Source organism: Camellia sinensis, chromosome 3 (assembly GCF_055761805.1).
Source record: "Camellia sinensis isolate YWXY chromosome 3, ASM5576180v1, whole genome shotgun sequence".
NCBI classification, from domain to species: Eukaryota; Viridiplantae; Streptophyta; class Magnoliopsida; order Ericales; family Theaceae; genus Camellia; species Camellia sinensis.
In genome coordinates this window covers 141,165,970-141,238,058 of record NC_138963.1, presented here as the reverse complement: position 1 = coordinate 141,238,058, position 72,089 = coordinate 141,165,970, and the positions used below count along the sequence as shown (strand labels likewise).

Genomic DNA, 72,089 nt, shown 5'->3' with positions numbered 1-72,089 from the left:
CTAGGGGCAGCTTTCTGAGTTCGGCCTAAAGAACTAAAGAAAGCTGGTCTAGCCCCAAGGCCTAAATCAGTTGTGGAATGAATAAAGTTACTTCGGTTAAGCTTCTAGGGGCGGCTTTCTGAGTTCGGTTTAGGAACCAAGAAGACCGGCTTGGCCCCAAAAGCTTAGTTCGGTTGATAGCCGAAGTTCCTAGTTTCCTATATTCAAAATTTGGTGGTCTTATTTCGGCTAAAGTGAGTCAGGCTCTGGTAACCCACTGAAGCATCCAAGTTCTAGTTCGGTTCTTGCCTACAGAGATCTACCTGTGGGGGCAAACAGGATCCTAGTTCGGTTACTATGTGATTCTGGATCTAAGACTGATTTTCTACATAACAGTTCATACACATACAAGTTCTATTCATTTTTTCATGAAAGTACAGAAGCAAAAACAAGGAATACACGAGCATGCTTCACCCAGATAGAAAAAACAGAAATGAAGAAAGCAAAAAAACAACAAGAAGTTTTCTCAGAACTTACCAGTTTGGAGACGAAGAAGTTGAAGATGGAGCAGTGGCAGCAACGGAAGCACGAACACAGTAAGCTCAAAGCTCAAGAACTCGAGCAGCCAAAAAAGCAGAGAGAGAATATGAAGGGTGGTAAAAGTGAAGATACCCTAGCCTCAGGGTTCACTTTTGTTAGAGAGCCCAAAATTTGGGCGGGAACCGTCTCAAGATCTCAAAGCACGAAGACGGCGTGACAGCCGTCCTTAGCCAATCAGAGCCTGCCACGTGTCACTGGAATGGGAAGCGTTACAGACACTATGATTGAAGAGACGTTTTGACCGGACATAGTGATACCCGAGGTAAACTTAGTTCGGCTGGAAAGGCTAAAAGGGTTTTTTAGCTCAGCTGAAAAAGCGTAACAAACTCTAGCTCGGCCAAAAGGCTGGTAATCCCAATCATGTTGCACCGATGGAATTAAGGGGCAATTGAGAGGGTAATTTTTGGGAAAAATTGGGCCGAGCTGAGAGTTGGGCATTGAGGCCCAAAGCGCGAAGGACTACGTAAAAAGGCCGTACTAAATACTCCGGCCTAGAGGGCAAGGTTACTCCGGCCTTGGGGAGACAAAGTTACTTCGGCCCAAGGAGGTAAGTTTATTCCGGCTCAAGAAGAGATAGTTGCTTCAGCCCAAGGAAGAGTAAGGCTACTCCGGTCCAGAGACAACTCGGAGTAAGACCGGTTTCAGAGTTAGTCCGGTCGTGACACAATCTGGTTAGGTCTGTCAAAACTTGTTACTTGGAAGTCTGATCTAAGCACACCAAGGTTGAACAGGGGCAGCCGAAGTAATGAGTTAAAGGAGAAGACCGAGCTAAGGATAGTCCGGCCTTCTCTATGGCTCAGCATAGCCAGTGTTATTTCGACCGTGTGGTAGTTCGGCTATGGAGAAAACCATCCCACTTGGTTTAAGCAGTGGGGGAGGGTGTAAAAGGATAAGCATTATCCTTGGGAGAATGAATCCTAGGAGGACTCTGCATGGAGAAATACAAGTCCTACTAGGATTGTGCCATATGAAACTTATAAAAGCTCACAAGCATCACCTTGGAGGAGGTAATTGAACACAATCTTTCTGAGAACTTAGAGTTTTGTCTATTTGTCAAGTTTTCTGACTTAGGCATCGGAGAGGTTTCCGGCACACACCCGCCGGCTAGCTCACGTTTGTGTTTTCAGGTGACAAAGCGACGTCGTACGGAGGAGCGTGGACTTGGTCAACAGGATTATACGAGGAGAATTATTTCCTCCCCGTACAGTACCACATTTTTATATTCTTTGTTTGATTAATCGATATGAAATTCAATGACATATTATATTGTTCAACAACACTGGATATGTATTACCACCTTAATTCAATGATATTATTGGAGATGCTATTATTCTACCGCTTATATTACAATCAAACAGGGACAGGATAGAAAAATCACACAGGGATAGTTTTTGGGCTCAAGTAGTTTGAAATTTCAAGGTCACTTTAAATTTGTAAGTCTCGCTATTTATTTTATTTTATTTTTTTAAGATTTGAAAATTTGTAAGTCTCTAAAGGCAACTAACCGATGGAATCTTTATTGTTGTAAAATAATTTTAAATTTCTAAGGAGCTCTATGAGCTCAACTAACCAATGTGAATAGTTAGGCCTCATAAAATAATCTAAACAAAAGTTTTTGTTCAACAAGTCTCTGATTATTAGTTCAATTCATCCGTTGTCATGATTCAAAGGTTAGACCGGCACTCTCTCTGTGTAAAATTTTAGTGTCGTTGATGGGATGCTAATTTGCTCTCCAACTCCTCAAAATCTCACATTTTTGTGTGGTTTTAATACTTTGCATCAAATTTGTGTGTTAAATTTTAGATCAAGATTATTTCAAAATCTCACTCTAAATCTCATTTTAATAGTTTGACCCATATTCAGTTTATAGATTTATATGTTTAGATTATTAATAAATAAATAAATAAATAAAATAGATATGACAATTGTAGTCATATATTTTCATCATTTTATTATAAAAAAGAAACAGAAAAAAGACAACAAGCATGATTTAAAAGTTTGATTTTTTGTGAAACAGCATTATTTTTATTAAATTAATTTAATTTTTTCATATATTATTTAGCACAATTATTTACAAAAAGTGAACAATTTAAACGAGACAAATCCCATAAAGCTTGAGTGCATACATTTTTTTCTGTATGTGGCCAAACATATCAAATCACCAGTGTATCAGTCTCAACATTTTCTCAACATTCTAGTTGCCCTCCATTCAAGGAACCCCAACGACTTCCAAGCCATTGGTCTTGCCGCTATGTATTGAAAAAAAATAATTTGAACTCTAAAATCAACTTTACGAAGTTGGCAGTGGCTCACATTTATTGTGATATGATATTTTGGTCTTAGTTTGTTTATTTGTTTTTTTTTTTCTTACCATGTTATTAGTGCTCTAGAGTTTCAAAATTAGTACTTTGAATCATTATTGATGTATTGAGCACTACTAATGATATCATCACAGTATAGAATTAATGAATACAAAACATATGGGCTGGGCTTCCCTCCAATTCATGATTGGATTAGAAGGTATTGTTGGACCCGTAGGGACTCATCACGGATCTCGTTTCGATAATCCGAACAGTTCAATGTGTAAAACTCGTCGAGTACTATGTGTCTGTAAAACATCACATTAATCGAATATTGATAGCTATCTCATCGGATTAAACTTTTGTCAATCGTTTATTTTTTTACTGTCTATTTTTTTTTATACAAAACTTATTTGATCACGTAGTTATCAATATCTGATCAACGTAATTTTGTACAGGCATATAGTACTCGATGAGTTCTACACATTGAGTGGTTCAGATTATCGAAATAAGACCCCTGATGAGCCCCTACAGGCCCAATAATACCTTCCAATCTGATCACGGACTGGAAGAAAACTAGTCCCAAAAAATATTTACTCACGTTTTATACAATTAATTTTTTGTAATATTTCTATAAATTAATTCTATTTTTTACCATGGTTTATTCAACAAAAGGACAAGGCGTAGCAAAAACTTTAATTTTTAGATTTTTTAATTGCAAACACAAAACAAGGCTTCTTTTTTTTTATTATTGTTTTTTTTTTCAAACTTTTTTGTATGTATATTATCATTTTATTATTTTTCATAAATTATATATAATCCTATAAAAAAATAAATTTAGGAATATTGCCAATTGAAACGATGAACACTTTGGAAAGCAAATACAAGAAATTAACGGGTCAAGGAGGATTCCCTCCGGTCTATCTTCTAGACTGGAGGGTGCTGTTTGAATATGTGGGATTCAATAGGGTGCTGTTTGAGTATGTTGGATTTAATACTAATTTTATTTTAATGATTTGAATAATTTATTTTGTTAAGTATTTTTTATATTTTGTCTATTAAAAAATTAGATTGATTTGACAATTGTAATTTGTTCAATTTATCACATTTGTCACTAAAAGAATATATGATTTATTTTTAAAAATATAATTGTTTATTTTTTTAGTAAAAAATTGAATAAATTACAATTATTGAATTGACCTAATTTTTGTGTTAATGAAATACACGAAATATTAGACAAACTAAACAGTTCAAATTATAAAAACGAGATCCGTGATAAGCCTTCCGGACCCAAACAACACCCTCCAACCCAATGTCTGGACTCGAAACAATCCCCCTCTTTTAAAATGTAAGTTTCAACAATGTCATCATTATTTGATGAGTGTTCATATTATAAACTAGTAACCTACAGTAGTTGAATTTTTTTTGTTTTTTTTAATGACATATAGTTAGCAACCAACCTCAAAATTCAACTAATGTATTTTATTAAATAAATTTTGTTAATGGGTGTTCTAAAAATATAACAAGGATTCGTTTGGAATGTAAGTTGACTTTTTAATTTTTTTAGTTTTTTTAATCTGGGGTTAAAAACTCTCGTTGGGGATATATTTTTTTGTTTTTTTGACTTTTATGAGAGAAAAAATGAAATGATTATGGTTTGGATGTGACATTTTATCTTATTGGGTTAAAAAACTTATTTTGTCTTTTTGTGGCTATTTTTGCAAAAAAGTCTCATTTTAGCTTATGCCAAACGAAGGACAAGATTAAAAAGATTTGTATTTTGAGGGTAATAATGATACTTTTGTGACAAGTTCAGAATTATCTTAAATTTGATAATTTGATTGAAAACAACATTTTAAATAAAAATTATTGTTGTCTCGAGAATGAAGTACAATGAATTTTAGCCAAATTCTTTTGTTTAGGCCCTTAAATGAGTGATTTTATCGTTTTAGGACAGTTTCGTTTTAGCAATAACTTTATTTTGAGAAGTTCGTTTTTAACACCTCTATTTTGGTGCATTTCTGTTGTTTCCTAGTATTCAATTTCGGGTTAACTCAATTTTATTTATTTATTTATTTATTTTGTTGATAATTTTCTGTTTATTTTAGTGTCTAAAAAGTAATTAGCTACTTCCTTGTTTACTTGTTTAGTTAGGATTTCGGTCATTATAAATAAGAATGTATACTTTAGGATAAAATCAACTTTTTATTTAATACTAGTGGTTGGGCATGTGCGTTGCACGTGGTACGTAATTTTTCATCAATTGTTAATATTGTAATTATACGTATCTCTTAAATTGGTATTTGATATGTATACAAAGTATGGAGACTTAATTATATGGGTAAATTAATTTGTAGCCAAAATATAACTAAGTAAGAAATGGATACATACTTGCCCGAAGAATTTAAATGATAAATGAGAAATTTTATAAATATAAATATTAAATTATAACTAGATTGTTTATATCATAATCTTATATTTAACAATAAACAATAAGTTGGTCCTTTAAATATATAGTGTTATACAAATAATTTTTTATCAACTACCCACTTCAATTTTTCATAATTCGTACCTGGAATACAATTGAAGGTATAAAATTAATTGCACAATTACACAATTTTGTTTAATAGTTCATCTCATAATAAAAATTCATTGAACCCACTATTACATATTACTTGCACATTTTTGGTGTAAGAATGCATTAATATAAGGGGCATTTACACACAAATGTTAATTTATGAACTTATATTTTATTAAGTCCTAACTAAGATTTTTTTGAATCTTTAAATCTCACTTAATTTTTAATAGTCGAAATTGCCTTTCAAACAATAATTGTTCATCATTTATGATTCTCTACAAAGGAACATGATGATTTGACATTTATTTAGATTTTTAAAACTTTAAAATATCAACTTTCAAATTGAAAAAAAAAAAAAAATTTATGAGCAAAAAAAAACTACTTGTTTGGCTCTGGTTTTCAGAAAACAATTTTCAGAAAATTCTACTTTTTTTTATTTTTCGTATTTTAATATTTTCAATGAATTTTTTTAATATTTTAAGCATTTTTTTTTAAATATTTAGACACACCTAACATAAATACACTTAACAAGTATTAATTTGTGAAAAAAAAAATCTTTAAAAAATACACTAAATACAAAAAAATACAAAAAATACGAAAAAAATAAAAATTCAGTATAGTTTCTTATTTTTGTGTATTTATTAATTTTTTACAAATATTTTACTATTTAGATACATCTAAGTAAGGTGCATCTAAAAAAGTAAAAAAAAAAAAATTACTTAAAATTTAAAAGATATTCACTTAAAACAAAAACAAAAAATAATCAAAAAAAAACAAAAAACTTAGTTTTTAGAAAAATGAAACCAAATACACTGTTTTTTTTAAAAAAAAAAAATTGAAAAAACTAAATTAAATTTTGTGTGTATAAAGGAACATGATGATGGAATATAGATGTGCAAAATTGAGGGGGGGGAATCCTTTAAAAATGAAAAAAATTAATAATGTTCGCAGTTTTAAAACTAAAAAAAACTGATAATGTTCTCAGTTTTATTGGATTGTTGAATCAAACTAATAAGTAAAAGGGCAAAAATGTTTAATCCATACTTTGTTTTTTTCATCAGTTAGTGAAATAATTATCTGGAACATTACTATACAAAAAATTGACAATGTTCTTAGTTTTAAAAATTGAGAAAAATTAATAATATTCTCAGTTTTACTAAATAGGATTTATTGGTTCAAAAAATCTCAAAAAGGACATGAGCTACCATAACATTTGTAAATAAGACTTTTAGGTAATTAACTCTTAATATAACATTAGTAATTAGTATATTTTCATTTATGTTAAAAATGCGGATTAGTTTTTTAAAGAAAATATAATGATACTGCAACTTAATATTTCGATTGATATAGAAATTTTATAATTAATTATTTTCAAGATATTTATAGACCCATGTGTAACGCCCTGAAATAATTGCTATAAATCATTCACAATATTAATTACATAACACTACAAGATGAAATAATTATCTTTCATTTATCCTAATTAATTACTTGTACAAGAAGTAAGATACGAAGGTAAAACAGATAAATGAATGCCCTAAAGACTTACAACTTTTCAAGATAGTGCTTGGTTATCGTAAAAGTGGACTTAAGTCTAGTACAGTTAAAGACATTCGCTTGTACAAATATAAATATGATAAATACACAAAAGAAGCTCTCGCTTCAAGTCCTTCTAAGTTATGGCCTTGGCGGAGGCATATCATTAGCACCTGAAATGTTTTTTCTACATAGGGTGAACCAAAGCCCAGTAAAAATAATCCAACACAGTATATAAATCTTAACAAAGCTATAAGATGAATGCATATGCAATGCTCGTGCTAAAATATTTTTACATCTCTTTCCAAAACTAAGTAATGCCTTAATAATATCATAAATCATTTCCTTCAGAATAGAAAAATAAGGAAGTGAATCATGCTCTGGGAATTTCAAAACAATACAACCTTTCTAGAAAATTTCATCTCGAGGAAACCATAAGCCGAGACCTATGTAAACGTAGGCTATGCAAGCACTACTATTGCCATTTTATGGAAATTTCGTTCGCGAAATCAGCACCTATGTATACGCGCGGTTTTTAGGACTTTCACCATGGACACTCAGCCCAACTTATTTCAACGAAACAATACATGTTTCCCAGATTCACCCATTTTTCTCAAATTCGATAATCATTTCCAATGTATAAATGTGAGATAATGCTCAATGTAAATGAATGACGAAAATAGTTTTAATTTTCCTAATTCTCATACAATTTCTACAATAACCATAGTTATCCTTCACCGATAGTCCAAAATAAATATTTCTTAATAGATAACAATTATCAATAAAGATAAGCTCTCCAAATTTTCAAGAGGTGAGTCACAATACATATCTAACTCCACTATCCTCATCAACATCAATCAAATTTCACAATTTCAATATCAACCTCATAATTTATATAAAATCAACTCTTGAGGCATTTAGGACAAAATCCCTTTTCTTTCCAAAATCAATCCCAAATATCAAAATCAACTATCCATTCCCAACTCAACATTATTTTCTATATCAAAATCATTTTCAATGATCTATTTGAAAAACCCCTCTTTTGATTTTTACCCAAAACCCTAGATTTGTTCCAAATCTTCTAAAATTGCAATATTGTTTAAATAATTATGTTAAAACTCATAAAAAGTGTGGAAAGTATCCTTACCTCCAGTTTTAGAAGAAGGGAGAGAGAGAGAGAGAGAGAGTTGAAAACTCAAAGACGCTAAAAACCAACTTTGCTCCGATTAGAACGAAGCCCTCGTTGAGTTCTATATTTTTAACAAAGGGACAAGGGTGAAAAGATCAATAGATCTAGCTGTATCTGAGTGAAATAGATAAGTTTTAGAGAGGGTGTGAGAGAAAATAGGGTTTTGAAATGTTTAGAGAGAGAGAGAGAGAAATGAAACAGTGATATAAAAAGTGACTTTCATGGACTGATATAAACGCAGACCACTCAAGTGCAAGAAGTGTCGCTCGAGCGTTCAGACACAAAAGATGTGACTGCTCGTCCCAAACCTCATCAAACCCCGTCTAAGTGATATCTTCAAAAAGACATGATCTCCCACCTCAAATGATAATGGTCTCCTCCTACAGTCGGCATAGCTCTTCTGATGACTCTGAGCCGTAACAAACCTCTTACAGATAAGCGCAACTTTCTTTGTCGTTTCTCAAACTAACTCTAGACCTATCATAGGTGCATCACCCATTTCAGCCCAACACACAAGAGATCTACACGGTCGGCTGTACAAGGCCTCAAACGGTGCCATACCAATGCTCGACTAGAAACTATTGTTATAAGCAAACTCTACTAAGGGCAAGTGTCTCTCCCATGACCCCTTTAAGTTAAGGACACAACCTCGAAGCATATCATCAAGGATCTAAATAGTATGCTCTGACTGCCCGTCAATCTGAGGATGATAGATGGTACTAAAAGTAAACCTAGTGCCCAAGGCATTTTGCAGGCTCAGCCACAACCAAGCCATAAAATGTGGATGCAGATCTCTAACTAAAACAATAGTCACAGGGACCCCATGAAGTCGAACTATGTCCTTAATGTAAAGGTCGGCTAGATAGTCTACTGAGTCACTCGTGCGCATAACTACAAAGTGCACTGACTTAGTTAACCGGTCAACTATTACCCAATTGGCATCATTACTACGTTGAGTCCTCAAAAGACCCACAACAAAGTCCATTGTGACATGTTCCCACCTCCACTAGGCTATAGGAAAGGGTTGCAACAAACCCGTTAGCCTCTGATGCTCGGCCTTCACTTGTTGACAAGTAAGGCACCTCGACACAAACACAGCTACATCCTTCTTTATCCCCTTCTACCAAAATTGACGACTAAGGTCGTGATACATCTTTGTGCCTCCCGGATGCACCGCAAGGTGTGAATGGTGAAACTCTCGAAGTTCCTCCTCTCAACAAGATTCCGGCATAAAAATGCGGTCAAGGTATCTAGCGCTCGAGTCAAAATACACGTTCAAGCCTCTTTCTACCTTCCAGTAGAGATCTTCTCCCGAAGGGTTGCCCCTCTTTGACAAAACTCAAAGTCACAAAATGACGTGAGTGAATGTCAAAGCCCAAAGACGACCCATTTTTGACAAGGCCGCAAGACTTAGACAAACATTCAAGATAACAATATATAATGGCGCCTGCAGGCTAGGGCAAAATGCAAATGGTATGCATAATGCAAGAACATAACTTATGACCATGCAAAGAGGCTGCAATAAAGCATTTAAATGCAAATGTCATGTAAGGATAATGCCACATCTTAAGCAAGCCAACGAGGTACAGTAATCTCATGCATGAGAAAAAGTAAGTAAATAAACACGACACGCGTGAGAATCACAAGCCTAACCGCATTTCATGCAGAAACGATGTAAGAAAATTATGCAATCTTAACTACTTCACGCACAGGAAAGGCTAAGTGTGACCGTCGGGCGCACCCAAGGTCTCAAACAAGATTCTAACGCGCTGCACGCGTAAGGAAAGAAGGGATGATGTGAACACCGGGACTCGCCCAAATGTTTCTAAAGTGTAACGTCCTAATGCATCGCATGCTAGAGGAGAAAAAGCAACGAGAACACCGGGACGCGCCCATGTGTCTCTAACCGAAAACGTCCTCATGCGTCGCATGCAAAAGAATAAGAGGATGGTGCAAACACCGAGCGTACCTGAATGTTTATAACCGAAAACATCCTAACGCGCCACACACGAGAGGAGAAAGGGAGTGGTGTAAACACCAGAGGGTGGTATAAACATCGGAGCACGACCCAATGTTTCTAACCAAAACATGATGGTATAAGCATCGGAACACATTCCAAACGCTTTTAACCAGAGGGGTGGCATAAACATCGGAACACGTCCCAATGTTTCTAACCAAAACAAGGTGTCGATGTAAACACTGGGCATACTCGAATGTTTCTAACCAACAAGGAATGGTGTAAACACCGAGCGTACCCGAATGTTTCCAACCAACAAGGAATGGTGTAAATACCGGGCATACCCAAATGTTTCTAACCAATAAGGAATTCAAGGGACAGGAATCTTACCCGGAATTCTTCTGAATGAACCGTACATACAATATCGTGCCTGCATAAGAAAGAAACTCAACAGGCACAATGCGATGAGAATGCATGTTCCATGCAAGACAAATAACTATGACACAATGTTAGAGGCATGTTTTATGCACAACATGCAAGAAACAAAACAGAAGCATATTCTATGTGGTGTGAGCGAGAGCATGTTTTATGCAAAATAATAACAATGCATAGTCAATGCAACATGCATACTCTATGAAAACATGGGGATGCATGTTCTATGCAACCATATAAAACGCATGTTCCATGCAACGACAGAGAAATGCACGTTCTATGCAACGACAAAAGCATATTTGATAAAGACGACTCAAAGGCAACTTCCGATTTACCTCTCGGAAGAGTTGCAATATGTCAAAAAGGATACACCTTGTTTATGTTGATGAGCGACGACCATCACGCACTGGAAATGCGATTCCGAACTTCCGTGAAGACATTCGGAATCAAACACTAAACATCCCTTGCATTTCTTGGAATCTAAGGACACAAAACAAAGCCAGAGACGCAGGGGAAACTTGTGGAACCATGCCAGCCACCAGGGGAGGCCGTCGGCCACCTGTCGGCCACTGGTGTGCCCTGCCGGCCACTAGTGTACCCCTGTCGGCCATCAATGTGCCTCTGCCGGCCATCGATGGTAGATTTGGGCAATTTTGACTTTTCACCTCCGGGTCTTTAAAAACAAGGCATGCCACTTCATTTTCACACAACCCCATATCCGAAATTTCTCCTTCTTGCTCTCTAGGTGCTCATTCTCTCTAGATATGCACTTTCTACGCGTTTTCCGACACCCCAAAAACATTTTCTTCGCTAAATCCCTCTAGTTCCCTTCACTTTGAACCGATTGGAATTTGATTTCGTCGCTTCTTTTCTCATTTCCACCATTCTAGGCTCATTCCCTCCGAGTTTCTCTCAAGGTTTGTACACTTTTCCTGACTTTGACGTTCTTTGACTTTCTCTCTCTCCTAGGGTGGACTTTTTCAAAGTTTTCCCCTTTTCTTCACTTTTCCTCATTTTTTACTCATCTTGCACCTATTTCAGATGGCAGACTATGTGCCTCATGACGAGGATCTCCCCGAGCTTCCTCCAGTAGATTTCGAGGTGTACTTTGAGGCCGAGCCAGAGGCCAAGCCAGAGCCATTACCGTCGAGCATACGCCTCTTCGATCCAGCGAGGTACCATCCTTAAACACACATAGTACCCACCGCATGAGGCATCAAATCCTTTATTGACTTTGCTGCGGACGCACCAGAGGACCTCCTACTGGGAGAGCTAGCATCTCATTTGTCGGCCATCACCGTAGAGGTACAAAAATTGTTTTTCTGTAGTACTACCCTTAACTGTTTGCATTTCCTGCACTGTTCTGATCTGATTGTATCTCATGCATTGCCTTGGCCCAACTGTACTATCATCACTGCTTTATATCTGACTGCACTTTTCATTGCTTGATATGATTACATCTCATGCATTAACACAGGATAGGCCTTGCGCCTGCAGAGGCTATGGCACGACGACCGCTTGAGAATGGTACGGTGAGCTCCCGGTTGGAGTTCGCAACATCATTGATGAGATAGGCTTCGGTATCTTCTACTCTAGCCTAACTCGGGTTATAGCGAGCTGTCCTCTCTTAGGGACTCTGGTGGAGAGGTGGTGGGACACCACCAACTCCTTCCATTTTTCCACCACGGGGATGATGACAATGACCCCTTACAACTTTGCCATGATCACTGGCTTGGGCGTAGAGGGTGATCTGATCCCTCTCGACCCTGATATGGGGGAGTGGGAGGCAGCATGGGTCGTGCTGCTTGGGGCACATCCACCGACACTTTAAGTAGGCATGGTCCGATATAGCTGGTTTGAGGAGCAGTTCAGGGGGACTAAGCCCAAGACAACCGAGGAGACAGAGCAGTATGCCAGAGGCTTCCTCATGTTCATTTTCAGTACCACCTTATTTTCGAACAGGTGGAATACCGTGGGCCTGTATTTGCTGAGCGCCTTGGTAGTACTCCATCGAGTTCAGTTCTATGATTAGGGCGGAGCCAGTCTCACCACTTTGTATGGATATATGAGCTCGACCTCCCGCAGGAGCAAGAGCTTGATTAGAGGCCACTGGCGGGCTTAGGAGGTACACAACTTAGTTCCCCCCTCTCTCTCCACTTTACATTTTCTGCTCAGCATTTCTTGCTTTACAATTGTTCAACACATGTACCTTTTACCCTGCATTTTTTGTATCTGCTCATGCACTGTATGCTTTTTGCTTTGCATTTTCTATATCTGCTCATACACTGTATGCTTTCTGCTGCGCATTTTCTATCATTTTCAATATCTGATTATGCACTGTATTGATCGCATATCATCGCACTTTCCCTACAGCTATGGATGTACGCATACTTCCCGGCTTTCGCTCCAGAGCCTGTAAAGGAGGTTCCGATGACAGTCCCCTTTTCTCGGGTATACGACGGCCAACTCCGCCGTAGGACTCGAGAAAACTTTATGTTTTTTTGCTAGTATTTTGATGTGGTTGCGGCGCATGAGGTAACCCAAGACAAAGTCATCCCACTCTTCAACCATTTGAATCCACACATTAACAACTGACAGCAACTAATAATCTGTTTACTTTCTCTTTCAAATCACATGACAGCCTTAGGCCATGATACTGTCAGGGCTCCAAGCCCAGTATGATACAACTCAGGTTATCACCCATCATCATGTTCTTCTCAAAGGTCCGATTTGCCACGCCTGGTTCTTGGGCGAGCGCTTCGCGCGCCAGACTTTGGGCCTGCCTGCCCCATTTATACCGATAGCACTTCAAGCGTCCATGAGAGCGACACACGGACTATCTACCGATGAGGTGATCCAGTTCATGGTAGGGCTGGAGGCAGAGTATTTCCGCATGGGGGGCGATTATGCGACCTTCATCCAGACACATCTGATGCCGCCTTTGACCAGCGTTCGCGGGGGCGAGGGAGTGAGAGCTCCTACCGTGAGGGTGATACGTAGAATGAGTCGGGCGAGCATAGGCTGTGGCAGAGGAACTCCCCAGGGAGAGTAGAGGGCTAGTTGGCCAGAGCTTCCGACCGAGCTGACAGGTTGGCGGTACTTCGGAGAGGCTTATTAGATTCTGATCGAGCCTCTATTGGCTAGTCAAAGATACGTCAGGGCGCCTGATGCACCTTTGATATGTGCTTCAGTTTTCGTTTCATTTTTCATTCTTGCTTAGATACTCAGACATTTATTCATTCCAAACACTGATCACTCCAAATTGCATTTGCAGGCCTCCACAGAGTACGTTGAGCGGTTACTTGAGATATTGGCCTCATTCAAGGGCATAATCTTGAGAAGGGAGGCAATACTCGGCTTTCATGGCATTGAGGTAAAATTTTTCAGTTTTCTTGTATTCCGGTCATCAAATCTCTGCTGATATACTGAAACTGGCATTTCAACTGAACACTTCTTCACCCTGCATTGACACACTGCATGTATAGATCACATTTGACACACTACATTCTTGCATTGTATTCATACTCTGAATGTACCTATTCTGCACACCACACTTGCATCTAATACACATACTGTGGCTGAAATATACCAACTGCCTTTTCAGGTCCCACCTTTACCGACAGTAGCAGCGACAGCCGCAGTAGGACCTTCCGTACCTCCTCCAGCAGTAGGGAGGAGAGGGAGACAGACTCCAACACGTAGCCGAGGTAGAGCTAGGGGCATTCGTGACAAGAGTGGCCCTTCAAAGCCCATCCTAGACAATGATGATGATGAGACGAGCGAGGATGAGGAGGCAACGAGTCTACAGTCAGAGTCATCTGAGGACGGAGACGACGACGTTGGCTCAGATTCTAGTAGTAGTGAGGCTGAGGAGGCTGAGGAGGGCTCCGATTCAGACTCTGATTCAGATTTGGACAGTGGCCTCAATGGAGACAGTGCTTCAGAGTCTGCACCACTGAGGAAGAAGACGAAGAGGGTCTCTTGAGCCTAAGATAGCTGGTGCTGATCTTTCTATGTTTTGACTTAGTTTCTTTTTGCTAGTAGTATTGGCACTTTATATAGTTCAGACAACTTTTATTTCTTTAAAAACTTGTACTGTTTTGCAAAAAGTGACCATGATCGAAATGAAAACATCTTTTGATGAAAAAGTGTTATATTTTGCATTCTGAGCATCGCATAACATCGCGCAACATAAAAATGAGATTGATCTTGATTAAAAAATGTACATTGTATATGCACTTTCTTAATCTGGTAATGAACTGACCAACAACTAAAATGAATAAAACAACTTGATAAACAACACAACAACTCGACAAGCTAATCAATGCAAATACAAATCGATAAGCAAAACAAAGACTTGATAAAACAACATAAATACAACTCAATAAGCAAAACCAGACGAATACAACTTAAATAAACATGCTCAAGCCCAAAGAAACTAAAAACAAGACCTCAAAAGACGTGAATAACATAATACAACTGCTATATGCAACAGAACCTTCACAAAGGAGGACAGTAGGTATAAAAGGGAGGTTGCCGGCCATAAAGGATGGCCTGCCGGCCATCTATTCCCTCTGCCAACCATCAATGTGCCCTTGCTGGCCATTGATAAGCCTCTGCCGACCATCGATGTGAAGAACCTCCGAAATGTTGACACCTGGCCTCCACTCACTGCCTTATCTTCTACAAAAGCTCCAGTTTCATGGTTTCTTCATTTCAGCTCTAATTTTTCCACAAATGGAGCCATTCTTTGCCGAAAAATTCTCAAAAAGTGAATTTTCGGGGTTTCGGCATGAATGCACTATTCCCGCTGAGTTGCACCCCGCTGTGTTTTTCATTCCTTTATGCCACGGCTAGGTGCTGGAATCCGGTCATACATGTGTTAAGCTTCGGGGGACAAGAGATGTGTCCGACAATTGAAGAGTTCCAAGTTTTGATGGAATCTTGGCGTGACGAGGAAATCTTGCCCCAGTCGCGTTTTGGCTACATCCAAGCTTTAGGAAAGATATGTGGGCTCACTTTACATGAGGCTCGCTCTTTGGTTCACAACAGAGAGTTGGATATTCCCAGTTTCATTCACCGATTTTCTGATGCCAACGACCGCCTTTGGAAAAGTTTTCGGCAACATGCCCTCTATTTATGTATGTTGGCTCATTTCCTGCTTGCCCCTAGCTTCAGAGGGTCTAGCGTTTGCTTGATCGAAGTAGCTCAAGGCTTAAAAGAGGGCAAGAGCTGCATTGGTTTGACATTAGCCGAGACTTTAATGGGCTTGGGTGTTTTCCATCACCGGGAGACAACTAAGTTCGCAGGAAGTCCACTACTTTTACAGGTAATGTTTCCCACCCTTCTCACATGTGTTTCTCACATCACTCGGCCCTCAAGCTCTGTTTTTCTCTTTAAACCCTTTCTCACTTTTTCTCTCCACATACATCTCTCTATTCTTTAATCTCTCTTATTTTTCATCGCTCTCCAGATATGGCTCATGGACAGGTTGAAAGTAGTGGACTCTTGCCCTCCATATTCAGCATGAGGCTATTTCTTTTGCCAACAGCTAGTTGATTTCCCGAACAAAGGGTGGTGGTACCATTGGATGTGCCACAGGTTTACTGCTGACATTGCTTGGCATTGCCCCTGGTTTGACCTACCCGAGATGAGCTACAACATGTCTCGACAGCCTAGCATTTAGTTGTTTGGCTTGATACACTATGTCTTTCACTTTCCATTCCAGTTCAGGCGTCTGTTCAGACATGACCAGACTTGCCCAGAAGAGGGGGTAGAGTAGCCGACTTCATTTCCAATCCAAGGCTCACAACTAGCCCGATATCCCACTTCATGGAGGACAAGAGATCCTCTGGCTCCCACTCCCAATTTCAGTTGCGCCCTTTTTGGAGAATGCATAGCTTGGCTTGAAGATGAGGGGCAAACCGAGCCTACTTTAGCATCTGAAGCTTTCACAAGCTCTGGGAGGGGACGCAGGAACACCTGACTCATCGATGCCCCAAGTTTATTGCTTTGATCTGTACTTTCAAGTTTTCCTTTTGAATGTAATAAAAAAGTAACTTTGATTTGTATTGAGAGTTGGAGAACTCTGTATTGAAATCAATGAAATTGAAGGTTGTGGGTACTGAAAATTTTCCTTTTGGACCAAAAATGGTGTAAGTTGTAAAAAGATTAATTTGAACAACATCAACTTTTATTAAAACTTTTCAAAACCATTTTCGATAAGGATCACAACTGGACACACCCGAAATCTATCCTTGAGATGTACAACCTCGAATCCAGCAAATGGAAAGTTACCCCTTGTCTGAATAGCACTGCACTACACTGTAACCAGCTCTCATAGCAAAGATCACAACCGAACTCTTGGATGCAGAAAAGACAAAGATGACCAAAACAATCTCATAGGACATAATTGATTTGGAAGTGTTTATGATTGGACTTCAGAATGAAGTTGCCTACGTATCCCAAAAATGGGAATCAAGCCTTACGTAGTTCGGTTCGGGTTCACTCAGGTATTAACACTTTCCTTTTGCGCTCTAACTCTTGCCAAGGTCATCTTTTCCGAGTTTTCAACCTTGCGAGCTCAGTTTTTCGTTTTTCTAATTTTTTGTGCTCTAACTTTTGCCCAGGTTGCCCTTTCGGGTTTTCGGCCTAGCGAGCCACTCAAGGGTAGTATTTCTTCAACTTGTCCATGTTGATTGGTTGGGAGAATTCGAGGCCATCTAGGTCCATAAGAATGACAGCTCCACCCGACCAAATAGATTTGATGATGTAAGGACCAGTCCAATTAGGTCTGAACTTGCCCCTAAGGTTATGGATGTGAGCTCGTTTGTCTTTGAGTACCAAATCCCCTTCTTTCAGATTCCTGGACTTAACTTTCTTGTTGAAAGCCCTGGTAATTCTGCATTGATAACCTTGGACGTGGTGCAGTGCTCTCAGTCTCCTCTCGTCGAATAGTATTAGTTCCTTGAACCTGCTCTGCTGCCAATCCGCTTCTGCTATCTGGCACTCAGCCATAACTCGCAGCGACAAAACTTTAACTTCAATCGGCAGAACAACTTCCATCTCATAAACCAGAGAATACGGAGTTGCCTTAGTAGATGTTCGGATTAATGTCCTGTAGCCCCAAAGAACAAATGGCAATTTGTTTGGCCAGTCCCTGTAGGTTTCCACCATCTTCTGTAAAATGTGTTTGATGTTCTTGTTGGCGGCCTCAACAGCTCCATTGGTTTGTGGCCGATATGTGGATGACTTATGAAAAGCCACATTGTACTTCTCTAACAAGTCGATCACTTCTTTCTTGAAATAGGAACCATTGTCCAAGATGATCTCATTTGGGACCCCATAACGACAGATGATGTTATTTATAATGAACTTGGTTACGTGTGACGCTTTCAGCACTGCGTAGGATTGGGCCTCGACCCACTTTGTAAAATAGTCTATTGCCACCAGGATATACTCATGCCCATTTGACCCCTTCGGAGTAACTGCCCTAATAACATCAATTCCTCAGACTGAAAATGGCCATGGTCAAGTCATGTTGTACAGCTTTGACAGTGGGATATTCATGTGATTTGCATTAATTTGGCATTTGTGGCATTGTCGAACAAAACCGATACAATCCTTCTCCATGGTTGACCAATAATAACCCTGCCTGAAAATCTTCCGAGCTAGCATTACTCCGCTCATGTGCGATCCGCACTCTCCTCCGTGGATGGCCTCCATTAAGCGCTTTGATTCTTCAACATCAATACACAGCTTGTGCATTTCCTGATGGCCTCTTTTATACAATTTACCCCCACAGATAACAAACTGAGAAGCCATTCACCGTAATCCCCTTTTATCTTTGGCATTTGCCCCTAGTGGATAAGCCTTCTTTTCCAAGAAGTTCCAAATATCATGATACTAGGGGTTCTGGTCTTGTACTTCATCTATCGCGGTAATCAACTCGTAGGCAGGCACATACTTCTGTTCAATAATGATCGAATGCTTCCGGACTCCAAAAGAGATGTCTATCATGGAAGATAGAGTTGATAAAGCGTTAACGAACCTGTTGCTCTCTCTTAATAGATGCGTGAAAGTTAATTTCTCAAACTTGGGAATCAGAACATCTAGGGTTTGGTGATAGATTTTCATCCTTTCTTCCTTAACCTTCCAGTCTCCTTTTGCTTGAGACACAACCAGGTTCGAGTTGATAAAGCGTCAACGAACCTGTTGCTCTCTCTTAATAGATGCGTGAAAGTTAATTTCTCAAACTTGGGAATCAGAACATCTAGGGTTTGGTGATAGATTTTCATCCTTTCTTCCTTAACCTTCCAGTCTCCTTTTGCTTCAGACATAACCAGGTTCGAGTCCCCAATGACGTCCAGCCGTTTTCCCCCTAGTTCCAGGGCGGCTTCCAAGCCAGCGATACATGCCTCGTATTCTGCTTCGTTGTTTGATACCTTGAATTGGAGTTTGAAAGTTAAAGGTATATGGGAATTGTCGGGTGCTATCAGTAACACTCCTATCCCGTAACTCCGCTACTGCCCTCCCCTTCACAGACTTGCAAGTCATATACTTCAAATCAAATTCGGAGAGAAGAAGCAATCAACGAGCTAGCCTACCCGTAAGTGTTGATTTCTCGAAGAGATATTTGATGGAATCTAATCTCGAAACCAGAATTACAGAGTGAGCTAACAGGTAGTGCCTCAACTTCCTGGTAGCCCAAACCAAGGCCAAGCAAGCCTTCTCCAGCAGGGTATAACGGGTCTCATATACCAACATCTTCTTGCTCAGGTAATAGATGGCTTTCTCCATTCTATCCTAAGATTCCTGTGCAAGCATGCAGCCCATTGTCGTGTCGGTTACTGATAGATACAAAATCAACGACTTCCCCAGCTCTGGTGGTGACAACACGGGCGAGTTCTGAATGTACTGTTTGATCTACTCAAAAGCAACCTGGCATCGATTATCCCATTGGAATTTCTTTCCATTCTTTAGGAGACCAAATAGTGATTCACAAGTCAAGGTTAATTTTGCAATAAACCGTCTTATGAATTGCACTATACCCAGAAAGCCTCGCACCTCCTTTTCAGTCCTTGGTAGTGGCATTTCAAGGATGGCCTTGATTTTGGAAGGATCAACCTCAATGCCCCTCTGCGTAATCAAGAACCCCGGCATTTTCCCTACTGTGACACCAAAAGTGCATTTATGGGGATTCAGTCGCGACCGATATTCTCTGATTCGTTGGAAAATTTTTGTTAAGGCGGTGTAGTGGCCCTCTCTTTCCTTGGACTTGACAATCATGTCGTCCACGTACACCTCAACCTCTTTGTGGATCATATCATGCAAGATCGTGGTTGCAGCCCGTTGATAAGTAGCCCCAGCATTTTTCAGACCGAACGGCATCACCCTATAGCAGTAGGTTCCCTACGATGTGGTGAAGGCAGCCTTCTCCCTATCCTCAGGTGCCATCAAGATCTGGTTGTACCCAGAAAACCCATCTGTAAAGGAGAACAACGCATGGCATGTGGTGAAGTCCACCAATTCGTCGATATGCGGTAGAGGAAAGTCGTCCTTCGGACTAGCTTTGTTCAGATCTCTGAAATCCACACACACCCGAATTTTGCCTTCTTTCTTCGGCACCAGAACAATGTTGGCCAACCAAGTAGGACACTCAGATACTAGCAAAAAACCTGCGTCTATCTGCTTGGTGACCTCCTCCTTAATTTTCAAAGCCTAATCCGGGCGTATTCTCCGAAGTTTCTGCTTGACGGGTCAGGCCTCAGGGTCAAAAGGGATCTAGTGCTATACAATCTCAGGATCGATTCCAAGCATGTCTTCGTAGGACCACGCGAAAACATCTTTGAAATCTTTTAATAAAGCGACTAAGCGCTTGCGTTCCTCCGAAGACAACGTGGACCTGATCTGGACCAGACGCGGATCCTTCTCAATACCCACATTAATTGAAATGATTTCATCAACAAGGGGTTTTACAAACCTCTCCTCATCTCGATCAATCAAATGTTTCAAAACCAGAAGAATTCCTTCCTCGTCGTTTTTATCAAAATTTTGAAAGTCATGATCAATGCAATATACAAGTGGTACAGAAAAGTACTTAGAAACAATAGTGGTACCATTCTCATTAAAAGCTTCCAGCTCATCTAATTCCTCGGTTACAACCGACTCAAAAGAAAAGGAAAAAGACAACCTGGACAAAACAACGGCATCCAGGTTATCAACCCCAAGAATGCCGAACTCCGACTCGGAAGAACTAGAATTTGACTCCGACTCCACAAACTCTGTGGAATCAGATTTCGGTTCACCACCTGATTCAGAGCTGCTGGACAAAAAGCCCTCCTCGAACTGCCAAACGAGAGAGGGTGCGATAAATGCATCCAGGATACCACCAGAAGGGTCCAGAGCTGATTGATCTCCAATCATGGAAACAGTGAAGTCATCCCCCAAGCTCCCCGGTTTGATCTGAGGATCTGAAAGGAGACAAGACAGCGCTGCTCCTATCTCAAGTTCTATGCTATCGGACTCATTCTCTGTACACTGTTTAGCCTCAGCTGGTAGGTCAGTCTGTTCCTTTACAACTTCATCCCCTTGTAGCTGTAGGTCGAAGAAGATCTCAAAGCCAGGCAAACGCCGCTTCTCAAAGTTCAGTCATGGCTCAGGAAAGCCGCAAAATGGAAAATCTTCCCCCTCCCGGACAAAGCGGTCATTTAGGGTTCCTTGAATGGGTCTATGTACAAGCTCGTAGGGCTTTCCACTTTTCTTAGCCTTGGCTCTTCCTGCCATTTCGTTCCCCTTTCTTACCCAGTCCTCTTTGGTAGGTGTGTAACCTAGACCAAAGGTATGAGGGTTATGTGGCACTTCGGCCAACGCAGCAACGCCCTTCCGGCCGCTCCTTCCCAATCCCATTCCGGGTACATGCTGTAACTTATTCATGAGGTGGACTGATTGAGCACTGATGTACAAACCCTCATCAATAGCCAGGATATCATGCACCACCCGGGCCTTAGCCAAGGTGAACCCAGACATGAAAACATCTTCATCGCCATGTACAATTTCCAATATCGGTGTACTGACTTCTGGCGGAGGATGTATAGAAGAATTTCCAAAAACAATAGCTACTCCCTTCCCATGGGGGTACTTCAGCATATGATGCAGGGTGGAAGAGACAGCTCTCACTTGGTGTAGCCATGGCCATCCAAGGAGTAAGTTAAAAGTGGTCGGAACATCCAGGACGTGAAACTCAATGTCCTGTTGCGCCGGGCCAACTTGAGTTTTGATCCGAACTGTCCCCATCACTTCTCGGCTTGTATTGTCATAAGCCCGAATCACCTAGGCCGTTGGCACAAAGTCTGTTGGCTTTAAGCCAATAGCGTAGGCCGTGCGCGACGGACACACATTAATTATAGACCCGATATCAACCTAGACGACTGGTCTCCACTTCTCTTTACATTCAACAAAGATGTATAGTGGTTTGTTGTGCTCAGAGCCCTCAGGCGACAATTCCTTATCTGTAAAGGTCAAAGTCGGCAAAGCCCCTCCCAAGAAGACCAGTCCCACTAACTGCTTAGGGGTTATGTCGATAGAGAGCTTAGCCTTATCCATTGTTGATAGGACGACTTGTTTGTGTACCTGTGAAGCCATGAGCAATCCCCAAATGGATATGTCTGCTTGAATCTTCTTTAGCTGCTTCAATATAGCTTCTTCTTCTAGCAGTTTATCTTTCTGTTTCTCCGCTTCCTTATCCTTCCCAGATGCTTCTAGTTGGTCCAGGTGTGAGGGCTTAAAATACCGCCCACTCCAAGTCATGTGATCGACTTCCTCAGAATACCGTGTATCATCTGGCATATTCTGTCCCCAATCTTCATCCGTGTGGGCAAGATGCAAATCATCATCCTCCCACCATATTCCTCCGGTAATCGACAAGCAATTGTCCGATTCCATTGTAAGTATTCCCGCATCCACAACACGGTCAATCCCTGTAATACTTTTGGCTTTTCTAGCCTTCTGATCATTCTCAATTCTTTCATGCTCGAACCGCTTCAGCGTGGCCTCCTATTCTGTATCAGCTGTACTAACGCTACCCAGTTCTTGAGCAAAATTCTTAGTACCGGTTTTCTCCGGCAACTTTCCCACATCGTCAACCGTTCCGGCCGTTGCAAAAATTCCTGTTTCCAGCTGTCCCTGCTTTGGTTGAGACCCCTCATCAACATCCGGTTCGTCACTGAGCCATCCCGTATTATCCGTTGATCCGTTCATATCAAACCAGCCAATTTGTACACTCCTCATATCTTGTTCATTGAAGAACTGCAGATTACTGATGTCCTCCTCGAGCTCGGCTAACTCATCCAGTCCCTGGCTTGGTCCGTCCTCCCGGACTACATTAACCTCTACCCTTGGTCTGGCCTGACTGCTTAGCACAATGTAGCGGCACGGGTTGTATTCCTCTTCAGTTAAGCTCATGAAGCCCTCAGGCATGCCTTCTTCTACTGTAACCATCACCACAGGTTCGGGTTGGGATATGGACGCGCTCATTATGCACAGGTCTATGTTTTTTGAGATGAATAGCACCAGCTTAGGTAGGTGGGAGGGGGTGATGTATATACTGGGGTCATTTGGGATGGCCAGTGTTTGGATAAGGTTTATTTGCCGAGGTGGAAGGGTTTGGTTATGTAGTGGGAGAGGATTTGTAGTGACGTTAGGCTTTTGAGGAGGTGCTATTACTTTGTTGTCAATGAGATCCTGAATCTCATGACACAATCTAAAGCATAGGTCGGTATCATGACCATGCTGTTGGTGGAAGGCGCAATACTTGGCCGCATTGTGTGTAGGAGGAAGGGGATTAGGCAATAGGCGTGGCTCCAGGGGCTTCAGATGCCCCTTTTTTATCAGGACCCTCAAGGCCGCAGATAGAGACATATAGAGTGCGGTGAAAACCCTCTGACCTTGAGGTTGGTGCTTTGCAGGTTGTGAGTTGGTTTCGGATGTACCGGCGAGAGGGGTGGCTGTTTTCGGTGTGGTGGTGACCATACCAACATCAGAGGTCCTTGCAGCTGCATTACTACTTGTAGTCGTATTGGAACTTCGTGTAAAAGCCCTCTTGGGGTGCGTTTTCTCATTGTCTATCAGACCCTGTTTCATTGCATCCTCTATCGCATCCCTATCTCATGAAAGTCGACAAATGTAGGCAGATGTAAGACTATCATTTTTTGTAGTAGCCTCGGTTGCAAATTACGAACGACCATTCTGATCTGGTCTTTTTAGCTAGCCGGGTGGTCATCATGGAGGCCTTGGCCCTCCACCGAGTGACAAAATCAGAAAAGCCCTCCTTCGGCTCTTGACGAGTTGCTTCGAGATCATGAGTTGTGACCTCGATTTGAGTGTTATAGAAATATTGGGCGATAAAGGCCTCAGCCATCTCTTCCCAGCTCCTCTTCATAGAATCTTCCAACTTAGCATACCAAATGAAGACAATACCCGACAAGGTCCGGCCGAAGAGGGATAACTTCTGTAGTCTAGTCAGGCCCATCGACCGCAGAATATCTGAAAATAGCCACAAGTGGACCATATGATCACCCGAGCCATCAAAGTGGTCTATATGTGGCATTTTAAACCTATCTGGCAAGGTCACCGCCGTATCAGTATAGCCGTCCTCTATATCTGGGATCAAATTAACATCTTGAGCTCGTTTGAAAAGCTTCTCAAGCTTGCTCACTTTCAATGTGGTAGGTTCGATTGGTCAGAAGAGTACCTCAGCAAGACTACCTAATATACCTCTCGCTCCTAACACCGAGAAGTGAAAGGAGGATCAAATGGTACAGCGATAGTCTAGATCCAAGGGTTGTGTTCCCATCGTGGCAAAGCCCACAATCATCAACCTTATGGCACGTTTTTCCAAGCAAGCCTCCTGCAAACCATTCAGGAATAGCAGATGGCAAACACCGTAATTTAAGCGCACCGATGCAAATGCTATGCAAAGAAACACATAAGTGTAAATAAAACAACATATCATGAGTTTGAGTCAAGTTCTCTAAATCCTCAGCAGAGTCACCACAAACTGTAGCACGACTTTTTTGCCCCCCTTTTGGAGAGCTCGAATTGGTCCTACAGTTTGGACTCCTGTCACGGTTCTAAATCTAATCTCACAAAGTGCAATGTGAAATTGATAAACACCAAAGAGTCCAATCCGGCAAATCATTTTGGAAAATCAATTTTGAATCAAATAATACCAAAACTGGACTGCTTTGGTAGATTACAGAATCGCCACCTAAATATTTTATTTTTGGGAAATTTTGGAAACCCTGACTCGTGCCAAAGGCCACGTGTCCGTCATCACCAAAGTTACCTCAGCTCGGGAACTTGGGTACCGGGGGGAAAGGTCATGAAATGAGCACCCCTGCTCGCCGGATCAAAGATCAGCCTTTACTAATCATGATATGATGTTTCATAAACATTATATATTTTGTTCCGGTTATTAGGCTAACTTTACTATGTGACGCACACAAGCAAGTATAAACTAAAATCGCAAGAATTGGAACGAATTCAACTCATGTTTGCTTTCAAAAATAGTTTGAATTTGCCGCCCTCAAGTGGGCTAAAACGCGGATTTTCCATCTCAAGTGGGCTTAAAACATGATTTGCCACTTCGCAAAGTGGGCTTAAAACTCACATTCATTGAATTGTTCCAATTCAAGCAACAAAGCCTTCATCCACAGGCATTCATACAGTTTGGCATTTAAGCACATAGCCTCATGGCAAGCATGTGAAATATGGCATTATGGCAATCACACTCATGCAAGAACTCACCGAGTACTCCGAGCCAAAACATAAACTAGTTAGAAAGAATGCATTATCCTAACTATACAAGATGCCTAATGCAACGCATGCAATAATGCAATTAATAGGCTCGGCTACTAATATGGCATATGATACACTTTGATAACATGCTTTGAAACACGTATTCAAGGAAGTATATTTAAATTGCAATGCAGTTTGAATGATGCGCCAAGCCTCGGTGCATGTAATACAAATGAATGGATGCAAACATACAAACATAAGGTATGCTAATTGAAATATGATCCCTAATCTAACCATCAAAAACGATTAAATAAAAGGGAGAAAGATTGTGCCCTCGCGAAGGAGGGTCCGAATAAATAAGCTAAGCTAAGCTACTTAATTATTACAACAATCAATGCAAATTAACTAAGTAATTAACAAATTAAACTATGATGTTGCTACTCTGCTTCGGGAAGTAGAAGATGCATGCACGCGGTTTTCGCCCTGAAAAGCCCTCCGGTTTGCTCTTAAGAGGCTCTGTTTGCAGGGTTGAGTACACTTCAAAACCTTTCTGCTCCAACTTACCAAAAACTTTTTGAGAATTGCACCAGTGGCTTGCCGGCCATGGTAGATTCCTGCCGGCCCCCTGCCGGCCAAAAATATGCCTTGCTGGCCAAGAGTGAGCCACTGTCGGCCACCAATGACCCACTGCTGGCCACTGGTGCTCTAAGTCACCACACTGCAACAGAGCACAAACAGAGGAAAAGAGAGGTTTTTCCAAGGTTATGTTTGTACTGTGCCCCTCCTTATCATCTCAAAACCTCAAAGAAGTGGCACTCTTGGATCCAAAACCACCAACCAAGCATCTTCGATGCATGATGGTCAAAGAACCAAGGAGTACAATTTCATTGTATGCAAAAATAAGACTTAAGACCACCACATTATCATGTGTGATCAAAGGCAATGGAGACCAAGGGGATTGGCTCATTTCATCACTTTGACTGTGAAATGCTCCAATCTTCCTTGTGTTCAATATAACATCCGATTAAACACATGCAATGCAACACAACATGCTTATCTTGCTCAAGTTTTACTTGTCAAATTTTGTTTACACATTTTAAGTTACCAAACCATGCTTTAGTTGATTTGTCCAAGGTGAGTGTCCTCTAATGAGAGAGGGGTCAACCAAGGGATGATTTAAGGCATAAGAGAGATCATGCCGTTGGTTAGTAGAAACCCTCAAAAGAGGATTAAAACCATTAAGCACAAACCTCAATCTCAAGCTTAAACACAACCCTAAGGCTAACCAACCCTCAAAGAAAATGAAAAAGTGATGAAATGAGGGAGGTTGCAGATATTATATATGCTGAAATTGCATGCAAAATGACACTACAACATGTAAGCAACTCATGCAAATCATGTTTAAAAGCCAGAAACACCAAACTAGTGAAGATCAATACACTATAGGCATGCAATACAAAGCTCACAAGGTACAAACACTTCAAAACAGTCCTAAAACAACCTAAAAAGAGTCCTAAAACATATTTGAAGTAAGCTAAAAATGGCTAGAATAAGAGGCCAAAACATAACACAAGTTAAACTATGAAGCACAATTGCGCTACAAGCATACAAAGCAAGCCTCAAGTGACCAAACCAGCTCAAAATTGAGCTAAAACCAGTCAAAACAGTAGCAAAAACATGCTGAGATTAAGGTATGCTAGAAAATCATGCTCACATATTAATCTATCTAGGCTTACAAACAAGACACAAGGAGGGGAGGCTAACCCCTCCTATTTTGGACTTCAAAACAAAGTTTTTATCACTGAAAATCCTCTGGAATTTAGTGGTTAAAAGGGCCAAAAAAAGTTGATTTAAAAGATTTGAAAGATGGCACAACAACTTAATAATCAAACAACAAAAATGGTGGACTACCCCTAACTGCAATCAAACCTCAAACCACCATTTTTAGACCATGAAAACAGAGACTTTCAGAGGTCAAAACCAACCTCAAAATAGTATGTAAAGATGGCAAAACAAGTATTTAAATTAAGCTTAAAACACAAGTGTTCTACCTCTTGAAGACAAGATGCAATTTAGGCAACAAAATCAAGCCAAACCAAGCCAATATCCTCTTCTAAAGCTCAAAGAGGGCCTCAAGTAGCCTCAACTCAATGGTGATCAAGTTTGATCAAGGGCTTATATGCAAGAGTGTAGAGAACGTAGGCTATAAGGCACAAAATATCAAGAGAGAGAGAATTCTAGAGAGAGAATTTTTTGTCTTCAAAATTTTCTAACCCCTCCATATGCAAGAGGGGGCTTCTATCTATAGAGAATGCAAAATCCCCTCAAAAAGATCCAGCCACACACGTGTTGGAAGATGCCTCAATCTATGCAAATAGCTAGCGCAAAATATCAGAAAATATCTACTAATGCGCTGGTGGTCGGCCGGCCATCAATGGTGGCCGACAGGGCACATCAATGGCCGGCAGGGCAAGAGCCATGGCCGGCAGTGCCCAAGGATGGCCGGCGGGCCATGAAAAACAACATGCTGAAAGGACCTAAACATGGTCCAAAGATGAGACAGAATGGATACAGGGTTTGGAAACCTCAAACTTGTGGCGTTCCGCCGTGGACTTCGAGCGCTCGACGAGCAATCAAACTCATCATCAGATGTACCTGCAAGAACATCCAAGCCTTGAGGGAGGTCAAAAATGGGGTGTCTACAGGTTTCTACCTCATGATCACCCTTCTACGCTTCTACAACTCGGTTCACAAGTGTAGGATAGGAAATTACAGTAAACAAGGTAGCCGACTTGACGGACTTGCCAAAGTGCAAGTCGAACTCACCAATAGCGCCCAAAATCTCCCATTCCCAAATGGTAATAAAAGCTACACTGCCAATGGATTTCCTACTCAAAGCATCGACCACTACATTGGCCTTTCCCAGATGATAGTGTAACTCAAAACCATAGTCTTCTATAAATTTCATCCACCTCTTTTGCCTCAAATTCATATTTTTCTGCGAGAATAGATACTTCAAACTCTTATGATCAGAAAACACCTAAAACTTCTCACCATAAAGGTAATGCCTCCAAATCTTCAAGGCAAAGATCACAACTACTAGTTCTAAATGATGGGTAGGATAGTTCCTCTCGTGTGTTTTCAACTAACGTGAACCATAGGCTACTACATTTCCCTCTTCCATCAAAACACATCCTAAACATTCCTATGAGGCATCATAATACACAGAATAGCCCAAACTCCTCTGTAGAATAATCAACACTGGAGCAATGGTAAGTCTAACCTTAAACTCTTGAAAAGACTTGTCACAAGTCTCACTCCATAAAAGCTTAACTCCCTTCCTCGTAAGCCTAGTCAGTGGTGAAGCTAATCTAGAGAATTCTTTCACAAACCGACAGTAACACCCAGCTAACCCCAAGAAACTACGAATCTCAAAGGCATTCTTAGGTTGTTCCTAATCTTGTGTTGCTTCTATCTTAGAAGAGTCTATAGTCACTACTTCCCCGGACACCACATGGCCTAGGAATTTAAATTTTTTCAACCAGAATTCACACTTTCCAAACTTAACATACAATTTATGGGCTCTAAACAACTCAAGCACCACTCGCAAATGTTCCCCGTGCTCCTTCTCAGATAGTGAGTAAATCAAGATATCATCAACAAAGATGACTACAAAGTAGTCTAAGAACTCATGGAAGATCCGATTCATCAAGTCTATAAACATGTCCGGTGTGTTGGTTAACTCAAAAGGCATCACTATGAACTCATAATGGCCATACCGCGTACGAAATGCCGTCTTCTAAATATCCTCCTCCTTCACCCTCAATTGGTGATAACTTGATCTCAAGTCTATCTTAGAGAAATAACAAGACCTCTTCAACTGGTCAAACAAGTCATCTATACAAGACATTGGGTACTTGTTTTTAACAGTTACCCAGTTTAACTTTCAGTAATCGATACAAAGTCATAATGCACCGTCTTTCTTCTTGGCAAAGAAAGCTGGTGCTTCCCAAGGCGATGTACTAGGGAGGATAAAACCCTTATCTAACAATTCTTGGAGTTGAATCTTTAACTCACTCAACTCGATGAGTGCAAATCTATATGGTGCCATAGAAATTGGTGTCTTGCCAGGCACTAAATCAATAGAAAACTCAATCTTACGGTGAGGTGGCAAACTAGTGAGATCCTCAGGAAAAACATTCGGGCATTCACAAACTACTATTGGCAAAACAACTCAGACTTCATCACACTCACTACCCAAAAAGGTTGCAAGAAGACAACTAAGCTTACTCCGACCTTGCGAATCACATACTGGCAATGAGGCTCTATTGACTATATCTCCCATGAAATAAAAACAATCACCACTCAAGGTACATATTGTAACCCTCTGACAGTAACAATTTATGACAACTCGATACAATGACAACCAGTCCATACCCAATATAGCACCAAAACTCGACATGTCAATCAATAGAAATGCAAAAGAAAGTCGGCAGCCGTCAACCTCTATCTCACAACCTCGACACCCCTGTTCCAAAACAATCTTACCACCAACAGGTGACTCTACACTGAGTGGAGATGTTAACCAAGACAATTCTAATCCCAATGCCGATGCAAATGCAGACAAGATGAATGAATGTGATGCACCCGTATCAATTAACACATTGGTAATAGAATTACACAACAAGAAAGCACCTCTCACAACAACAGGCCCTGGCACTAAGTTTGGCATAGTAACAACATACACACACCCTGTAGGTCTCTGTTCCACCTACTCACTCCTTAGAGCATAATTCTGTTACACTGACTGGGCCGAAGAGGCCCTCTAGTTGGCCCTCGAAGCCTGTACTAACTAGGTAGGCTGATGACTCTATGCTTGCCTCAAACCAGACGCAACAGGCATGCCATTCAACTGAGGGCAAAACCTCTTCATATGCCCTGACTACCCACACTGATAACAAGTAGGCTGCTGCCCTCTTCCCTGCCTCTAGCTCTAAGAACGAGCTGCAGACGGTGCAGACTATTGCCCTCCTCCTCTCTACAGGCAAGTTGAAGACTTGTGACTCAGTTGGCCACACTTGTAATAAGAGAAACCTCCTGGATTACCTCTCCCTGAACCTGAACTTGGCATAGGAAAGGTGGACCAAGACTGTGTTGACTGGGACTGTTGTGGGGTGGTGCCCCTCTGCCTTTTACTATCCCGACCATCCCCATGAACCTCCTGACTCCTCCTGGAGCCCCTTATCAGCTCCTCTTCTGCCTAAACTACGGTCTCAAGATGAGCCGCCACCTCTACAAGGCGTCCGTAGTCCCTAATCATCGACCCAGCTACTTTGAAAAGAAGTCTGGTCCTTAATCTCTTCTCGAACTCAATACAACGGCATTCTTCAGTCACCACGAGTTCTGGTGAAAATCTAGAAAGGCTAGTGAAAGCTACCTCAAACTTGACTATTGGCAGGCTAAGTTGCTTAAGCTTCAGAAACTGGTCTCTCGACTTCTCCTTAGCAGTGGAAGGCAAGAACTTGTCCTGGAAGGCATTGACAAAGGCCTTCCAAGTCACCCCAATGTGCCCACGCACATACTTTCACCATTGTCCCGCATTTCCCTTCAATTGGAAGGATGCCAAGGTCACTTTCAGCCCATCGTTCTCGATGCCAAGAATCTCGAATGTTTTCACCATCTGTTCTAGCCACTCATCCACCTTCAGTTTCTCCTTAAGGTCACCCAAAAACTCATCCAAATTCAATCGGAAGAACTCTCTCTTCAAGAAAGGCGGCCTTGCTTCAGCAACTTAGGCCTAGACTTGATTCTCAACCCTAAGAATGTCCATAGATTCCCGTAAAGCTCTGGCCATCTCACGGGCCAAAGTGCCCATGGCCTGCAGACCAACAGGTTCGGCCATGTTGGCCTGACCAACCCCTTCCTCCTCCATTGGAATTTCATCCGGCAATGGCACCTCATGCCATCTAGACCTACTACGCCTACCACCATCGCGTCCATGTCCTAACATCCTAATGAAGGTAATAAAAGAGATTAATACACTTATAAATGTGCTAAAGCTAACTCACTCGCGTCCTAAGACAATGAACAACAATAATTCACCCTACATAAACACGTAGTCACGTAAACATATACGAATTTCCTTCCTAGATAATGGTCGTTCCGCGACATTTCCAAAGTTCCAATTAGAAACAACAATGATCAAGTGCTCTTCTAATAGGACTTCTAGAAACTTATAGACCCAATCAATATCTTAGAAATTAAATCTTATACTCATATAATTACATAAGCATGTTATCACATAGCATACCAAACATACAAGCATCTCTATCAAGCGAGATAAACCCATCGTGGTAAGAACCATTTCCCACGTACCCAAAGTATTCAAACCCGATACGCTCTGATACTAAGTTGTAACACCCCAAAATAATTGCTATAAACCATCCACAATATTAATTAAATAACAACACAAGATTAAATAATTATCTTTCATTTATCCCAATTAATTGTACAAGAAGTAAGATACGAAGCTAAAATAGATAAATGAATTTCCTAAAGGTTTACAACTTTTCAAGACAGTGCCTGGTTACAGCAAAAGTGGACTTAAGCCAATACAGTTAAAGTCCTTGGCTTGTACAAAAATAAATACAATAAATACACAAAAGAAGCTCTCGCTCCAAGTCCTCTCAGGCTATGGCCTTGGTGGAGGCATATCATCAGCACCTGAAATGTTTTTCCCATGTAGGGTTAGCCAAAACCCAGTAGAAATGATCTAACACAGTATATAAATCTTAACAGAGTTATAAGGTGAATGCATATGCAATGCTCGTGTCAAAACATTTTTATTTCTCTTTCCAAACTATGCAATGCCATAATAATATCATAAATCATTTCCTTAGGAATAGAAAAATAGGACAGGGAATTACGCTCTGGGAATGTCAAAACAATACAACATTTCTAGAAAATTTTGTCCAGAGGAAACTGTAAACCGGGATCCATGTAAACGTAGGCTATACAAGCACTACAATTTCCATTTTACGGAAATTTTGTCCGCGAGATCGGCACCCATGTATATGCACAGTTTTTAGGACTTTCACCATGGACACTGAAGCCAACTTATTTCAATGAAACAATACATGTTTCCTAGATTTACCTCTTTTTCTCAAATTTGATAATCATTTCCAATGTATAAATGTGATATAATGCTCAATGTAAATGAATGCAAAAATAGTTTCAATTATCCTAATTCTCATGAAATTTCTACAACAATCATTGTTATCTTCCACCGATAGCCAAAAAGAGATATTTCTATACAGATAAAAATTATCAACAAAGATAAACTCTCCTAATTTTCAAGAGGTGAGTGATAATACATATCTAACTCCACCATCCTCATCAACATCAATCCAATTTCTCAATTTCAATATCAACCTCATAATTTATATAAAATCAACATTTGAGGCATTTAGGGCAAAATCCCTTTTCTTTCGAAAATCAATTCCAAATATCAAAATCAACCATCCATTCCCAACTCAACATTATTTTCTATATCAAAATCATTTTCAATGATCCATTTGAAAAACCGCTCTTTTGATTTTTACCAAAAACTCTAGATTTGTTCCAAATCTTTCAAAATCCCAATGTTGTTTAGAAATAACAAATAACTAAGTTAAAAGTCATAAAAAGTGTGAAAAGTATTCCTGCCTCAAGTTTTAGAAGAAGAAGAGAGAGAGAGAGAGATTTAAAAACTTGAAGACGCCAAAAACCAACTTTGCTCCGATTAGAACGAAGTGATCATCGAGCTCTATCTCTTTAACAAAGGGACAAGGGTGAAAAGATCAACGGATCTAGGTGTATCTGAGTGAAATAGATGAGTTTTAGAGAAAGTGTGAGAGAAAATAGGGTTTGGAAATGTTTAAAGAGAGAGAGATGAAAAAGTGATATAAAAAGTGACTTTCACGGATTGATATAAACACAGACCGCTCGAGCACAAGAAGTGTCGTGTGAGCATAAAATACGAACTCCTAATAATTTTACAAACAAAAGACCAACACTTGAGCGCAATAAGGACTGCTCGAGCCAACACCGTTCGAGCGCAAAAAGCTTAGCTCGAGCGTAGAATACCACTTCCCAGTACTTTCGCAAACCTGCAAAAGTACTGAGAGTTCACAAAGACTGCTCGAGAGCAAGAAATGACACTTGAGCAAGGGAACAAAATTCTAGGCAACAACAATTTGAAAAACAAGCTACCAACCTATTTCAAACGCAACCAACACGGGTCGGGTTTAAACTAGAATCATTATACCATGCTTATAAGTGTTTATAGGGTCACTTTTATAAAACTGTCATGTTACATAATTTATTATGGCATCTGTAAGTAATCAGCATATAATAAAAATTGATCGAAATCTTTTATGTGATGTATTTACTTTCTATATCATTGAGTTACTGTAATAATATTTGGGTATTATTTGATTTTTTTTTCTCGTAATTTGACTAAAATGTGTGTATGAGGTGCACTGTTTTTCTTGAATTTCATAACAGATACGACAATTCCAGTTTCAGTTCATCTAACTTTACTTGGAGAGCATGTTGCAATAAATCTTCTGTAGTTTTTGTTTCACCATCTTCTTATTTTTCTTCTTACTCACCATTATAATTCATTGTAGTAAAAATATTTTGTTGAGTAAGAGTTTGAGGCAATATCATATTGTTATGAATTTCAAAATCTATTTTTCCTCAATAATGTGATTTTTTCTGTGAAGAAAAAAAAAAGTACAATTATTGTTATGATAGAGATGTTTTGCAAAGTCTTGGTTTGTTATTGAATGTGTTTGTTGTAGACACTTTGTATGACATATATGTATATATATATATTGAACATAAGTTGATAGGAGAATAATATACAATTCCACAATGCAAAGTCTTGGTTTGTTATTGAAAGTGTTTGTTGTAGATACTTTGTATGACATACATGTATATATATATATATATATATATATTGAACATAAGTTGATAAGAGAATAATATACAATTCCATAATCTTTTCCTAACAAATATAACTATATTATTAAAACGATCCATGACAATGTATGAATATTGAAACATGTATAAAATTACATGTGTATATATATATATATATATATGTAGATATTGACATATATGAGATATCACAAAAGTAATATATGAAATCTTTTGTAACAATATAATACAAGAAATTATGAGAAATTAATTATTCATAATTAAATAGTTGGTCATAATGTAGATGTTTAGTGTTACATTTTTGTGTGTATGCGCCATATTTTAATAAGATCATTAATTTGATTAAAATTGAAATAAATTTGTGAATAATTTGTGTAAAATTAGAGATTAGGGAGGAAATTTTTTTTAAAAAAAAGAAGTTTATAGTGTTTGGTTTGGTTTGGTTTATTTTTTCAAATTTTTGTTTTGAATTGTTTAGTTTTTTTTTTTTATAATCTTTGACACTTTTTCTTTTAATAATCGTTTTTTGTTAGATTCACTTAATTTAATACTTTATTTATTTATTAATTATTCTTTTAGATTTAGATTCACTTCATCTAAATAAACTTAGAATATAATTCGTTTTGTATTCTTTTTGGAAAAAAATTATTAATATTAAATAATAATAATAACAAAAAAATATAATAAAAATTAGTACATATTTGAATTTATAAAATTTTTTACCAATATTTTACTTTTCAATTCTATTTAGATTATTAGATAATAGATTTTCATGTAAAATTATAATTTAAATATAAAATACGAAAAAATTTCAGTATCTTCAATCACCAAAATTTAAAAAAATATAACAAACCATATATTGAAAAACATTTTTAAAAAATAAACCAACGAAAGTGGTTTTTTTTATATATAATTTTGATATCATTGTTTGATTATTAAAGTACCATGTAAAATATTACAGTTTATAAATATATATATATATATATATATAGGTTACAAAAAAGTAAGGGGTTGCACATCCTCCACGAGTCCCCAATCCCCGGTTAAGATATTGCTTGAGGCAACGTATAAGGGCTTTATGCGGAGGGGCGATGAACGATCAAACCGTTAACCACTGAACCTACCCCCTCAGGTGCTCATAAAATATAATTTAAACAAAAAAAAAAATTGTATGAATATAACCTGTGAAATTTTGAGACGCAGCAATAACGCATGCGCTTTCCTCTATTCAGATTCAAACGAATGCATACAACTTTAAGATTTAATCAAAATTATTCATAGTGATTTGATCCATGATGAATAATTGTAAATATTATGTATATAGTAAGCAAACATAGAAAATAAGAAAAAGTAATTATTTTTTGTTCTTAAATCATTATCGATATAAAAAATAGGGAGACGTCTTAATTTTTTATTATATATATATATATATATATTTTTAATAAAAAAGATGACGGTTTGTTTATATTTATATAGGACTTTTGGAAGTTGATATATTGTTTTTAAGTATTTAACTCCAAAAATAAAGAGATAGTTAGTTTATATAAGATTTTTCATGACTTTTAGAAAATATAGCAGATTTGAGAAGATAAAATTGAAATTTAAAAAATGTAGAAAATATTACCAACTCTTAACACTTTTATAGTAATAATAATAGTAGTGGTAGTAGTAGTAGTAGCAGTAGTAGTAGATAATTTAGCTTCATTTTGAGAAAAATTGTTTATCTCTTATTATACTAATCAATCCATACCTTCTATAATAGGAAAAATTATTTGGTACTTCTAGGGTGTCACGTGGCTTTACTCCTTATCAGTCATAATTCATCATGCGTTTTTCTATTCCACAATCACCCAATTCAAAATCGTGAATCTCATCTCTTTTACCAATCACAATATGCTTAAGACACCAGATCAATCAATAACTTCTCCTATAAGAGACACTAGAAGTAATTTTTATACATTCTGTGAAACACATGGTCTGGTAGGAACTATAGTTTGTGGGAATTATCAACTTAATTTTTTGGATGAATTACACTAACGGTCCCTATAGTTTGAGGCTTGCGTCACTGTGATCCCTGACTTTTCAATTGTGACACATTTGACCCTGAATTTTGAATCTTGTTCCAAATAAGAATAATTAAAGATACCGTTGCTTAATTTCAAGAGCAAAATCATCAATTTGATAAAATATAAATTAATTTAACAAAAACAAATATCAATTTTTTTTTTGAATTTTTCAAAATTATTTCTACTTACTAAGGATAAAATTATGTAAATTTGATAAATCTTTTAGACATTTATTTATTTATATTTTTTACCAAATTAATTTTTATTATGTGTTTGGATGATGATCATGTAATGGGTGATTATTTTTATTTTCATTAAATTAGTTTCTATTTTTTCAAAAGTCAAATATGGCGACAACTTTGATATCATTATTGGACCAATCCATTAAATCAAAACATTCAAAACTAAAAATATTTCATATATTAAATATATCGATTACGCATTAAAATCTTAACAACCACTCATTACATGATAATCATTCAAACACATAATAAAAATTAATTTGGGAAAAAAAGTAAATAAACAAATGTCTAAAAGATTTATTTATTTTACATAATTTTATCTTTGATGGATAGAAATAATTTTTAAAAATTTAAAAATATTTTTTTGACATTTATTTTTGTCAAATTAGTTTATATTTTATCAAATTGATGATTTTGTCTTTGAAATTAATCAATGATAGCTTCAATTGTCTTTATTTGAAATAAGATTCAAAATTCAAGATTAAATGTGTCACATTTAAAAAGTTAGGGATTAAAGTGACATAAGTCCCAAACTGTAGGGACTGTTAGTGTAATTTGCCCTATTTTTTTTCAATATTATAACTTAAAATATAAAATTATCAAGGATTTATCAGTTTAATTTTAGAATTTTCTTTAAAAAAATTGAACTTTGAGATAAAATGAGATTTCGTTTGTCAACTATACATTTTAACTAAAAAGTTAAAACGTCATCATAAGTTGTCACATTACTCTCCCTACATTTTTACATATTTTTTCGTAGAAAATCAAAAAATTGTTAAAATAATATGCTTCCAAACGAGACTTGAATCAAGATGACAATTCCTTCCTTGGATATCCAAACTTGGGATAAGATCTTATTTGTATTCATAGCATAGCATGATTATTTTGTGAGTACTTAATTTTATGTAATTTGCCCTACTTTCTAAGAGTTTTATTCCATCCAACCCATATTCTTTTTGACTATTCCATTAGGTCCTATTTGAGGGAAGAAGATCAAAATACACTTTTCATCTACTTATGTTTCATTTAGTTCACATTATTTTCTTATGTTTCAATAAGTCCAATGGGTGACATAATTACGAAAATACCCCTAATGTGAATGTTCACACCGTCAATGTGAATGTTCATATCGTCAATGTGTAGGGGCCCGACCCATGTCGACCCTCGTGGGTGCCCGAAAAAATTTGAGTCCAGCCGGGGCGGGCCTGGCCCGTTGACAATGTGAATATTCACATTGACATGTTAACATTCACATTAATAGGAGTGTAAAATTGGCCCGCGTCCCGTGGCGGCGCGAAACCCGCCCGCGGCCCATGGGCGGCCCGGGTCCGGCCCGTTGACAATGTGAATATTTACATTGACATGTTAACATTCACATTGATAAGAGTATAAAATTGGCCCGCGGCCCATGGACGGCCAAAAGCCCGCCCGCGGCCTGGGGCGGGCCCGGCCCCGCCCGTTGACAATGTGAATATTCACATTGACATGTTAACATTCACATTGATAGGAGTGTAAAATTAGCCCGCGCCTCGTGGCTACCCGAAACCTGGCCACGGCCCATGGGTGGGCTGGCCTGTTGACAATGTGAATATTCGCATTGACATGTTAACATTCACATTGATAAGAATATAAAATTGGCCAGCGGCCGAGGGCGGGCCCGACCCGGCCCGTTGACAATGTGAATATTCATATTGACATGTTAACATTCACATTGATAAGAGTGTAAAATTGGCCCACAGCCCGTGGGCGGCCCGAAGCCAGACTGCAGCCCGAGGCGGGCTTGGCCTGACCCGTGACAATGTGAATATTCACATTGAAATGTTAACATTAACATTGATAGGAGTGTAAAATTTGCCCGCAGGCCAAAACTTGCCCGCGACCCAGGGTAGGCCCTGCCCGGCCTGTTGACAATGTGAATATTCACATTGACATGTTAACATGCACATTGATAGGAATGTAGAATTGGCCCGCGGCCTGTGGGCTGCCTGAAGCCTGCCCACGGCCCGGGGCAGGCTCGTTTGGGTCCGGGCCCGAGCATGTCCGAGACCCTAGGCTAGGGCCTAGGCTATCCCTTTGAAGCCCGGCCCAGCCCATTAACCCGCTTATGGCCCATTCAAGGCTCGGTCCAAGGCCCAGCCCGCCCGAGGCGCAATGTCTTTTTTGTGGAAAATAATAAAATTTTGGTAAAAAAAATTAAAAAGAATTAAAAAAAAATGGCCAGGTCTGCCCAAGCCCGACCTAAGCTCAAGGCTAGGCCCAGGCCCACCGGCCCGACCCGAGGCTCGATCCATCGGCCCATCCAAAGCCCGAATACCCTTGTGCCAGGGCTAGGGCCTGGGCCTAATCTTTTGGCCCGTGCCCGGCCCGGATTTTTTCGGACACCCATGAGGCTCGATATGGGCCGGCCCAGGCCTCTACGCATTGATGATATGAACATTCACATTGACAATGTGAACATTCACATTATGGGTATTTTGGTAATTATATCTCCCATAGGACTTATTGAAACATAAGAAAATAATGTGGACTAAATAGAATATAAGTAAATGAAATTGGTATTTTGGTCTTCTTACCTCAAATAGGACTTAATGGAATAGTGAAAAAGAATGTAGGCTGCCCAAAGCCCGCCCACGGCCCGAGAAAGGATCGTTTGGGCCCGGGCTTGAGCCTAGTCCGAGACCCTAGGCTAGGGCCTAGGCCATCACTTTGAAGCTCGACCCGGCCCGGCCCATCGGCCCCATTAAGGCCCATTTAAGGCTCGGTCCGAGGCCTGGCCCGCGCTGAGGCCTAGTGTCTTTTTTTGTGGAAAATAATAAAATTTTGGTAGAAAAAATTAAAAAGAATTAAAAAAAATGGCCAGGCCCGCCCAAGCCCGACCCAAGCCTGAGGCTAGGCCCAGGCCCATCGGCCCGACCCGAGGCTCAACCTACCAGCTCAGGCTCGGACCCAAACGAGCCTGCCCCGAGCCGTGGGTAGGCTTCTGGCAACCCATGGGCCGTGGGCCAATTCTACATTCCTATCAATGTGCATGTTAACATGTCAATGTGAATATTCACATTGTCAACGGGCCGAGCCGGGCCTACCCAGGGCCGCGGGCAAGCTTCGGCCAGCGGACAAATTTTACACTCCTATCAATGTTAATGTTAACATGTCAATGTGAATATTCACAATGTCACGAGTCGGGCCAAGGCAGCCTCGGGCTGCAGTCGGGCTTCGGGCCGATCACAGGCTGCGGGCCAATTTTACACTCTTATTAATGTGAATGTTAACATGTCAATGTGAATATTCACATTGTCAATGGGCCGGATCGGGCCCGCCCTGGGCCGCTGGCCAATTTTATACTCTTATCAATGTGAATGTTAACATGTCAATGTGAATATTCACATTGTTAACAGGCTGGGCCGAGCCCGCCCCGGGCTGCCCACGGGCCGTGGGCGGGTTTCAAGCAGCCACGGGGCGCGGGCTAATTTTACACTCCTATCAATGTGAATGTTAACATGTCAACGTGAATATTCACATTGTCAACGGGCTAGGCCGGGCCGGGCTCGCCCCAGGCTGCAGGAGGGCTTTTGGTCGCCCATGGGCCGACGGGCCAATTTTATACTCTTATCAATATGAATGTTAACATGTCAATGTGAATATTCACATTGTCAACGGGACGGACCAGGCCCGCCCTGGGCCGCCCATGGGCCGCCGGCGGGTTTCGCCCCGCCACGGGACGTGGGCCAATTTTACACTTCTATTAATGTGAATGTTAACATGTCAATGCCAATATTCACATTGTCAACGGGCCGGGCCCGCCCCGGCTCGCGGGCGGGTTTCGGGCTACTCACGGGCCAATTTTACATTCCTACCAATGTGAATTTTAAAATATGAATGTTCACATCATAAAATTGCTAACCGTTCAAAAAATATTTATAAGGGTATCAAAATTAAATATAAGGGCATAAGTGTCCAAGAAAATAGTGTAAATCAAGAAAAATGACTTTATGGAATAACACTATACATACATGGGACTAAATTGGTTAAAAAATTCCTTCATGGACTTCTTGGGTTAAAACACTTCTAAATGGGATTTATCAATAAAAATTCCTAATTTAATTGGTATTGTAATGATTTTGAACAAAGACAATGGTGACAAGGGTAATTGGGAATGTGCCAAACCACTATAATATTGTTAAAATTGACTTAGATTTGGGAAAGCGTTAAATAAGTTGATTTTTTTCTAATTATTATAAAATGACATATAAAAAATAAAGAGGTAATGCAATTCAAATAAGTTAAAAAGTCAATAAATTAACTTATAAGTCACTTCCGAAAAGAAATCTAAACATATATTCAAGTACAATCTTCAAGTACAATAACTTTCATTGTAAAGAACATTGAAAATAAATCAACTGCACTACCGGGGGGGGGGGGGGAGGGGGGGATACACACAGAATTGGGATTAAAGACATAGAAACAAAAATAATAGAGTTTTCCTATTCACCACTCCTCTAGAATATATATATATAGTCACACAAGTATCATTTTCTTTTATTCCGTTGTAGATACGATTATTCAGTACTTCTCAAGGATTCACTTAGTTAACCTGTGCATTATGAGGTTCACTCCATGTCCTGGTCGTATAATATTCTCCATTACTGGGGAGTGGATATAATTTGGATCAAGTGAAATGGAAAATTTGGATAGGATGATAGCCAAGACAACCTTTATCTCTAGCATTGCAAACAATTGTCCAGCACAGATATGGGGACCATTGTCGAAAGGAATATGGGCTTGAGGCATTTTGCAAGCACTTCCTATGTCGTTAGCAAACCTCTCTGGATTAAATTTGCTTGGGTCAGGACCCCAGAGTTCAGGGTCATGGTGAAGTGGCATCATAGCAACCCAAACACCAACACCCTTTGGAATTTCAAGGTCTCCGAATTTCATATCTTCTAGGGTTTCTCTTGCTATGAAGGGGCCAGGAGGGTAGAGTCTTAATGCTTCTTGGATCACTGTTGTCAACTACAATTCAAATTAAAGGAACACACAATTAGCTTTCATAAGTCTTACAAGTGAAGAGATTGTGCATGGTAGAAAAAAATCATCCACAAATTTCTAATGCAAAACTTTGTTGAATATATATATTAGGAGCATTAATTTTTTTATAACTTGAGCATGAGTTATTTAGCTATATTGAGCTTCTGAACTTATGCTTACCACTTTCATTTTGCTAAGCATAGCGGCATCCGGCAAGCTTTCTCCACAAAGTTCAGCAACCTCCGCATGGGCACGATCTTGCCATTCTGGATGGGTTGTAAGCAACATCAAGGTCCAAGCTGCAGTGTTTGCTGTGCTTTCAAGCCCTGCTGGGTAAACATGCTTACAGTTGTCGACTATGAGTTGTTCTACTGCAGCAGGTCCTAGAGCACTCATCTTAGCTCCATTGATGATCGATTGTAGCACTTCTACCTTAGATGAATGCTCGTTGACAATATGCATAATTCGTGAATGTATCTCTTTCTTCAATATCCATTTTTCTATGTTGCTCTTCGTTGGAACATACCTAAATGATAACCATTTTTCAAAATAAGCATCGAAAAACAGCCGACGAATGTTCACTTGCCACTCACAAGTCAGTAAGCATTCAATAAGTTATGTTTATGCGAGGCAGAGAGGGAAGTTAAAACGCAAACATTTACCACAAACCAGGAATCCCGCCGACTAGGATTGGAGTTTTCATGGCCCTTTCGAGACGCTTGAACCTTGCTTGCAATTCATTGATGACTTTGGAATTGCTATGCCCAAACAAAGTTTCAGAGATGACAATTGAAGCAAAGCTGTGTAGATCCTTATCAACCTTTATATTTGCTGTCCCACTTTGTTTTTCTATTTCAGTCTCCCATGTGTTTATTAGTTTCTTTGCAGAGTCCAACATTATGTGCACCAAATTTTGCATCATATTTTTCCCATTTAATCATTTTGTTTGAAAAATTATCTAACATTATGATGAGAGGTGGAGGTTAGTATTGTATTAGTACCTTAACTTTATCGGCATAGAACTCAGGAGCAATGGTTTTTCTTTGGTGAGCCCAAAACTCTCCATCTGAGGTAAGTATGCCATTACCAAGCAAGGTTTCTGAATTCTTTTGTAGAAAAAAAGGTTTTCCCAATTTCAATGATGTGGAAAGGCTTATTTCCTTGGCCAATTATGGATTAGTAATATAAACCACTTGATATGTACCCAAAGCAAAGTGGTATCTTCGACCTGGAAAAATCCACACCAAATCAACATTTGTAATTGGAAATTGCATGAGCAAGTGGTGGAGTAATTAATGGGTTTGAGAAATTCATTAGTACATACCATACTGACTCGACCAATGCTCGAACAATGGGAAGGTGAAACGAGCCCAATCGTGCCTGGCCTTGCCATCTTTAGTTAGAGCTTTGATGTCTTTGGGTTGGAATTTGACGAAATCAGGAATGTTACCAAGCAAAAATGAAGGTGAAGGACCTCTTAGACCTTGGCTACGAAGCTTCGATTGAAGCCTCTGAGGCCTCACATAAAATCTATTGAAGAGATAGAGGATGAAACTGGTAAAACAGATTAATGCTACAGAAAAAACAGACTTGGAGAGTAGTTCCATGTTTTTCTGTTCTAGTTTGTATATTTTTTTCCTATACACCTTTGCTCTGTGTTTCATTTTGTTAGTTGGTTTAGCATCACTACAACAAAATGCATGTTTGGCGACTAAAATTGGCGACCAAAACAATTTTAGTCGACAAAAACAGCAGACTGGGCGACTAAAAACCTGATTTAGTCGGCATTGATTGAATCTTTTTAGCTACTAAATTATTTTAATCGCCATATAGTCTTATTGGCGACCAAGCTTAGTTTTAGTTGCTGTTTGTTACCATTTTACGCTACTAAAATTTGATTTAGTCGCCGTGTAATAACATTTTGCACCAAAATGTTTTTGTCGCCCAAAAATGGGCGTATTTTTGATGAATTTTTGACGACCACAGTTAAGTTAGTCTTTGTATATTAAATATTCCCGACGAAATTTTGAATTTAGTAGCCAAATAGGATGCTTTTGCCGACCAAATTGTAGTCGTTGTTAAGGATATTTGGCGACAAATAATCATTTAGTCGCTAAAGCTTCAAAAACTTTTTAGAAGGAAACTCATTAATATTGGTGCCCAGTATATATATTACATAGACACTTTTTTGTTATGTTTTGTCTCACACACCAACATACAGAGTAGTCGATACCAAACCCGTCGCTCACCACTGATGATCATCACCATCGCTGGCCACCGGCACTCGCCACCACGACCACTGCAAATCGGCTGCACCACTGATTGCAGGTATGTATCTGTCGTCTCTCTCCCTCTCCGTCGATCTAGGTCTGTCTGTTTGTATTTGTTTCTTGCTGTCTCTCCCATTCCCTTCTCTCACGATTTCTGTAGGGTTTTGACATGTGTTTTTTTTCTTTCATTTTCCATTTATTTCTTAAACAATTGTTTGTGGCTTTTTTTGATTTTGTGAATGGGTTTAGTTGAAATTTCGGATTGTGAATTTTGGATTCTCGATTTTGGATTGTTGAACTATATCACCAAATGTGCCTCTGTTTCAGGAATATTCCAAACTAACCCTGTATATATATATATATATATATATGCATGCAGACGTGAGAAATGTAATTAATGTTTTAGCTTGTTTTATGTGTTAGTGAGAGGACCTGAGACCACAAGGAGAAAGCCTCTGCAATCTAAGTAAGCTAAGGAGATTAAAGGGACATTCCAGTTCCCTTCTGGTGTGCTTTTTGGAGGTTGAAGGTACCTTTCTTTGAAAAAAATTCACTTCAATTTGCTTATATTTTTTTTTTTTTTTTTTGCTCTGATGATTAAAATCCAATTTATGTTGTTCCCACCATTTAGAACAACATATGTTTTAAATGTAATCAGACACTCAAATTTAGAGTAATAGGAAAAATAATTTATTAGTTGGTTAAATTTGATGTGTTCGTTGAGAATGAAAATCAAACAGGGAAGTATTCTCTATTGCAGGTGTTTGTAAGGCACTTATTGGGGAAATTAAGTTCCTCAATTTTTTTGGTTTTATATATGTCTATAAATATATGAAAATGGTTACATCTTAAATTATCAAACAAGACACTTTATCATTAATCTTAAACTCTTGACAAATTAGAAAGAGGGCAAACATGCATTCAATGGATACAAAAATTGTCCCGTCCTACACTACACCTCTTTACTTCTCTCAATCAAGATAGAAAAAAAAAATGCCTCTTCATCATAAGTATTTTGATTGTGAACGTTAGATATCTTATAAATTTAAAATAAAAATAATATCATCCAAAAATTACAAGTACACTATAAAAAACTAGAGAGAGCCCCAATCTTTTTTAAACATCTACAATTTTTACATACACTAGCAACACTTGGATAGGGTAGTGGCGGCCATCCTACTATAACCTGCTGCTCATTCAATACCCCATCTCATCCATTATGGATTTAGTAGTAGTATATGGAAAAATAAAAATAAAATAACAAAAATACTAAACAGAGGATATAACTAAGGTTTACATTCAAAGTAGTGGCAACCATTAAAAAAACTAGGAGTCTAGTCACTCAGATTTCACAAGTGCACCTGATGATGATAACTTCCATTCTGAATGCAAAGGTTGTTGGCCACCAAAGAGTCACTAACCAACCCAACATTAACTTCATCAAAATTCAAATTAAGTGAATGGCCCAAATTAGGAGGGCGTGGCCCATATTTGTGTATTATATGGTCCTGTTTGGTGTAGCTGTTAAAATATATTATAAACTATAGCTTAACAGATTATAGATTATGACTTTAATCAGAAGCTGTTAATTTGTTTGGTATAACTGTTGGATTATAGATTTAAGTTGCTGAGTAGTGTTTGTTAAATAAACTGTGAAGTAGCTTTTTCAATTAACTTTTATTTTTTTATTATTCACTATTTGTCTACATTTCTCATAAAAAATAATAATAATATTTTGTAGTCCATTTGTATCTTTTTCTATTTTAAAAAAAAAATAAAAAATAAAAAATAAAAATCTAAGAGTATAACTGTGAATTAACATATTCACAGTAAAAATTGATAATCAGAAGTAAGGGGTGAGCAGCTTCTCAGAATCAACTTTTTTGACTTAAAATAAGTTGTTAGAATCAGAAGCTGTTTGAAATAAGTTTAACCAAACAGTCCAAAATAACTTTTTAAAAGCCAGAAGCCGTAAGTTGGCTCAAAAAAGCCCCACCAAACACCCCCTATATGCCCTTGAATCTTCAAATATCATTATGGGAGTGTGTCCATTTAATTAGCTTCAGTTGCATACTCTAATGCCTTTAATAATGTAGGCAGAAATAGTTTGACAGAGAACCACAAACAATTTGCCTTAGGATCCTGTGAACTACCACATATCCCAAACCAGATCTTGTTGATTACCCAACATGCCCTCACATAAATGAATTCAAGATATACTTCCTGTGCCATGAATCATTTGCTTACGAGGGTCTTCTTAATAAAATTCAAAATACAAATTGTTGTTGTGTAGTATTGAATACACTACAACTGGTGCGTAATGCTTAAAAGAGTCCTGAATACACTCTTATTTGTGAATCATGCATAAAAATAGTATTGAATCTATATAACAATGGAAGGGTTACTTTGAATTCAAGGACTGAAAATATATATGTGTCAAAATTTGGACCTTTAGATTGCTTCAATCCAAGGGCTGAAAATGTCATACTCTTATTTGTCCTATTTAGACATTTCAATGATTGAGATCAATTACAATCAAGATCTAATGGTTCAAATTGTCTCTCACCTCAGCTCAAGATAATGTGGCTGGAAATCTCTCTCTCACCCACGTTCTCCTCTCTGCTCAAAATCTGTCTCTATTTCAATTTTCAAATTTTGAGCACACACCCCTCTCTCTCTCTCTCTCTCTCTCTCTCTCTCTCTCTCTCTCCATCAGAGCCCATTCCCCTACTAGAGACCCAACCCCAATCTTCATCTTCATCAGCCGAGGCAGCCCCAATCTTCATCTTCTCTCTTCCTCCATCTCTCTCTCTGCCATCCCAATCTTCATCAGCCGAGGCAGCCCTAAAAGGGAGCCACTGCAAAAGGAAGAATCTAAACGAGTGGAGCCACTACAAAAGGTGAGCAAACCAATCTTATTTATCATCTTTAATAAGCCATTTTTGTTTTTCCTCGCTCCATCATTACATATTGATTTAGATGATTCTTGAGAGTTTTCTTTTTGTAACTATTACTATCAAGATGAATGGCAAACAAAAGATTGATTTGATTGTGTATTATCAGTCAAACAAGTAGGCTGTTATCTTTCAGAGAGCATTAGAAGTGCAATGAATCTTAGAGATTCTTGACTATTGGACCTCAGCTTCCAACGATGAAATTAAACACTGGATCCACAAGAAACACAAAAGAAATTAAAGTAGACACTGAAAGATAGTGCTAGACTCAAACCCACATCGCAAATCTAAGCCACCAAGCTTGGTTAATATATTCTTAGAGCCTCTCCACTCATTGCCAATTGGTTTTGAGTTGGATGCTTTAACAGATAGATTAAACAAATAAAAGTTAAAAAAAAATTAATGACATAATGGTGAATGGGAGTAGAAGAAAAGAAAAAGTTACCAGACATCTGCTTTTTGCTTTGTGCTGTTTGTGTTTTTGTTTTTTGGTACATTGGAGGGGTACATTAAATGAGTTCATGCCAATGAGCTAACCCCAGTGGTTGCCAGACTCCAATTTTTTAACAATGTCTAAAGATTTACCATCTTTTTCTTCAAAAAAAAAAAAAAACCTAGCAAATTTCCTACTACAGTTCAATAAGAATAAGAACATTGAACTTTGAACATTTGCTATGCTATGCAGCTCTATTCAATCCATCATTCAATACACGAAGAAGAGAAGAGAAAAGAAAAAACCATATATTGCCATAGGAGTAGTTTGGTGCAGTTCTTTTTATGTGCACAAAATCCGATTACAGAGTGAAACACAACCATCTTACATGGGGTGTTTCAATTTGCATATGTTATGTTAACTAATGAATATTGCACTTAATTACGATGCAATCAACACATTGACATCTAGCTTTCAATTATCTGGTGATCATATAAAGGAACGTAACAATAATGATAACTAAAATTTAATTAATTAAAAATTTTGAAAGATTATATCAAGTTAACAGAAGCCTTACCTCTCTAGATCATAAACAAAAACAGATTTTGAATTTGGAAGTTTTAACTCTTTGAAGTACAAATTTGAGATTGAAGGAACCAATTGAACTCAAAAGCTTTGGTAGGTACAGATGAACCAAATCAAACCCCCAAATAAAAACCAAAATAATTTACCAACTCTGTATAAAACAAATGCAACTTTCAAATGAAGTAACATGTAATAATTACAAGGACTGTAGAACTTTGAAACAAAACAAACCTTGTGAAGTGACCCCAACCCATTTCAAATTAAGCACTTTCCGCTATATATCCTTAATAATAATACCAAAAAAAAAAAAAAAAAATGAAGAAGAAGAAGAAGAAGAAAAACAAAGCTTACCTTGGGTTGGGATATATTCATCATTGGGTTGGGTTATCAAATAAACTCTTTCAGCAAACCTTGGGTTGGGATATATTCCACTCAAACTTGCACATTACACAATGAATATGCTATTGTTATTGGAAAGCCTAGAGTAGACAAATGGAAATCAATTACAGAAAATCAGAAAACATATTTTTCTAATTTGGTGCCTAAAGTTTATGTATTGGTAGCAAATGCGTTTTGGATTGTATTTGGTACCTCTTGAAAATCAATTTCTTTTTGTTGTTGATCAAAAAAAAAAAAAAAAAAAGAAGAAAGAAAAGAAAAAAAAGGTGAACAATGATGTATGGAAATCAATTACAGAAAATCAGAAAACATATTTTGCTAATTTGGTGCCTAAAGTTTATTTATTGGTAGCAAATGTGTTTTGGATTGTATTTGGTACCTCTTGAAAATCAATTTCTTTTTGTTGTTGATCAAAAAAAAAAAAGAAGAAGAAGGAGAAGAAGAAGAAGAAAGAAAAGAAAATAAGGTGAAAATGATATATGGAAATCAATTACAGAAAATCAAAAAACATATTTTGCTAATTTGGTGCCTAAAGTTTATTTATTGGTAGCAAATGTGTTTTGGATTTATTTGGTACCTCTTGAAAATCAATTTCTTTTTGTTGTTGATCAAAAAAAAAAAAAAAAAAAAAAAAAAAAGAAGAAGAAGAAAGAAAAGAAAAAAAGGTGAACAATGATATATGGAAATCAATTATAGACAATCAGAAAACATATTTTTCTAATTTGGTGCCTAAAGTTTATTTACTGATAGCAAATGTGGTTTGGATTGTATTTGGTACTTCTTGAAAATCAATTTATTTTTGTTGTTGATCAAAAAAAAACAAAAAAAAGAAGAAGAAGAAGAAGAAGCAAATGTGTTTTGGATTTATTTGGTACCTCTTGAAAATCAATTTCTTTTTATTGTTGATCGAAAAAAACAAAAAAAAAAAAAAAAAAAAAAAAAGAAGAAGAAGAAGAAGAAAGAAAAGAAAAAAAATATGAACAATGATATATGGAAATCAATTACAGAAAATCAGAAAACATATTTTGCTAATTTGGTGCCTAAAGTTTATTTATTGGTAGCAAATGTGTTTTGGATTGAATTTGGTAGCCCTTGAAAATCAATTTCCTTTTGTTATTGATTAAAAAAAAAAGAAGAAGAAGAAGAAGAAGAAGAAGAAAGAAAAGAAAAAAAGGTGAACAATGATATATGGAAATCAATCACAGACAATCAGAAAACATATTTTGCTAATTTGGTGGCTAAAGTTTATTTATTGTTAGCATATGTGTTTTGGATTGTATTTGGTACCTCTTGAAAATCAATTTCTTTTTGTTGTTGATCAAAAAAAAAAAAAAAAAAAGAAGAAGGAGAAAGAAAAGAAAAAAAGGTGAACAATGATATATGGAAATCAATTACAGACAATCAGAAAACATATTTTGTTAATTTGGTGCCTAAAGTTTATTTATTGGTAGCAAATGTGTTTTGGATTGTATTTGGTACCTCTTGAAAATCAATTTCTTTTTGTTGTTGATCAAAAAAAAAAAAAGAAGAAGAAGAAAGAAAAGAAAAAAAAAGGTGAACAATGATATAATCTCAACATACATGAAACATGGAACGTCAATCTTCTAGCAATGGATTTAATACAAGGTGTGGTTCAAAAGTTGGGGTATCAACGCCAGCAAATTCTTAGGGCTATGCAGACCAATGTTGTTACCATTTCTAATTTATTTTGGCCAATTTTACTTGAATCTTGGACTTGCTATGTTATCTTACTTCCTTTTTCATTGGTCGTGTCAATGTTGGTTAAGTGGGGTTTTATTACAAGTGATGTATGTGAACCCCTTCTATTGAGCCCCTTTCTGGACAATTTTTGTACTATTTTGATTGTGAACATTTAGTGGTAAATTTTCACTAATAAGTAGGATTCACTGATTAAGTGTTTAAAAAGAATAATGTACTCGAAATCCCTTCAAGCCTATTCTTCTTTTTGATTATTCCCACCCATGCATGTGCAACAATCAAAACCTTAGTTTAAGATTTAATTCACTCTAATTTCTATACAGTATGCAATAGTGAGCAAGAATACTAACCATGGAGAAGTTTCAGATTGCCGTGTAAAACCAAACGAGGTTTTTGTTTTTAGAGTCCGTGTTCAATAATATGATTCTTTCGTAGTTTCTCATCCTTTGCTTTAATGAGCTCAAGTGTAATGAAGGCACAAGGTAAGCAATCTTAATATGATAATTGCGACTATTTTTGTTCATTAGACTTGCAGAATGTTAATAGTATAACATTTAGCAAAAGAATCTTTACTCTAACGTGTTTCAATAACTTATCTTTTTGGGTCCAGCAAGTATATTTCCATCATGGATGGAGGTGTATTCTTTTGTTTCAATAATGTTTCAATAATCTTTACTATAATATGTTTCTATAATCTTTATTCTAATTTTTGGATATCTTTTGTTTCAATAATCTTTACTGTAATATGTTTCAATAATCTTTTGTTTAAAAAATTGTTGTTCGTGCCTTCATTATTTTGTTTCAATAATGTTTCAATAATCTTTACTCTAATTTTTGGATATCTTTTCCAGCAGGTTTGACAACAGGTTTGTCCAATTTAATTGCTTTATTGATGTTTACAATTTGTGATTAGGTGTAATATTTGATCTGGTGTGTCCAATACATTGTGTCTGAAGCATTGTGCTTGCTTAATAGGCTCACATTAGGCAGCTTGAGGACTTCCTTAAGACCTTTCATATCGAAACATTGTGGTAAGTATTTAATTTGTATTCTTACTTAAGCAATAATTGATCATTGTTATTTTGTGATTATTTATTTGGTTGGTTGTGTTGGAAAATTTTAAGTATGGTTTTTTTTTTTTTTAATTTTTTCTTACAATTCTCATTATTTGGGTTTATTAAAATCAAATTGGGGTAGGTGGGGTAGGGGGAGCAAGAAAGAATGAATGATTTAAGAAATCAACTATAGTATTTTTTTTTTTTTTAGTTAAATCTAAACCACATTTCATTTTGTCTTATTTGATACATGTTTAGGAATGTAGGATTAGAATATTTTTTACCGGATTTGTCATGTTCATCAGTTTAGGCATGGACTACCAGATTTGTTCCTGTATGTGGGAGAGTTTTTTTTTTTCCCTGCGTGTGGATGATTTGGTGCTCATGGATTTTCATTGTTATTTATTTATTTATTTATTACATTTTATCTTTAGTTAAATCTAAACCACATTTCATTTTTTTATTTCAGTGAATAGGCTCTTAACAGAATTATAGAATTAATTTTTTAAATTAATTGATTTTTAAATTCATGAGTTAATTGGTTTGAATTTGTTGTATCATACTGTTCAAGCTTTAATTAATCTCATTAGTAAAAGTCTTTGGAATTTTCTTAGAATTCTCTAATTGGTTGTTGAGAGTTTCATTGTTCTAGGTTAGTTTAACTGGATATCTTTATGTATTCAGATTCAAATTATTATTTACCAAATTTGATATTTTAAATTGAAGTGGGTCATAATTGATAGATTTTATTACGAGAGACAATAAATTTGACGAAAATGGGTTAGACAGAGATGAAAATTGATGAACCATTGTGAGATACAGAATGGTTAGTTTCTAATTGTTGAACCATTTGATGAGGCCTTTTTTGTAGAGAAAGAAATAGAGCTTTAATTTCTATGTTGTATAATTTGTATGTTATCCTGCCATGTATAGGACACAAAACAATATAATATTCACTCAGTTTAATTTAATATTCACTCAGTTTGTTATCCTTTCTATTGAGTTGATTTTTGGATTCTATGATTTTGTCAAAGATTATTTACTTCACTCAATAACCCAATAAGTGCCAAGTGGGTAGATCAAGCACTACTAGGAGCACATCCTCCTTATTGTTCCTTTTAGGAGGAAATGTAGCATCACCCGTAAATTGAGACAACTCTTCCTAAAAGCTGGTTAATGTTTTAAACTTGGTCCCTAAACATAATGATAGTCGCTTTGTTCTTGGTGCTGTTTGGTCTAATTTTATATTTCTATTATGCTTTCAATATATTAGTCTTCAACATTATGGGTTAGAACAATATTTTCTAATTTTAGCTTTCAATATATTTTAGCTTTCAACATTATGGGTTAGAACAATATATTTGCTTTCAACATTATGGATTAGAACAATATATTAGCTGTCAATATATACATAGCATTAGAACAATATTTTCTAATTTTATATGTCTCTTATGGTTTCAACATTATGGTTTCAGAACATAGCATTAGAACAATCAAGCCTAGCCTCATAATTATTGTCAATGGGTTTAGTGGCAGAACCAACATTTTGGCTCGGGGGCAACATTAAACAAAAACCTAAGTTTATATTGCTAATGGGTATAGTGGCAGAAATAATATTTTGGCTTGACAAAGTTTTGCCCAGTTTCACAGTCTTATTACTCACTCAGTTGTGTAGTTATGAATTATAATTAAAAAATATCACATATCTATCCTGACGGTTAATTTTACATTTGATCAATTAACTGGTTTAAGGATTCCCAGTGGCAGAGAATATATTAGGGGAACGCATATGTATCAATTTGCTTACTAATTGATAGTTGTAAAGAGCATGAATTTGTTTATTCTCTCTCTCAAATTGGCCCCTCTATAAAACATGTATTGGTACCATTTCGTCAACAAAAATAATTTTGCTTACGTATTTAAGGTTGTGTTTGAATCATAATAACTTTATATTTCCCTCATCTTTTATTTTTCCTTTTTAAATTCCTATCAAAATTTAAAATGATATTCTCGGAGGGGAATACAGTGAGGGTGGTGGTTGTGCAATACGGTTTACGTTTAGATCAATTTAGTTGCGGCTGACATTCAATTTCTATGGTCACTAGCATAAGGCCCAAAGAAACCTCATCTTCATGTTATTTTTTTCTTCCAAAATGCAGCTTCTCTGTTTGATACTCAATGTATAATTGGAGCAATTATTATGCTTTTCTCACATAAATACATTTTTTAGGTCTTGAGTACTATTTTATTTGATAAATTGTTCATATTTTACTCTTTCATGATAACGAAATTGCATTGAGTTTTTATCTTGTACGCATTGTTTTGGATAATATAAACATCTTAAAATTAGATTGAGCATGACTATGAAAAAACTTCATCCCAAATTTAAACACCCTAAGCGTCAATTCAAAGAGCTACTTTTGTGTTGGTCTACTTTTGAAAATGCATTTTCATGGCATTGGTATGTCATGGGTGAGAGAGAACTTAAGCAAAAAGCAGAGAAAGGGTTTGGTTGTGCAATGAGACTATGGGATGACGGGAAATAGAGGTATAGGGAGAAAAAAAGTGCAAACAAATGAATAGAACAGTGAGGGAAAGATATGGAGGATACGATAGCGAGAAATGGTTTGCAATTAAATTAATGGATTTGATTTAGTTTAAAAGAGGAGATATAAGTTAAAATGATTACATATGTACGTTGGCAAAAATATTAGTATGAACTGGATAGTTAATATTTATGCTACATTGCTAAATTTTATGTTTAGAAATTTTTTTGTTGGCTGGAAATTAATTATGTTTGCTAGATCAATTTTTCTAAATGTTCTATTAAGTGTTTAGAGGCTAAAAGTTGAACTTCTGAAATCATGTTTAAGAGTTAAGATTTGATGTGGTTAGAACCTGAAATTGAACTTTTTATTTGTGTTTGATGAATTTAGTTTTTGCAATTGTTATAAATAGTTGTATATACATACATATACAAACCCCTTTCACTCTCTCACATCTACATACTCTTGCCCTTCCCACCAGCTCTTGATCCAAAGCCCTTTACAATGGCTTCTTTGTTGATGCAATAAAGGTTGTTATTGCGTAAGAATACTTTTGATGGTTGATTTCAAAGTGCGTTATATATTTTGACAGGCCACAAAACAAAAATGAAAATCCACTTATCTATATAATAAACCACAAGGGTTTTTGAAAATGTCCTACAATTGTCTTAGAGATACAATTGTTTTTGATGGTTGAGATCAATCCTAATCAACGTCTAACAGTTAAAAGTATAAGTTGAACAAAAGGCGTGTTGATGCTAGACCTCTGGTTCTCGCTTACCGGTACCTCTGTCTATCAAAAACTTCTCTCACCCCCTTAAAAGTTAGTTTCTTTAGAACATAATGTGAAGACCGGAAAGAGCTCTACTTAGTTTGAATTCCTAGACTTGAACGAGGAGAAGAGCTCTCTTGGTTTTGATGTAAGTGGGATTGCCTTCAAAGTTAGTTTCTTTACAACATAATTTGAAGACCAGAAAGAGCTCCACTTAGTTTTACTCTTTCTCTCTCTCTCTCTCTCACACACACACACACAACCTCTTTGCAAGTGACGATAATGGCAATTTTTTGTGAATTTCGTTGAGGGTTTCTGTCTCTAGGATTGTGCTTTGTACATAGCTCCGTTGCTGCTTCAAGTCTCAATTTAGGTGTACAGTCAGAAGATTGAATATTTTTATTAACTGGTTTTACTTGCTTTGGTTTTAGCTATGTTGTGGTTCACTTTCCCACATTTTATCTTGGTAATTTTTTTATTCTTTGGATGGGTTTGGGGATGGCTTGAACCACATAAAGCAATTTGTTTTGTAGAAGACAAAATACAAGAAATTAGAAAATGGGAGAATGATTTGATACAGTTGTACTGAGTAATATCCATATGCTAACTAAAGATTTGATGCACTAATTTAGTCATCCATGAGATTCTTTTTTATGATAGTAATCGCTTAAATATTGTTTTGAAGTCTTTATGAGTAAAAGGGCAATTTCTCATGTCTTATTTAAACTTAGATGGCATCTTCATTTTGTTTCTATGTAAAACATTTGATTTTATTTGTGAAGTGATGATTAGTCCTTTGTATCAAAGTAAAAAACTAATTTTTGCCTGCGGGATTATTTTTCAAATTCATTTTTTCCTTCCAAATTAGTTTTAGTGTTTGTTGTGGCCAATACAAGCTATGCATTTCATATCATCTCTGTTTTTTTTTCTTTGCCTTCTCAATTAATTTGTCAAGTGTTGCTTCATGCATTGTTGGGAATATAAAATTGTGGCCTCATCATGTCTTTCAAAGATTAAAAATATTGTGTTTTGGACTTACATAGTAGTGATTACACAAATTTTTGATTTTTTTGTGAATTTTGCAATGAATAGTTTGTGTTTTTTTTAGGGCTTTTTAATTTTATTTTTTATTATTTGATCTATTTACAGAGCTTAGATAATTGGAAAAATGGCGAGATCATCAATGTGTGTTCTATGTTTGCTTCACTGTAGTACATCATTATCTAGATCAAAGTGTTTGGAGAGGTTTGCCTAATTCATATTTTTGATGTTGTTGAAATTTGCTCCCCGGTTCAACTAGGAAGACTTTTATACAAGAGTTATCATTTTATTGTTAGGTTTCACTATGTAAAACCTATGCAAACTTCTCTCTTACATTCACGTGTGTTTCAGCCAATGATGGGGTCAGAATTATGCTTGGCACTGGTATATTCAGAGCTCTCAAAGAAGTACATGAATTTTGTGCTGAAAGAAGGGGATTAATTACAAAACAAATTGAAAGAAGATTATTTGTTGCTATGACAATGTCCAAACCAAACCAAACCAAATTAAACCAAGCCTTAAGTCTCATTGCTATGACAATGTCATTGCAAAAAATTGTGAAGCATGCAATTATCACTCTTAAACATGGGTTTGTTGAGTTTTTTTGGTATTGTTCAAATTGAAGCCGTAAAATCATCTGATTTAATAATATTATATCAAGCTATTCATGCATTTGTTATTATTCTTCAAATTATTTTTATTACTGCAATGAGTTCATTTTGTTGTCAAATTAGAGTTGCTTTTAAAGAATCATTTTGTTGATTTCTCATATGTATTTTGATGCGATTTTTCATAGCTATTGGTTTTTTAAAGCGAATTTAAGCGAGTGATGTTGTTGTAGGTGGCTGATCCATATTAGAAATGTTGGGTTATGTTGCTTCTCTTTATGTGTGTAGTTGGTTGGCTCTCATTCTAAACTGGATGATTAATTATTATTTTTTTTAGTTAGATAGGATGATTATTCTTTTGTACCAAAATATTCATTCACCTTTTCTTGAAGGTATTGAAATTTGATAAAGTTAAAAGGTTACCAGTTATGATACGAATTCAGTAGCATCATTTTATTGAAGGTTTGCTATACATGTGTCATTTTGACGTGGATTGAATTCTAAAATTTGCTGTTTGGACTTAAACTTTAGCAAATATTTTTAGATTCTATTCTTTGCTTATGCTACACTGTAATATAAAATTCATTATTTGGACTTTAATTTTGAAGTTTGTTATTTGAAATTTATGAATGTTTTTTCCAGTTTACTGTGTAGAAACAATTTCAACTTTTTATTTGTGAAGTATTAAACTGGAGTGATATATTATTTTAAGTTGGTTTATTACAATTGAATTCCGCAACATATGTGGTACCAAAAAATTATTAACCGTGCCTTTAGGCACGGGTTATCCCTAGTACACTAATTTTGGAGGTGTTAGATTCACATATGGAAAATAGCATGTGCTGATTGCATCTTCAATGGGAGTCACACCAACTGGACTTTTTTTGGGTCTTTGTTCTTTGTGATTTGTGCATAACAACCAAATTAATGCATAAAGCGATTACTTTATTTTTTTAAATGTTTCAAAACTTTAAAATTTCATTACTTTTGTTTTACCCATCTAATTTTCATAAAATTTATTTTTACAAAATGTATTTGCTGAGATCTATTCAAGTCCAATCTATATTGAATATCAAATTTAATTTCTCTTTAAATTTGGTTACAATTATATGTCTCCCTCTAAGATGACTTCACATAGAATTGTGAATGTATGTCACATTTGCGTATGAATACATGCCAAGTTACTAGTGAAATTAGCTAACTATATACAATTGACAAATAGGCAAGAAATCTCGATCTGTTAGTACTATTTCGTTCACTTCAAAAAGTAATGCTAATCGAACCCCTAAAATTACTTAAGCTCTCTTCTATTATAGAGTATTTTTCGAAGTTGTCGTCCATTCCCGGGTTCATCTTTGCTTGATGTGTACTGTTCCAATAATGGACAAGAGTTGGATGATGATAAAAGATAGGCTAAAAAGTAAAGAGTATCTAGAAGGTGTTCAGACATTTATTGAGTTCGCTACGAAGAATTTAGGGTCGTAGGATGAAATCCGTTGTCCTTGTGTTGATTGCTTGAACAGTACAATATTTAGTCGACACGTTGTACGGTTGCACTTGATTCGAAGAGGAATTATATGTTCTTATCGAACTTGGGTCCACCACAGGGAAAATGTTCCATGTTTCGTGCTCATCCTACTATGCGAAATGATGATACTGAAAGCAACCGAGTTGGAATGACAACCAATCACGAAAATGCGGGGGAACTTCCAACCATGTTAGGAGAGATTTGCATGAGTGGTCTCATGGATGATCATATCGACGAAGAACGTATTAGTTCGGAGAGGCACAATTTGTTGAAGTTCATGAAGTTGTTCGATGATGCTCAACACAAAGTATATCCAGAGTGTGAAAAGTTCTCTATCTTGTCCTTCGTAATAAAGATGCTTCACGTGAAGGTGTACAATAAATGAAGCAAAAAATCTTTCGACATGGTTATGCAAGTTTTCAAAGACATTCTACCAAAGTGTGATGAAAATGTTCCGTGGACCCTTTATGAAGCGAAAAAGTTCTTACGTGAATTGGGCTTGGGATATGAGGCCATTCATGCATGCAAGAATGATTGTACTTTATTTTGGAAGGACAACGCCACATTGGAGAATTGCCCTACATGTACGGAGTCTAGATACAAGTTGAACGACAAGACGGGTACAAAAATTCCACACAAAATATTGAGGTACTTTCCTTTGACACCGAGGTTGAAGAGATTGTACATGTCGAAAAAAATAGCCGCATATATGAGATGGCACAAAGATAAGCGTGTGGATGATGGAGTATTGCGACATCCAACTAATGGTGAGGCATGGAAGGACTTTGATAGGCTGCATCCTACGTTCTCTGCGGATCCTCGGAATTTAAGGCAAGGGCTTGCCATGGATGGTTTCAATCCATTTAGAAATATGAGTACATCGTACACCATGTAGCCCGTAATCTTAATGCCTTACAATCTACCCCTATGGAAGTGTATGAAAGATCCATTTGTCATGATGTCATTGCTTATTCCCGGACGATCCGCACCTGGAAAAGACATCGATGTTTACTTGCAACCATTAGTAGAAGAGCTAACTAATCTGTGGGAGCATGGTGTGCAAACATATGATGCCTCAAACGGCCAAATATTTACAATGCATGCAGCAGTCATGTGGACCATCAACGACTTCCCTGTATATGGTTCCTTGTCTGGTTGGAGTACAAAAGGTTACCTGGCCTGCCCTAATTGTAAGATGGATCCATCATCTCAGAGTTTACGAAGTAAGATAGGGTATATGGGTGCTCGGCGGTACTTACCTGAGAACCATAATTGGCGAAGAAGTAAGCTATTCAACGGTGAAATTGAGAATCGGTCCAAACCTGTGGAGTTATGGGGAGAACAAATACTGGTGCAAATTAATTTGGGGACGTACAAGCCGTATGGAAAGAATCCAACCAACCAAAAAAGACAACGGACTGAAAATCCAACTCCGAACTGGACAAAAAGAAGCATTTTGTTCGACCTACCCTATTGGAAAACACTTAAGCTTCGACATAACCTTGATGTCATGCACATAGAGAAGAATATTTGTGACAATCTGCTTGGGACACTATTGAGCATAGATGGCAAGAACAAGGACACGGACAAAGCACGTTTGGATCTGGAGTACATGCGAATACAAAAGGAGTTACACTTGATAAGGCATGTGAATGGCTCTTTCGAGAAGCCTCCGGCATTATACATATTGTCCCCGGCAGAACGAATAGGGTTTTCTGATTTCTTGAAATCGATTAAGTATCCTGATGGCTATGCGGCAAATGTATCCAATTGTGTCACCGTGAATGGTGGTAAGTTAGTTGGCCTCAAGAGTCATGACTGTCATGTCCTTCTACAATGACTTCTTCCCATTGGGATGCGAGAATAACTTCCTACCAAGATTGGGACCACATTGTTTGAGTTAGGAATTTTTTTCAAACAGTTGTGCTCAAAGACATTGACGGTGACTGATTTGGAGAAATTGCAAGAACAAATCGTACTTATAGTTTGTAAGCTTGAGAAGATTTTTCCTCCTGCTTTTTTCAATGTCATGGTCCACTTGGCAATTTATTTGCCTTACGAGGCTAGGCTTGGAGGGCCTGTGCAATATCGATGGATGTATCCTATTGAGAGGTATAACAACGAGTCAGAACTTTTTTCATTTAATTATAGTTCAATATGACCATACTGACGATCAGGCCGATGTTTACATGTAGGATGCTCAAACTTCTTAAAGGATTTGTGGGCAATAAAGCTCGGCCAGAAGGTTCCATTGCGGAGGGCTACATATCGAAAGAGTGTATGACGTTTTGTTCAATGTATTTGCATGGAGTTGAAACGGTGTTTAACCAGGAAGAAAGGAACTATGATAGGGGTGACAATGGCCCAGGGTTGGCGATTTTCACTCAAAATGTTCGTCCTTTTGGTCAACTCCCAAGGGCAATTGATGTGTCCGTAGCTGACCGCGAATTGGCTCATTGGTTTGTCCTACACAATAGTTTGGAAGTGGACAAATATCTAGAGTATGATTCCTCATCATATATACAACATACATTTTCTACATGGTTTTTATTTTTTAAAGTCTTCATTATTCCAATTACTTATGACTTACATTGTATTAACTAGGGAACACAAGCTCGTGTTGCAACAAAAATATGGAAGTTCATGCAACATTGCAACGCGACAATGAAAAGAATTTCCTAAATGGTTCAAAGATCGCGTAAGCTAAAACTCGTTAGTGTATAGTTTGCAGATAACGTTTAATTATTCTAAGTTTGAATTGACATGACATACTTTCTTGTGTAGATGAACCAATTGCGAAATCAAAAGTCACCTGAAGCAACCAATGAGATGTGGTCATTAGCCAATGGACCTAATGCATTAATGAACACATATTCGGGATGCATTTGTAATGGCGTCCGATTCCATACTATCGACCGTGATAACCATCGTAAATGTCAAAATAGTGGGTTGGTAGTGGAAGGCGACCACCAAGGCCAATTGATAAAGTTCTACGACTACCTTTGTAAAGTGTGGGAACTGACATATTTGTTTGGACATCGGGTTGTTTTGTTCCAATGTGAATGGTATAACACCGGTAGTAGTCAAACTTTGCGTGTCGAACCACATGTGACAACTATTCACGTAAGAAGTCGATGGTATAAAGATGACTCGTTTGTGTTCCCCAAGCCAAGTTCAACAAGTTTTCTATGTTCATGATACGAAGTTAGGGCTGAATTGGCGAGTCGTAGAAAAGTTTCAATATCAACGAATTTGGGATGTGCCAGAGCTGGATGTGCCAGAATTTGATGAAGTGTTGCAAGATGATGAAACCACTACTGTTGTACCAACTGAGCCTATTAATGATGATGTTGTTTTGCGTCGGGATGACATTGAACCTGAAATTATTTCAATGGAAGTTTCTCAGTCCAATAAGCGTGTACAACCCGAGGGTGTTATGGATGATGCTTTCATCTGTGATGACGATGATGAACTAACAATCGCGGGTGATGACGAAGAAGAAGATGAGATAGAAAGTGATTTTGATACAGATACAAACCTGGAGTTTTAACTCAGTTTGTTTCTTTGCCCGGCTTGTTTTGCTGATGTAATGAGGGCAATTAAGAATATGGTATTTGTTCTTCTTGTATTGCATTGTCAGATGTTATGTACAATTCCTTAATTTTGTGCAATGTTCAACCTCTTAAATTGATGAACCTTGTAATTTGAATTTCATGCCTACTCTTGGTTCTTCAGTAAATTAGCTTGAAATGTGAGTAGACTAATTACGTCATGATTCTTCTTCTTCTTCTTCTTCTTCTTCTTCTTCTTCTTGGGACCCCAATTTCCCAAGTACATTCATATTCTATGAACTTAATACCCTTGTAATTAATTTCCTCATGTCCTTCTATGAACTTTGGCAGAAAATTCAAAATCAAATTCATACTCAGGTCAGATTTTCCATTCGGTCAGTTGTGCTGTTTGGCTGATTTTCTCACAATCTGTGGCAGATTTACTCATCTACTCTATCTTTGTTTGCTGACTTGGAGTGTTCGCTGCTATTTTTGTCCACTTTGGCTGCTTGATGCTTGACTACTATGCTTAGGTGCTAGCTAATGGTAGGATGGTTGGTTGGCTGAGTTAGGATGTTGTGTTGGTTGCTTAAATGTATTCATGCTGCTCTACTGAGGCCTTGTTTTGTTGTTTTGTGTGCTGCTGTTTGGTTGTTAATCTATTTGGTTGTTATTCATGTTGTGTCGATTGTTAATCTGACACAAGATTAGTCATTTGAAAATATATTTACTTGCATCAACTGGTCCTCTTATGCATATAATCTCTTTAAAATGTTATCCTTTCCTGTTGGAGTCCTTGGTGTTTGATCAATTATTGTAAGTAGTTCTTGCCGTGTATGTAGGTCTGTGTACTTGGTGAATCAAATGACTCCAAAAGTACATATCTAACATCTCACAATTGTGTGTTGGCAAGATATTTTCATGCTTGTGATAGCCATACATAACACAGTTGCCTTGTTCAAATTGTAGAATACATTTATTAAATTTGGATTTCTCTGTTTGTAGTGCCTAATTGTCATGGTTTTGTTTTCGTAATACATCTGGGATCACATACTGTTGAAGGAAATCCCATTTTACTTATTGAAATAGCTTTGTTTGTTCTTGTCTTCTGGTTTTACTAAATATAATACATAAATTTATAAGGAATTCTTTTGAGTGGAGCACCTGGAACAGGCAAGACTCTCCTTGTTAAGGTAAGGTGTTACATAGTCTTACAAATGCATTAGACTTATGACTGTCTCTAACACTTTCATTTTTTTTTTTTTTTTTTTTTTGTGTAGGTATACAGTTTTAGTAAAATAATGAAATGAAAATTGATAAAAATAAATGCGTAGCACAGTAATAGCACCCCAACTGTGAAAGTAGTAACTATATTTTTATTAAACGAGCATCTGCATGGAATTTAATAACATAATCATAATAAATATAATTATGTACTTTGAGAAATAAAGTTTATTTTTTGTTTTTCTTGATTCAATATTCTACTCTAATTATTGTAATGCACTTCAAGATTTTGTGTTATAAGTTTTAATTTTTTTTTCGTAATTGTTTCTTGAATTTGATAAGGAAGCTCAAATTAAAGCAGAAATTAGGCTCATATGGTCAAGTCCAGCTTGAAGCCATGGGCTTGGGCCTTAAATTTACAGGGAATTCTTTTGACTGGAGCACCTCACCTGCTTGCATGTAATGCAACTGTTTGACACAGTAATTCAATGAGTTCTGTATAAATTGTTGCATGCTATTCGGTTTTTTAAAGTACGATCATCAGAAAATTCAGTTCTAGCTTGTTAAAGGATCAGAAATGCTAAGGAATTTTGAAATCTAAATGCTCTAGGTTTTAATGGTTTCTTTAACCCTTGCATTATTGAACTTTGGCATGTTGTGTCATTATTGAGGAAACTGATCTACTAAAACATTTTGTGTTGCTTGGAGACGTGGATGGTTCAATAATTTGGTTGATTATTAGAATGCAAAAGTAGACGCAATTTACTAGTGTTATTATTTTCAATGTTATGTTACTTTACACAAAGGCTTTACTAAACATTATAAGCAATTGCAGCAATTACACTACTAATGTATGCGACGTTTATTATTCATGTATGTTTGTTACGTAATGTAGGTACCGTGGTTCCTGGCATCAAGACGGGGTGGCGGAAGAGAGCAACAAGTGGCAACGTATTATCAGCCTCTGAAGCATGTCCACAGGAGATTGGCACCCCGCTGACGTTCTCTGATGAGACGCAACCACCAGATGATACACAAACAGTGGTGGAGAAGACACAGCCAGGTGGAGTGGGTAAGAGCATTGAACTTAGTTGTTTAAAAAAATTTTTTTTTTTTTTTTTTGGGTGCATGAGTCATCAAGTAAGGCAATGAAACCCCATAAAGACAAAGAATAACAAAGATAAAAAAAAAATAAACATTGCTTTACACATAACAAGGACACTTACACAACAAATAAAATATTAGATAACCAACCATCAAATTAGCTACAACAGCAGTAACAGCCAATTGAATGTTGCCCTAGCTGCATCGATAGCAGCGAAATCCAAGTTGTAGCATAATTTACCAAGACTTTATGTAGCCAAATAGTAGCAGGCAGCATTAGTAGGCAGTAACAAAACTAACAGGACCCACAACCAGCACTTTTTTTTTTTTTTTTGAAGTTCATTAGCAATGTTTGTAATTTGTGACTTCCTTCCCCTTTTGTACCAGGGAAAATGAGGTCAACTCGTGTACGAGGACCTACATTAGGCAAAGGAGTGCAGAAAAAAATTGCTAGGAAAAAAGGAGAGAAATTACATGTCTATGTCAATCGGGTGTTGAATGCAATCACAAGAGGGAATGCCACCCCAGCGATGAATGAGTTGGGATTGCAAATTAGACGGTTGTGCCCATTTCAGAGCATGAAGTCATGGAGAAAAATTGATCAAAGTACCAAAGATGCGGTCATCCAAGTGGTGCTAGTATGAGATTCATCTTGCCATAATGTCTTTATTATGTTATTTGTAGTTGCTTAAATTAATTGTTGTACTAATTCTCTTATTATGTTTGTAGGACAAGTTTGTTATCGGCGATGATTTTGATAATGATGAACAAGCTCAAGAGATCCTCGATAGAAAGGCATATTTGCTATACAAGGATTGGAGGTACAATCTAAAGCAAGAGTTCCTCGAACTTGAGGAAAAGGGTGTTGATGACCCCTATAGTCATCCGCCTAGTGGAGTGAGCTTAGAGGACTGGAAATATCTGATTGATGTTGCTTGGAAAAACGAATCTCACTTGGTAACAAATTAATTAGAAACTCCATTATTGAAATTAATTTATGTGTTAATATGCAAAAATTCTTCACTATTTTTTTTTTTTCTATTTTTTTAGAAACGCTCTAAAAGCTGGTAAAGCAAATAGGGGTATGCTCCCTATAATCATACAAGTGGATCGCGATCATTTCCTATAGTAATGTTGCTTATGGTGAGAAGTTAATTTAGTAATGTAATGGATGATTGACTCTTCTTGATTTTGAATATTACCATGTACTGATTCGTCAATGGAATTTTTTCAAACCTAACAGGCAAATGAGGATGGAGATATAGATTTTTAAGAATTTTATAAGAAAGCACACAAGCCCAAGAAGACGGGAGATTGGATTGACCCCAAATGTGGTGAGCTACATGTGAGTATTGAATGTTGAAACCAAGTGTGTTGCATATCAATTAGTAAAGTTGTTTTAAATTCCTTCTCCCATCTTGACTTTATTGTTTTTTTGCCATGACAGGATGATATGGTGAATCTACAAGTGGTAGCCACCGATGCAGGGTTGCCATTGACCCACGAAGAAATATCAAGGCAAGTGCTCGGGCAAAAAAAAATTACTTGCATGGATGTGGGATAGGCCCACAACCCTCTTCCATAGCTTCTAGTGCGGCACAAGCACGTGATAAACATATGGAGTCAATGAGAGTGGAACTGGAGGTTCTCCGTGAGGAGCGTCAAAGAGATCACGAGGAGTTGCTAAAGGAGAAAGAGGAGTGCCAAAGAGATCACGAGGAGCTATTGAAGGAGAAAAAGGAGCGCCAAAGAGACCGGGAGGAAATTATGAGGGAAAGAGAGCAGTTAATCAAACAAGTCGATGAAGAAAAAAAAAGCACGGGAGGCACAACAAGTACAACTCAATCATCTGAACGACGTGGTGTCACAGCTCATAACCCTCTTGGAGGGTTCAGATGGTCATCCTACTATTCGGTAAACAGAATTTTATTGACAAGCTACTGCAACTTCTACAAAAAATATGGATCATATTGACATAGAATTGTTTTCTAAAGTTGCTATGCAATTTATTTTTTTTTGTTATGTGCTTCGCATAGGTTTTGAGGCATAATGTGAGTAGACTTTGTAGTAGACAACCTGGTGTTCTGATACATTACATAAAGGACCGTAATCTGATTTCCATAAGGTAACCACATGATTTCAATGAAATATTAAGTTCCCCAAAATTGGGTACGATGAGCCTATGAATATGAGGCCAATTACTGTATTAGCAGTGATATCCAATTCAATGTCATTTCATAGTTAAGACTAATTGAATAAACCAAGTGAAATTGGAATGAATTTTGATTTACTACAATATACCTAGTACAACTGGACTGGTCTAAAGTGCATGCAAGCCATTATTGGTTCATAGTGATGAGTTTGAGAGAGAGAAAAGCTGTGAAGATAGAATGCAAATTAAGAGCACTGAAAGGTACAAAAGGAATTGGTCGGATTTAGTGTTGACAATAAAACCGAACTAAAAACCGATTTTTTAGAAAACTAAAATATTATTTGAATTTTTAAGTTAGAAACAGTCAGTAGGTTTTAGTCGAGTCAATCGGTATATATTTTTGTAACGCTTGTATGTACAATGAACCTAGTCATTGTTTCTAGAGTTTTGGGGTCTGTTACTGGACAACAATTTTAGTTGGTATATACCTAATTGTTTAACAATATTTACATTTCACAAGTATTTTGTTTGCCATGTCTCAATAATTCCACTATACAATTGTCATTTTTGTTGCCTACAAAGGATGCTAATACGTGAAATAAATTAATGAAAGCCTCATTGTGCATTAGGAGTTCCCAACATTGAATCATGATTTCATTTGGGTTGTAATCAACATAATTCCGGGCCTATTTCCCCCTATTGACCATGTTCAATACGTTGGACAATTATGAGCTTCATTATTGTCATATTGGAAAAATATATTAGTTCAGTTAATCTCCTACGTTAGTTGTCGTCTTACCAAAACTTAGCTGAAAAAAGGCCTTTCAAGGCCGAAAATTGAAAGCAGCCCCCGAACCACTATAGGCATGGCACGGGTATCTTCCTTGTGTCAAATAGGACCTGTGGGGACAGACGAGACGTAATTAGCATGTGTACGTTGGGAGTTGGGGTGAAAAACGCCATAAACTTAGCCGAAAAAAGGCCTTCAAGGGCCGAAATTTGAAAGCAACCCCTGAACCACTGTAGGGATGGCACGAGTAGCTTCCTCATGTCAAATAGGACTTGTGGGGATAGACGGGGAACAATTAGCACTTGTACATTGGGAGTTGGCGTGAAAAACGCCATAAACTTAGCCGAAAAAAGGCCTTCGAGGGCTGAAATTTGAAAACAGCCCCCGAACCACTGTAGGGATGGCACTGGTAGCTTCTTCGTGTCAAATAGGACCTGTGGGAATAGACGGGACGTAATTAGCACGTGTATGTTGGGAGTTGGCGTGAAAAACGCCATAAACTTAGCCGAAAAAAGGCCTTCGAGAGCCGAAAATTGAAAACAGCCCCTGAACCATTGTAGGGATGGCATGGGTAGCTTCCTCGTGTCAAATAGGACCTGTGGGGACAAACAAGACGTAATTAGCACGTGTACGTTGGGAGTTGGCGTGAAAAACGCCATAAACTTAGCCGAAAAAAGGCCTTCGAGAGCCAAAAATTGAAAACAGCCCCTGAACCACTGTAGGGATGGCATGGGTAGCTTCCTCGTGTCAAATAGGACCTGTGGGGACAAACAGGACGTAATTAGCACGTGTACATTGGGAGTTGGCGTGAAAAACGCCATAAACTTAGCCGAAAAAGGCCTCTGAGGGCCGAAAACAGAAAGCAGCCCCCGAACCACTGTAAGGATGGCATGGGTAGCTTCCTCATGTCAAATAGGACCTGTGGGGACAGACATGACGTAATTAGCACGTCTACGTTGGGAGTTGCCGTGAAAAACGCCATAAACTTAGCCGAAAAAAGGCCTTCGAGGGCCGAAATGTGAAAGCAGCCCCCGAACCACTGTAGGGATTGCACAGGTAGCTTCCTCGTGTGAAATTGGACCTGTGGGGACAGATGGGATGTAATTAGCACGTGTACATTGAGAGTTGGCGTGAAAAACGCCATAAACTTAGCCGAAAAAGGCCTTCGAGGGCTGAAAATTGAAAGCAGCTCCCGAACCACTGTAGGGATGACACGGGTAGCTTCCTCGTGTCTAATAAGACCTGTGGGGATAGATGGGATGTACTTAGCACGCGTACATTGGGAGTTGGCGTGAAAAAAGCCATAAACTTAGCCAAAAAAAGGCCTTCGAGGGCCAAAATTTGAAAGCAACCCCCGACCCACTGTAGGGATGGCACGGGTAGCTTCCTCATGTCAAATAGGACCTGTGGTGATAGACGGGACGTAATTAGCACGTGTACGTTGGGAGTTGGCGTGAAAAACGCCATAAACTTAGCTGAAAGAGGCCTTCGAGGGCCGAAAATTGAAAGCAGCCCCCAAACCACTGTAGGGATGACACGGGTAGCTTCCTCGTGTCAAATAGGACCTGTGGGGATAGACAGGACGTAATTAGCACGTGTACGTTGGGAGTTGGCGTGAAAAACGCCATAAACTTAGCCGAAAAAAGGCCTTCGAGGGCCGAAATGTGAAAGCAACCCCCGAACCACTGTAGGGATTGCACAGGTAGCTTCCTCGTGTGAAATTGGACCTGTGGGGATAGATGGGATGTAATTAGCACGTGTACATTGAGAGTTGGCGTGAAAAACGCCATAAACATAGCCGAAAAAGGCCTTCGAGGGCCGAAAATTGAAAGCAGCTCCCGAACCACTGTAGGGATGACACGGGTAGCTTCCTCATGTCTAATAAGACCTGTGGGGATAGATGGGATGTACTTAGCACGCGTACATTGGGAGTTGGCGTGAAAAACGCCATAAACTTAGCCAAAAAAAGGCCTTCGAGGGCCAAAATTTGAAAGCAACCCCCGAACCACTGTAGGGATGGCACGGGTAGCTTCCTCGTGTCACGTAGGACCTGTGGGGATAGACGGGACGTAATTAGTACGTGTACGTTGGGAGTTGGCGTGAAAAACGCCATAAACTTAGCCGAAAGAGGCCTTCGAGGGCCGAAAATTGAAAGCAGCCCCCAAACCACTGTAGGGATGACACGGGTAGCTTCCTCGTGTCAAATAGGACCTATGGGGATAGACGGGACGTAATTTGCACGTGTACGTTGGGAGTTGGCGTGAAAAACGCCATAAACTTAGTCGAAAAAAGGCCTTCGAGGGCCGAAATTTGGAAGTAGCCTCCGAACCACTATAGGGATAGCACGGGTAGCTTCCTCATGTCAAATAGGACCCTTGGGGATAGACAGGATGTAATTAGCACATGTACGTTGGGAGTTGGCGTGAAAAACGCCATAAACTTAGCCGAAAAAGGCCTTAGAGGGCCGAAAATTGAAAGCTGCCCCCGAACCACTGTAGGGATGGCACGAGTAGCTTCCTTGTATCAAATAGGACCTGTGGGGACAGACGGGGCATAATTAGCACGTGTACGTTGGGAGTTGGCGTGAGAAATGCCAGAAAGGTTATAAAAATATATTAAAGCTTACAAATATATATGTTCTATAAGCATCTCTATATATGTACATTTATGAATAAAATATATATATATGTTTACACATTAGACTAAACTTGACTTGGGGCTCATGCCTGACTTGGGAAATTTCTTTGCACTTTAAATTTACACTTTAAATACAATTTAAAGTGTGAAGAAACTATATTCAAATTCCTAAATTCAAACTATATTTAAATACAATTTCAATTACAATTGATATCCTTGCAATTTGTGTTTTGTAGATGGCTATAACTTTTTGTTTACAATGGAACTAATGGGTGTAATTTTTGTTGTGTAGATGGCTTTTGGCATTGACATGTGGATCTTCTATTTTTTTTGCGTGGAAGATAATTCACTGTTTTGCAAATTTGGGAAATTTGTTGTCGTCGTAATCTTTTTGTGTTGAATTTGGATGCATCGTGCATATAATTTTTGGCGGGGTACATAGTATTTTTGGAGCTTGTATTAATTGCTCTGCTGGTATATATAGATTACCTTTTGCCGTGGTACATATTACCATGGTAATTTGTACCTTGGCAAATGGTGCTTACAATGCATAGTATAGTAAAAATATTGTGTATAGAGAACATTGTTTTGGTAACGTATTTGGAATGTATGACGCTATTTTTTGTAATTGGAATATATATAGTTGGTTTGTATATGAGTTTACATTAGCAGGTGTTATTTTTTGTTTGATGGTTGTAAGTGAAACATGCATTACAGAATAGGTGATAATATATATAGATTGTATACCTATTACAGGTTGCGGTGGATACATACAAGTTCTGACAAAATTTATTAAAATGAAAAAAATAAAACAAAAATATAAAATGAGGTTTTTGGTGACAAAACAATTGGTAGCCAAAAAGAAATAAATCTTTTGGCGACTAAATATTTAGTAGCTAAAACGAATCGAAAACAGTTATGACGACTAACTGTTTAGTAGCTAAAACTTAAAACACTTTTGGCGACTAAATTTTTAGTCGCCAAAACATAATCAAAAAATCATTGGCGACTAACCTGTGTAGTAGCTAAACAATAATCAACCTTTCCGCGACTAATAATTTCGTTGCCGTACATATTTTAAGTTTTCGCGACAAAAGATTTAGTAGCTGAAGATGTGAGTTAAATGAATTAATGTACCCTTTGGGTGACTAATATGTTAGTCGCCAATGTCAGTCATCAGCGACTAAGGTTCTTTTCGTCGCTAATACCTGTTACTTTTGCCTACTAAAATATTAGTTGGCATTTTTGTAGTACTTTTGGCGACTAAATGTTTTTTAGTCACTAATACCTTCGGCGACGATGCATCCCCGACAAAGCCAACGACCAAAATTTTTGGTCGGCAAAATATTTTGGCAACTAAAATCAATACTTTTGGCGACTAAAAAATTAGTCGCCAAAAATGTATTTTCTTGTAACACATATTTATAGTGGTTGGGAAATTATATTATGTAATTCTAATCTTAGATATATGACTGCAAGCCATTTGTGTATTCAAGAGTTGCCAATCCTGACGAGCTTTAGTAAAACGGAGGCATATTATGGAAAAGAAGACTATGTACACTTCGGTGTATGCACCTATTTATTGCTCTCCAATATAGACTTTTCTATTACATAAACTAGTGAAAACATGCTATGCACGTGAAAAAATTAATAAAATATATTTGTATAAAATAATATAAATAATTATAATTTTTTATCTAATTTACGAAAATAAAATAATATTGAAATTTGTAATTTAGGCTTTATAATTTTATCACAATTTATGTATCAATTTTTAATTTGTCATAACTTTGTTTTTAGAATTATAAATTTGAGCAAGTTCAACTCATGAAAGTCGAGTCAAGCATGTAAATTTTGAAAGATTTGGCAACATAATTTTTAATTCGGTGAGAACCTATATAAAATTTAAAATTTCAAAAAAAAAAATGAATGGACTTGACAGGGACACCAAATAACTTGAGCAATCAAAACAAAATTGTGTATATATATATATATATGTGTTTGGTGCTTCGACAAAGACAAAATTGTATATATGAATATATAGAATTATTTTCTAATTTATTTTTTTAATAATAAATAAGATTAATTAAAAATTTAATTTTAATGAACAAAAAAAAAGTGCACCTTTTATAAAGGAATCATCCAATAAGTTGATAAAAATTACATTTTATAATGGCATAAAATAATTTACATAAGAAAATACAATAAAATTAAATTTATTACAAAATAAAAGTATCTGGAAAAAAATAAAAATAAATAAAAAGATAAGAAGAAAACTTAAAATAGTATTCTCATTTGATCTAAAAATAATTCTACATGACCAATAAATTATCAAATATCATCCTCATTTTTTTAAAATAAAAATATATATTTTACGAACGATCACTTTTAATAGAAAAATAACATTGATTTCTATTTATTTTAGCAAAAGTCACTTTTTAGCAATTTGAGTCAAAATGTTTTCATTTTTTATTTTAGTTTGTTTAATCGACAATTGAGATTAAAAAAAAAAAATTAACGAGATCCACTATGTTTCATAAGTGCTAAAAAAGTCTAGATGACTAATAAGAAATATGTTTGAGACCTAAAAACAAAAACACCCATAATTGTACTCACAAGATATGGTATCATATATGTTAACTCTTGATTTGCTATACACTCAATGACACGGGGCCTAACTCCCTTACCATATCATTGTAGGTGAAAGTGTGGGTCTATAGTATTGTTGAAACAATAAATCATCACGTGTAATTCTCATTTTCTTTTTTTATTATAAAAAAAAATAAGTTTCACCAACTATCACTTTTAATAGAAAAAAATATTAATTTCTATTTGATTTTAGTAAAATTAACTTCTTAACTATTTAAGCCAATTTTTTTTTTTATTTTAATTTGTTTAATTGACAATTGAGATACAAAAAGAAATTAAAAATACATTATGCTTGGCAATTGTCAAAAAAGTCATTCATTATATTTTTCCTATTTTACTTCTAAAGCTATCTTCTATTCACAATTAAATAGAAAATGCCACAATAAATGT

At 37.4% G+C, this 72,089-nt stretch overlaps 1 protein-coding gene and 1 long non-coding RNA gene across 2 annotated transcripts; one reads left to right on the top strand and one right to left on the bottom strand.

Moving 5' to 3' along the window:
• Positions 1-41,113: 41,113 nt before the first annotated feature.
• Positions 41,114-42,580, bottom strand: LOC114259840 (cytochrome P450 714C2-like). The gene is made up of 3 exons (XM_028199872.2): positions 42,345-42,580; positions 41,863-42,208; positions 41,114-41,667 (listed from the first exon to the last, which is right to left on the bottom strand). Exons 1-3 carry the CDS (start codon positions 42,578-42,580, stop codon positions 41,236-41,238), a joined length of 1,014 nt encoding a protein of 337 aa, XP_028055673.2. The 3' UTR covers positions 41,114-41,235.
• Positions 42,581-46,691: 4,111 nt separating this feature from the next.
• On the top strand, positions 46,692-56,552 carry LOC114259839 (uncharacterized). Its single transcript, XR_014364521.1, has 3 exons — positions 46,692-46,852; positions 51,018-51,073; positions 55,808-56,552. It is a non-coding gene; the product is annotated as an uncharacterized LOC114259839 (long non-coding RNA).
• Positions 56,553-72,089: the final 15,537 nt, after the last annotated feature.

Coding starts and splice junctions, on each gene's coding strand:
- LOC114259840 (XM_028199872.2), bottom strand. CDS start 42,580: ATGTTGGACTCTGCAAAGAAACTAATAAACACATGGGAGACTGAAATA. Junction 42,209..42,344: donor GGCGGGATTCCTGGTTTGTG/GTAAATGTTTGC, acceptor GTTATCATTTAG/GTATGTTCCAACGAAGAGCA. Junction 41,668..41,862: donor TGCTTAGCAAAATGAAAGTG/GTAAGCATAAGT, acceptor TTTGAATTGTAG/TTGACAACAGTGATCCAAGA.